Genomic DNA, 72,089 nt, shown 5'->3' on the forward strand with positions numbered 1-72,089 from the left:
TCGCCGTGAGGTTGAAATTAAAAATTTCACTCACTTATCCCTAGTAGCAAGGGATATTTTACATAGCTAAATAAATGTGAAAAAGTTCACGGTTCTGGTCTCATTCAAAAATATGGCTTGTTTTTTGTCCTTTTGGCTTTTATTTATTTGAGTTTATTCTGAGAACCCTAGCAGTACAACTGAGATCTGAGTGGCCACACCATAGCCAAGAAGATTACAGTGCCTTTTATGCAATCATGTTCTAAATTGTGGAAAATCGGCAACCTCATTACCAATATTCATCATTTGAAGACAGAAGTGAGTCAAAAAAAAAGTTGGGCGTAAGTATGGCACTAATTATTTAAATTGCTGCTTACTTGTTTTTTGTTGCTTCCATAAATGCTTTAGACACAGCACCCAGATATTCCATGTATACTGTTTAAAGCTGGTAACTTCAGGCACTGCAAGAATAACTAGAGGAACTGTCTATAGTTTTAGTGAATATATTATCACTGTGGAAGAACCCTTAAAAAGGGATGGCATTTTGTTTACAAGAGGATTTAAGAAAGATTCCACTAAAACTGCAAAATATTATAGTAGGGAACTCTTGATAGAATTGGTGGGACATTCAGGAGGATGTTGAGCATTCTTATGTCTTTTAGGAAAAAAGTACATGATTGGACAATGCATTTTTTAGTTAAAAAATGAATTCATTTGTAGAGATTCAGACTTTAATATTTTGTCTATTAATAAGGGCAGAGTCAACAATACTTTTGTAATAGAATGTTGGATCACCTGGCAAAGGGGAATAGGTTTGTAAATCGGCAAGCTGGCCAAGCTGTTTCTGGCAAATGTTAGAGCTGTCAAGCACCACCACTATTCCACCACTTTTCACCAGGCAGATATACCATCTGAAAGATTTTTTAGAGCCATTTGTAGTGATTGCCAACAAGAGAGGTATTCACATAGCAGCCCACATTTTCATAGTAAACAAATAGTGCATTGCTTCCATCCTGTGTGCTTTTGGGTTTTACAATGATTGCTGGATTGTAAATGAAGTATTGATAAATGTCACAAATTGTTAAATGTCACATCATAGTTTGGGTTTGTCTATAACATAGAACAATAGACATAAGACTTGCTTAGACAATAGACAATAGACTTTGTTAAGGTTATTTTAAGCACCTGGAATTATAGTTCAACATACAGGTAGTTTGAAAAGCTAAGATCTTGCCCTATTAGGTCTCTGGTAAAGTTCCTATGCTTAACCAAGCTACCAATTTGTCTCCATAGGTTTTGCCTTTAAGCAACCATCCTTTCAGCCTTAGCAGGTCATTTGTGTCATCCTAGCACTTAGTTGCCTGAGGATTTAGGTAAGAATGGTTCATGGACAGGGCAAAGATTGACAGGGGATTAGAGAATCCTATAGGTGGAGAGGGCCAGGAAAAAGACTTGAACCTGAAGTCAAGTCCAGGTGTGAGGCAAAGAGTCATACAAGAAAGAAAGAGATTCGGTAGAAGGTCCAAGGATGTGAAAGAGTTTTTGGCAGGAAGAAAATGAGCCAGAAGTCAAACACAAGAGGTCAGTCAACCAGATATTTATTCCAAAAGGTTCAAATGGTTTGTGGTTGGAAGAAATCAAGCCAACAGTCAACCAAGGCAGCAGAGAGAAAATAGGTAGATGAAAAAGAGTCAGCAAGAGAAAATGAAGAACAAGCGCCTGCCCAAGAAATTAGAAAATATGTTATCAGAGAGAGTCGATTTATGCAGCTTTTGGTCAGGGTGGACGGTCAGGTGGGGTCAAGCTGAGAAATAGGCTATTGCAGTCTCAGCTTGTCCCATGAGGTAGCAAAGTGCCAAAAAAGACACTAATTGCTTGGAGGGACATGCTTCCTGATCCTTCGCCGAGGAGGGAACGTTGATGCCACCGTTGTGTAAACAACCAGATTCTATGCCTGTATTATTCTGTTACTATACGCAGAAAATATGAAAACTGCTTTGGCCTCAAAAGGTAGAAAATGTGAGCATGATCCAGAGCATCCATAAGCACTCAAGAATTTCCTTGCCAATGTTTACAAAAGCTGCTATGCCTGACTATTCAGAACACTTGCCCCTTAAAATGATATTAAAGCTAGATTATACCACCTCCCAGAGATATAACACCAAAAAAGAAATTAAATCCCCACACATGCTTCCAGAAAAATATATCTAATCTATGGGAATGGATCTCCCCTCCCCCTTTTTACCCCTGCAACAAGTACCCCTCCTTTCTTGCCCTTCATCTCTATTATCTCATACAGGTTACATATGAGATAGGGACTGTAGGTTTTTTCTTAAATTATATTTGTATGTAAGTCGGAACAGGTACATTATTTAAATAAATGCAATTAGGACAGATGTTTGTCTCAACATATTATTAGGCAGCATGGTGTCAGTTACTGAATAAAATCCTCACTGTGAGTTAATCACAAACAAAGCAAGAAAAAAAAAACTTTATGGAGCCTAGACATTCATTAACTTCTGGAGCAAGCTGTGCTTTTATTTGCAAAAAGAAACAACTGCAGAGTTTGTCTTGGTTATTACAAAGAGTTACAAGATGTTACAGATCAGCTCAGCTCTCAAGATCACCCACAACCTCAGCTGCGTTTAGCAAAAGATTTCTTCTGCAAGTCATGCAAACCACCCACCTCCCCTCTCCAAGCCTCCGTCCTGCACACGAGGGAGCAGGGAAGCCTCCGTTTGTATCTCCACATTAGGTTGGTAGTGATTACACTGTAGCTTGGTGTTTGGCTCCACTGTTTTATCTTCCGTTTTATCGGCATCCATTTACAGGCATAACAGGTGAGCTCTGTGGCTGTGCTCGCCTAGCTATGAGTCTGACAGCTAGAGGCATGCGCAGTCTGCTCTGAGCTGTCATCATTAGTATTGGGATATGCATCTTTAACCAGTAAAGAGGAGAAGCTGGGACCTGATAGAGATGGAGTTTGAAGGGGTAATTCTTATTGGATGCATGAGGTGTTAACTTTGGAAGGGGTCGGGAACAATTAGTAGCAGAGAGCACTATAAAAAAAAACATATCCTGAATTCATATTTGCAACAAAGTAACGTGAGCTCCCTCTAGCAGGAGAGTGTAGAAGCACTATATGCAGATCATTTTCACTGCAAGTCCTAATGGTGAGTATTTTACCTTAACATTATCAATTCTGCTGTTCCTGTTTAGTTTTCTAATAGTTTGTGGGTAACACTTTGTGAAAGTTCTACCCATATATGATTTGGAGTATCATTTTTCAAAAGATTTTTTTTTCCATTGGTTCAATAATTATGGCATCTAATGTTTGAAGCATATAATTTTTACCATTTGTTGATGCTTGTTTTTTATTTATGAGACAGCATCTATAGTTGGTTAATTCTTTCATTATTGTTATTTAGGTCCCTACTCTTAGTCTGGGACAATATTTAATGGTGGCTTTGTACTACATACCCCTTTAAAGTTGAAAGGTTTTACCTATACTTTGTGATTCTCAGTTTATATCTGTGTTTCAACCAACAGTAATTATATGGATTTTTTTTACAGCATTTCATTTATTTTGCATATCACATAGCACTATTTTGTAGATATTTATGGAATTATTTTGTTTAAATGTAGCATAGAAAATTAGTCTATGATATTGTTTACCCTGAAGAAGCAGTTCTTCCGTGAAATGCGTCTGGACAAAGTAAATATCTGACTGAAACATCAAGTTGTTTGGCCCGTCATATGGATTTTCTTTTTAAACAATATGTACCACGCATACTTTTTTGATGAAGTCGTTGAATAACAATATACAAGTCTGTTTTGAAGTTGTGAGCATACAAAGTCCTGCAATGCTTCTTTTTACTCCCGCATGTTAAGGGCTTAAATGTCTTTTTTGGTACAAAAGCTGCTATCAAACATTGACTATCCCACCTATAAACAACTCACGGCTATACACCCACTAACAGAAACTTACTCCAGTCAGCTCTCAGATGCAAATTATTCCCCAGTTGGATACCATTATTCTATCTCTTACACAATACACGGATAACTTTTATTCACAACTGAGACACCTCTGCCCTTCCTGTGACAGTCATGGGAATTTGCTGTGCTTAATACATACAACAGCTAGGAAAATGACGAAGGGGGAGCTCACTAATTGACTTGACACAAAGTATACAATTGCATATTTTAAAAAAGTTAGGGGATCCAAAACACACCTACACTTTTCTGTTGTGGTGTGCTTCAAACACATATGTTTGCAGGGTGCACTGGTTTTGCGTTGTTAGGCACTGCAATAATACAGGGTAAATTTGGAATCATGTTGTGCATTTAATAAACAGTATTTATATATATCAACATATTTCACAGCACTGTACATTAAATAGGGGTTGCAAAAGACAGACAGATACAGACAGTGACACAGGAGGAGGAGAGGACCCTGCACATAAGAGCTTACAATCTAAGAGATGGGAAAGTATCACACAATAGGATGGGGGGATATGGAATGGTGGGTGAATTATGAAGGTTTTTAGAGACAGAAGAGAACAGGTTGGCAAGCTTGAAAGTATAAATTTTGAGTACAACTTTAAATGAACAGAACATAGAAGCAACCCAAATAGGATGTGGAAGACCATTCCAGAGAGTTGGGGCAGCTCTAGAAAAGTCTTAGAGCTTTGCATGTGATGAGGTTATAAAAGAAGAAGTCATTAGTAGGTCATTGAAGGAGTGAAATGGGGGGTGTATTTTTCTCTCAGTGAAGAATGATAAGTAGGACAAGAGCTGTGGAGAGATTTGAAGGATGCTTTGACTCTAAGGTGAAATGGAAGCCAATAAAGAGAACTACAAAGAGAGACAGTGGAAGAGGAGTAGTGGGAAAGATGGATAATCTAGCTGCAGCATTCACAACACAGCTCAACAAAAAAGAAAATTTTTTCACTTGCCAAGGTTATTTCAAAATAATTAGTGTATTTCAGGTCTGCTGAATCCAGAAATGTCATCAGTTTTATTGAACTGGCTTTAGTTCTTGTGATACAGGAATCAGATGATATTACCAAAAACAAATGTTAACACAGCATATTATTATCAATCTTTATTTACAATGATGTTTTGCATTTCATATATTAAATGTAGCTATATTTTCATGAAACTCATTTGCCTTCTTTTTATTCAAACATTTTCTTTTTTACAGAAATAGGAGTTATTACGGCGAGAGCCCAAAAATCATCATAATGATTTTTCTTTTGTGCTGTGAATGTAAAAGGTTTCAATCATTACAAGAAAAACAAGTTGAAGTACCCTGATTTGGAATCAGCAAGACAACCGGTGCCGCATGGTGCTGATGTTCACATACCAGTGTTCAGTACACTCCCTGATATTCCTGTATCTGGCATGAAGGATATACAGGGTTTGGAGTGTAATCCAGGAGTCAGCAGTGGAAGTGAATATATTCATCAAACCAGCAGTTCTCTCAAGAAGAGTTCAATGATTTAATACATGACCTAACTTCCTACTTGGACAGAAAAGTGGATACACAAAGTACCCATGTTTCATCTGCTTGTGGAACAGTAGAGCCAAGGATCACTGGAAAAAAGTGACATGGCCTCCGAGGGAAAACATGAAAAAAGACGCAGTGAACATCATTAATGAGCCAATGGTTGACAAAGAAAAAATCAATTTCCCTCCACTTCACATAAAGTTGGGATTAATTAATGAAGCAATTTGTAAGAGCTCTGAATTTTACAGGTAAAGGAGAGGGCAGAATCGAAGGTGGCACCAAGATGGAGTTCATGATTTGGATTAAAAGGCGGTTATCAACAGTGGATTAAAGATCTAGGAGGAGGGAAAAGTTGCCTTGTGACTTAGCTCTGATGAGGTCATTGGCCACTTTAGTAAGGTCTGTTTCAGTGGAATGGAGAATTTTGGTATTCAGGTAGTATTCAGGTAGTCAGTGAGCCTTTTATAGACAAGGTGCTCAAGAACTTTAGAAACATATGGGAGAAGGAGAATGATACGGTAGCTAGAAGGTAGGGAGATGTTCAGTGAAGGTTTCTTCAAGATAGGTAGAATAATGGCAGAGGGGTAGATATCAGTAGAAAGGGAGAGGTTGAATAGCTCAGTTAGTGTGAGGGACAGGGGTAGAGTGGTACGATGGAAATGGAGATAGATAGTTAATTGAGATGATAGGAGAACAGGGGTGAGGGAGGTTAGTGATGATTTACCTGTGGAAGGGGTAGAGACAGTTGGAGTGGTAGTTGTAGGTGGGGCAGGTGTGAGTTTTAGGAGGGAGTAAATTGTTGAGAAGAGGCTGCATGGGTTGGAAACCTGAAAGGATATGACAGCGGAGAAAATATTTTGCTTGGCGACAGTGAGTGCAGTGTTAAGGTGTTGCAGTGTGGCTTTGTAGTCCATAAAGTCAGTGCAGGGGCCAGATCTTCTCCACTCGCGCTCAACTGCATGAGCAGTCTTTTGTGGACGTTTGGTGTGATTGTTGTGCCAAGGTCGGGGGTTAGCAGGACGGGGGTAGCGGAAGGAGGCAGGGGCAAGTTTATCCAGAACCAAAGAGAGTGAGGTTGAACTAAGTGGTAGCTTTATCTGGATATGAGAGAGACTGGGGGTTAGGGACATAAGGCAATTTGAGAATAGGTTGAATGTAAAGTATGTACCACTATACAGTATGTTCAAGTGTTCGCGGTGCAAAATAAAAATGCAAACATAAGTTTATGAATCTATACATCTTGTCTATTTGAATTGCAATGGCTTGTTTGCATTTCAATGTAAAAAATTCACATATCTTAGCGGTTCTGCTGCTGTTTTTAAGCTATGAAGAAATTTTAATACTGAAAATAAATGTTGTTGCATAATAACATTGTTATTTCTAAATATTCAATGCAAAAATACCTGTTTATCATTTTTATTATTGGTTATTTTTTAATAAAGGCCTTGGGTAATAAAATGAGAGCTGCAAACAGTCTGAAGTGACATTTTTTTGTGCTAATACTTTTCTTTAGTAAAACTCTGTTCATCATTTTAGCAGGAAATGAAAAGGATGCAGTTTAAAATGTGTGCCTATTTTTTCATGTCATCCATACTAAATTAGGATTTGGCTTTAATATTTGTAGCATATTGGGTGCAAAACAGATTCAAGTGAGTCAGTGCAAAATGACAGATTCACTGTCATGCTTCAATCAATCTGACATCTCTTTGTTTTGTTACATTGCAAGACTTCCAACACATCAGATGGTGGGAAATGTGGTCATATGGTGTGTAGTTAGTATGAATGTGTTTACCAGAAATCTGAAATTACTTGTCAGCTTTTGGGGTCAAAATTTGTGCAGTTATGCATACTTTAAGCCTTTGAAAATTATTCATTTTATTTTAAGCCTATAACACAGGAAAAAAGCACTAAAAAATAAAGTAATCAGAATGATGTCTCCCTTTTTCTACATATGTTATATGTATTTAGATTTGACTACACTTGGAAGTCTGTCTGTTATCTATACTTACCAGTTTTATGTTATTTTAATGGCAGTAGTGGGGATACATTTTCATAAGAAGAGTAACATTTGCAGGGTAAGAGTCATTATCAATAAGATGGAAATTAAAGTAAGGCTAGAGATCATCTTTAACTAATATTTCCATGGACAATTGGCTAGCTTGTTCCATTCTGCAGCAGAAATCATTATGAGCCTTTGGGCCTATGAGTCTGTGAGATCTACTGAAATAGCTTCCAATTTTACAGGCCCGGGTATGGTAATGCAATCATTATGTGTAGGGCTCTGGTCCCACAACAGTTCTTGCCAGACACAAGTCCCCCAATCTAACGCTGTACTCTTTGCCTCCCGCTCAACCTCGGGAGGATAGTTGCACTATCCCAGCACACAGTTGCCCTCAGGACTTCTGTGCACAAGGGATGGTGTATGCGAAGGACTGATAGGACCAGCAGCCCCCAGATGATGCAGTATCAGGATTCCTGAAGAGACAAGTGCAGAATACAGGGCCAGGTAATTTGCAGGTAATCAGTCTACCAGATGAGGTATACAAGGGCCAGACAAAAGAGTGGTGGTCACAGGCAAACGGTCAGTCCAGGCAGCATACACTCACAGGGTCAGAAACAGGCAAAATCAGCAACAGTAAATCACACTCCAGAAAAAAGTTAGCCCAGCTCAACGCTGCAACAGGCACTGGGGCCTGTGAGCAGAAAGGCTTTAAAGCCCTAGCAGCCAATGACAGCACAGGACACAGTCAGAAACTAATCTGCCTCTAAAAGCCCCTTCAGCTGTGCACAGCCTTACAGTGCCCCTGATTCATCAATAAAATCCGCGAATACGAATGCACAAGCGATCATCCGATTCTGCTTGATGAATCAGGGGCAGTGTGTGCAGGTATATCTCAGGTTGCATGTCTAAAATGAAGCAGGGGCTGCTGCTATTTCTTTGTTCTTCTTGCTACTGCAATTGACATTGCTGGAAAGAATTGAGGTGGTTTGCTACTGCGATGGCTCACAGCAGGGGATCGCCAACCAGATAAGCATCTCCTACCAGTATGTTAGATAGATTAAAATATAAAAATGAGCAAATAAAATTCATCTTTGTCTCTGAGATCTTGTTCCTGAGCTGTAGCTTCTGTACCTGACGTTGACTGTTACATACATTCACACCCTAGCTTCATCTACAGGGGCAGGGACTGACATCACATGATGCCTCAATCTGCTGTGCAAGCTTTCTTGTCTCCAAAGGCTTGCTGAATAAGCAGAGTACATTGTGGCTTTGGCTGAGCCTGCTATAGCACATCCACCAGTGGAACTTCTGGGCAATTCTAGGGTTCTGCAGAAAACCTGCTTTAGTCAGATAAAAATTTTAACAATATTTATTAGCATATTTGGACTCTTTTTTTATATATATATATAGTAATGTTATAATGAATAATATAAAATTACATGATGGTTCCACCAATGGTGTCTGACCTGTGCACCAGATAAGTGAGCCAATATTTTACCAGGGCTGTTGCAAGAATGTACCGTATTAGGGCAGACATTTGATGCCCTCCCTTCAAAACAGCACTCCAATGATGATTGGTTTAAGGCATAGCTTGGCCATACCAAAGAAATACATACCTTACCTGACCCTTTGCCAGTGAACCAGTCAGAAAGTTCTTCAATGTGCAATATTCATATACAAATAACTTATTCATGTGCATGCTAGAATAATGGGCATAATTTAATCAAGCTCTCCATGTCTAGAGAGGATACACTTTCATCAGTGAAGCTAGGTGATCCAGCAACCCTTCAAAGTCATTTTTTATTTGCTAACAAATGTTTTAAATCCTGGACCAGAAACATTTCAAGTTTGCCTTCGAGAGCTTTAATAAAGCAGGCCCAATGTCTTTAAAAAAGGGTTTAATATTAATAGTACCAACACATTCTTAAAAAGATCCTGTCAATAAAAGATTATCATACATTTGGACATATAATGTAAGAAAATGCAGTTGATACAGTATAAAAGAATTATAGAAACCCTGTTAAATCCTTTCATTGTAAAAATGTTATATATAATAGCAATTTTAGCATGGATAGAATTAATGAATATACAAATTTAGGTCATATGAAGCAGAGTTCATACAAAAAAGAATGATTTGGGTGAAAGTCCTAATTCCAAATATAAGTCTCTACAACATGTAATAGAGGAAGTATGGAAAAGGAAAGAAAAACAAGGATAAAATGAGTAAATGTGTTTGTGTGAGGGGGGGGGGGGGGGGGGAAAAAAAAGGAAAAAGAGGTGTAGGGGGAGGAAAGAGAAAAAAAGAGGACAAGGTGAAATGGTAGTAAGGGGACGGGGAGGAGAACAGAAACTTAGCTATGACTGTAGCATGCTATGTGGCCCAAGACAGGGTACTGTACATAACCTATGCCTTGTTTAGTCAGCAAACAGTTGGTAAAGTCTATTGAGAAGTAATGAAAAGTCCATGCAGTCCAGGTCTTAGTAAAGGTGGTCGCTGCCCAGCACTAACAGGCTGTCTAACTGGCAAACATAAATACGTTGTATGCCGGAAATAATAGGTATGCCAACCATAGTTTTAGAACGTTTGTAAGTAGGGCAGAAACACGCAAAAACCAGCTCCATGTGCACTGGAGTTACCTTTTCGCATAACAGAGTTATGTAAAGTATATAAGAAAAGTAAGGAAAGAAAAGACAAGCTTTTTGGCAGTATAGTGTGAAAACACTAATAGTTTATTAACTTATGCTTTAGCCCTAGATAAAACATAGACCTTATATGCTACAGATCTGGGTTATACATCATAGTATCTAATTCTCAGGTTACAGGTTCAATCATCCTGATAAAGATATTAATTGTAGACATAAAAAGCAACTTGTGATTTTGGGTCCCAAGGCCCGACGCGTTTCGCCAGCAAGGCTTCTTGAAGGGGTTAATGTGATCACAAAGTTGGGGAAACAATACCAATAGATGGTGCAATCATTGTGCTTTAAAATCAAAGAAAAGGGAACCAGGGGAATATCCATGCTAGAGTATCCTCAAGTATCATACTGGATAGTTTTATAAAGATTTTAAGAGTAATAAATAAAGAGAAGTGTGTTAGGCTGCAATGGCAGTTGCATATTTCAATATATTATAATTATAATAGAGTTATGTAAAGACTATACTTAGTTTAATTCCATTTTAAGATTACATATTTTTCCGGGGGGGGTAAAAGAGAGATTCTGTAACAAGCAATTAGAATCTACTCTTTGGAAGCTTATGAATAAAAAGGTATGTCTAGTGACAGTATCTCTTTTCAGGCATCTGTTATGTGTAGTCATTATATAAAAAAGTCTAATGACAGTGAAACAAAAAACTAACTGAGAAAATAATCCACAAATAAAATAGTGAAGTATGCATCCACATTAATAATTATTTAGCCGAGAAGATAAAACAACAGTTTTACCTTATTAAACAATAAAAAAAGTGTAAAGTATGTTAACAAGACTAAAATAAAAATGACTAAAATATGTTTTTAGGTCTAACTTAATCCTAAAATCAATGTGTACTAGAAAAAATACAGGTATATCGTGTATGCCCTAATTATTACCAATTATATTATTTTAAAATCAACACCAAAAAGGTTTTTTTTTTTTCTTTATCATAGATTATGTACCTTTCCAAAATTAGTCACACCAATTATCACTGCATTACACTTCTAAGAGACTGCTGGGAACGTTGTCACTTTAGAAAGATTTACTCAAAATTATATGTTTTATAATTATAAGCCTGCTTTGTGTCTTGTTTTTCTAATAGTTACAATAGGCATTGTTGTATTATGTTCACAAACCAATGTTTAAATCATAGCACAGTGCTTTTAAAATGTAATAACAATTTTAAAACTCAGACAGCAAATCATTTCATATACACTAAGATTTATGTCAAACCTGCAATTCTGTTGCTGGCAACAACTCACCATCAAGAGGATCAGAGGACAAAAAATACCCACCTGCTTCTAGAGTGTTGCTCTCTTCCTGTGCACGTCAGATGAGTAGTTCTGCTTATCAGGATTGGGGATGAAATTAGGTTTTCAAATTTGGCTCTTGTGCCAGCTGATTTTTACTGTGGGAGCATAGTATTATAATACTTATAAGTATTCAAAATCATCTGTGCTTTCTGCTGTCACAAGAGCTTAGTGAACTAAATTGTCTGCAAGTGCAGCAAATATTACAGCAAGCATTAGGAGGCACTGCTCATGGTAGTGAGTACATCAAATAATCCATTATTTTCACTGCTTTCCTATTTGTTATAAGTAGGTCTGTTTCTTTGGTATGTTACTTGTTGCACAACCCAATTTGTACAAACACCCCTTTTAGCATAGGGAGTATATCTTAGCTATTAGAAAGTACTAACCTCCCATAATGCAGTTGTGCATGTTTGTGTATGTCGACCTTTAAAGCATGATACTGAGGAACATCATTTTAGAAATATAATGTCTGATTTATTAAAGCCCTCCAAAACTGGAGAAGATATGCTTTCATCAGTGACCCTGGGTGTTCCAAAAAAGAAAGCTACAGGTTATTTCTTAAAACAGAAAGCTTCTGTCTAGTAAATAGGGATTATGTATCTAACCACCTTCCATGCGACCACAGTATCTCTAATTAATATTTTGTGACGCAAAGGAGCTGGAATCCCTGAAAATTTACAGTGTAACAAAGCACAAGGGTCCCATGGGTACGACATAGCAGTCTCCAGGTACACATTGGAATAGCAGGATATCCCCTTGAGCCAGTCTGCCACATGCCGTAACAGACAAGCCAAATTATAAAGTCTAACATTAGGAAAGCTTACACCCCCTGCCGTTTTAGGTAGATACAATTTGGACAAAGAGATCCTTGGGCGCCTACTGGACCAGAGAAATTTTGTGAAGGCCTTATTTAACGTATTGACGTCCGCGTGGGTCAGCAACAAAGGTAATGTCTGCATAGGATAAAGTAATTTGGAGAAAGACATCATTTTCACTAGGTGACATCGGCCAAGAAATGACAAAGGCAATTTTTCCCACATTTTCAACTCTTTTTGTATTTTGGCTAACAGAGACGGGTAATTTAACGTATATAGTGAGGACGGCAAACGACCAATGCGTAGTCCAAGATATACTATAGAGTGTGCCGCCACTTTAAATGGCACATGTGTCCTCCATCGTTCTGCCATCGTCGAAGATCTGGCCAGGGACAGTATCTCACTTTTGTCAAAATTTATTTTAAGCCCAGAAAAACTTTCATAAGTGTCAAATATCTGCTGGATGATGCAACTATCTTGTCTGGGGTTAGAGGTGAAAATTAAAATGTCATCCACAAAAAAAGCGGAACGCAGTTCGGCATTATGAACCTCTATGCCATGCAGAAGAGGGGTACTATTAATGCCTAATTAACGGTTCCATCGCGGGATTGAACAAAAGGGGGGATATAGGGCGTCCCTGCCTTGTTCCTCTCTTGAGGGCAAATGGGGGGGACAAAAATCCAGGCGTATGTATATTCGCTATCGGAGAGGTATACATGGCCTCAAGTAATTTGAGGAATGGGCCTCGAAGACCAATATGATTAAGTACCGTAAACAACCACGGTATATCAACTGTATCAAACGCCTTGTGTGCATCAATTGTGATTATGGCTAAATCCAAGTCAGGTTGGCTTTTAGCTGTCTCCAATGCCACCAATACCTTTCTAATATTAGTTACTGCAGCCCTGCCCTGGACAAATCCCACTTGTGAGGGGGAGATAAGAGATGGTAGTACTTGAGCCAGTCTATCCGCAAGAATCTTGGACAAAATTTTAGCATCTATGTTTATCAGGGAAATAGGGCGGTATGAATCCGGATCACAGGGATTTTTATCCTTTTTCAAGAGAAGCTTTATATAAGCCTCCTGTCCAGAAGGAAAAAACATTCCCTTATCCCATAAAGTCGAATATAGTGCGTGCAAATCATCCACCACCTCAGCTCCTAAGAATTTGTAAAATTCGGCGGTGAATCCATCAGGACCAGGGGCTTTCCCATTTTTCAGATTGTTAATAGTCCTCAAAATCTGTTCTTTAGTAATGGGGGCATTCAATAAGGTGGCCATTTTGGAAGGAGTGGCCTTGATTTTATCCTTCTTACCCACGGATTCCTGGCTTGCAGAAACGGAAGAACGCTCTAGAAACCGATCCATCCAAGTCTCTGCTAGGCTGGAGAGCCTCTGCTCGCAGGAGGGGGGCGGGTGTGCCGGTGTATTAGCTGGAAATCCCGGAGGTGAGAGGAGCCGTTTCTCACATGCAGCCAGCTCGCGAGGCGCCGGAACCGGAAGTCAGAATTTTTTTTATTGGAAACTAGTCAGATGATGTATAAACTGAATTCATTTGTTATTTCCCTTTTGCAGTACATACTCGTAATATCCTCACCTTTGATAAAGAAATATACCTCCAGGTGCAGGGGGTGGCGATGGGGACATATTGTGCCCCGACGTACGCCAACCTGTACCTGTCAGTTTATTTCCACCATCGAGGACATGTTGATCATCTGTCACAGATCCGTGGAACTATTGTTGGATTTCTTTTAGAAACTTTGGAATATTTGTTTACCATGCAATACAATGCTTCAGCATTTTCCTTCTTGTATTTTGAAATTCAGATTAAAGTTGTCCTCCAAACTATATCTCAAACTAACGTCAAGAAACACCAACCTGTCAGCGACAAGCGTGCATCAAGAACCTCTCAAAAAGAGTATACCATACTCTCAGTACTTGAGAATCAGGGGAAACTATTCTAAAGATGAGGATTTTGAAAAAGCAGTCAAAGATCTTCAAAGAAGGTTGCAGGAAAGGGGTTACAAAAAAAAAACGTAAAAAAGGCTTATCATAGAGTTATACAGCAAGAGCGTACCTGAATTCTATTTGCTCTTAAAACAAACCTAAAGAAGGAGAACAAGGTGAGAAATATCACCCATTATTTACTCTAACATCAAGTACTATGGAATATTTGTAGCAAATCTTAAATTCAGATCCACGCATAACAAAACATAAAGGTACATACCCACAAATGACTTTCAGAAAATTAACATTCCTTAAGGATAAGTTAGTACATAGTCACTTTATAGTGGACAATGCAGATGGGTTCACAGAAAAGAAGACAAAATACAAATACCAATAAGCATTGATCCAAGGCTGATACAGAAAGTAGATTGTCATATATATGTCATATATATGTGCTTTTGCAGTTGTGGTTGTTTCTATGTGGGAAAGACCAAACAGGAATTCCAAAGACATATCTATGAACATGTATATGCGATTATTAATAGAAAAAACATTACTCCATTGAGTTTTCACATGGGAACACACCACTTTAATGGAAAGTAAGTGAAATTTATAGCCTTGGAACAGGTGCACCTGACCCGGGGGGGGGGGGGGGGGGGGCATTGTGATAAATGTATATTGCAAAGGGAGATAAAATAGATTTTTTAAACCAGGCCACATAATATCCTGGTTTAAATGAAATGATTAGTTTCCTATCCCCTTTTTTTTGTATTAAGATAGTATCCACTTGAAAAATAGGTAAAGTTTATTAATAGGCTAGATTATATTGTGTACCTTAGGTTTAATATGTGAATTTATTATTATAACATGTATGAAATATATTATATGCATGTAAGCTAATTATGGTGTATGATACAAATTATGTTTATACAATGGCTATCACATGCATATGAATAAATATATATTCATGATATGCATACAAAAAATATATATATTTGTATAATTTAATTTTCATGATTGAAAAAAATAAAATAAAAACATAAACCAATGTTAATTTGATTTCTTTTTATTGGATGCTACAAGTAGGGTTAGGTGAAACGTCCAATATGATTAAAGTTTGCAATGTATTATTTATACAATTATAACTCATGGTTAAGGTGTACAGTATGCCCCTGTGGTATGGTTAAATGGTATGAGAGCTACTTCTTGTGCCCCACCAAGAGGGGGGGGCAGGGTGGACTTCCACATAACTGCTTGACTAACAGGCGCTCTGTGCGGCACCGACACCTCTCAAACCCACGTGGGTTCACCAGAGGAAACCCAGGTGTGTTTGTTGTGGGGTGGATACTTCCTTCAGATGAGGGAGGATGGTATCCCCCCGTGGGATGCCATCATTATAAGGATTAGCGGGGCAGCGGCATGACAAGTGTTTCTCCCTCGAGAAGATAGTTTAGTTTGATAGCTGGTAAAAGCTAGTAAAAGTGAGTGATTTTATGGGAATTGATTTTGAAAGATAAAGGGAGCTAATATAGGATCATTAGGTATCGGCGGTTTGATTATATTTAACTTGTTTCCAATCAGATTTGTTGCATGATATGTCAGTCAGGTGATATCAATTGAATCCACTGAAATTTAATGTTATGAGGTACTTTTAGAATTTATTGTTTTTTAGAACTTGTTCATACTTGTACCATACACATTTATTTATTATTATTTATTATAATTATAATATATTTTTGGTTGCTAGAGTTTGGTAGGCACAGTTTACACTAGGAATGAGATTGGTGTGGAATATGTCACATATAAATGATTATATTAGTAATATGGCATTTTATAGAGATGAATATATATTATTGGGAAGTTGATTTGGACACTTAGGAATATGAAAGTGTAATTATTATGGTAAGTTAATTGTACACTGGTTTGAGTTGGGTGATTAATGAATAATCTGGGGAACGCATTTTTTGTTGAGTTAGATCTTACACTTGTTTTTTACTAATTTTTGGGTGGTGAATCACCCTCGTCCCACATGCACAGATAACAGGGATACTTGGTGTACCCGCGTTGCTGACCAAGAACGAAGTATACCATTTTAAGGTCAACACAGATGACCCAGTTGTGTTGGTGATATTGCAACAACTCAATGACTGTCTTTATGTCTGGATATTCTTCACAAAGAGAAATGGAAGTGCCAATAGGGACTGACCCAAATATATTGCTATTGTGAAGGAGGACACACTTTAAGCTCTGCTTTGAGTCATCGATGAATAGTTCTAAAGTACTGCAGAAATGCAAGGAGGAGTTCTGAAGCCTTCTTCGATAGTTCCAAATCACGTGCCAAATCACTCAACTCATGCTGATCAAATCCCTTACAGAGTCCTCTTCATTTTTAAATTCTTCATCATTGCTGTCACCTAGTTCATCACCATAATCATGTTCTTCAAGAGAGGGTAGTGTAACGAAAACTGGCACTGGGATTTCATCTGAATGAGCCACTAGACCAGGATACTCAATGTTACATATATTTTCCTTGTTATATCCTGAAGTTTTCACAAAAGTGACAGTCACTGAAATGATCTCATGGCCCTCGCCAAACTATAGGTATACCAAATGGCATCTTATCATGTGTTCCCTTTGTCCAGATCTGTAAACCTTCAACACACTGTTTGCACACCTTATGAGGGGCCCAAGACTTATCTTGATCACCAAGTTTAACTTTGAAATATGCAAAATAGGCTTGCTCCACAAATGTGCTGATGTTCGCCCTTTGACTGTATATGGTGAAACTGCCACAGATATAACGAAGGTAATCAGGGTTGTTTAGGCACTTATGACGAGAAACAGCAGAGCCAGACATGATCTGAAAGAAAGGAAATACATGTGTAAGTAGAAGAATAAATTGTACTTATTCACTACGTAGAGCAGCGCACAACCTCTGACCACACTGTTTTGCATGTAAATGAATAGCCTATAGAAATCTACACTACAGTTATTGCATTATTATAAGCTGTATTGAAAAAAAAAACTGACGTAATAGAACAAAACTTACTGTACTTTCAGAATCAGCATACAAATTTTAGTGTAAACAAGCTTAAAAATTGAAGTCAACAAAAAAATTGTTCAAAATTTGTTCCCCGGTGTTATTTGAGTCAGTGATTTGAGAAATGAACTAGGAGTTTGCTTGTTACCTTGAAGGCATCAGAAGCTATTGAAAGATGTCTCTCTTGGGTTAGTTGCTTGATCATGCCGCTGTCCTATGCATATCCTGAGCTCCATTCTATGTGAGAAGGGCTTTATGTCATTGCTTACATCTGAGACATATATATGTAAGTTGCAACTAAGATATATGAGTATCGTAATTTTTGTAACCAATGATTTTATATGTATCGATGAATACGATGATGGTATAGGAATTTATATTCATGTATATATTTTTATGATGGTAGAATCTCCTTTTTCCTGAAGAAGCGGAGTAAGGTCCGCAAAACGTGTAGAAATTTGGAAGGAGATTATTATCCATGTATGCTGTATATAAATGGTTTTATTTTTGAGCCATTTCTTTTTAATAGTATCTAATAAACAATTTTTTTATTATATCGTGCAAATTTATTAATGGATACATAGTGTTTGTTCTAGCCTAAAAAGTCCCATTATTTGGTTATTCAACACATATTCGAATCTGTCTAGTTTAAGGGATGTAGCCATGTTAATGTAATCAATCAGTTTGGTCATAACCTCCTTCTTGTATATCAACAAAAATATTATTTTTTAGAAACTAAATTTGATAGTTTTAGACTTTGGAGATTGGGAAAGGAGATGCATTTAGGATACCTTACAGTCCACCTGTTTAATAAATAGTTTTTTTTTTTGCATAGTAAAAGAAACAAAGTATTTGTCTGAATTCACTGCATTGAAGAATTTACTTAAGATGTCTTTGTCAGAGTTATATATTATATTTAAAAAGCACGTTTATGGAAAAAATGTGGGAAGTAAAAATTTTATATTTGAAAGTGTTACTTAGCCTGTATGTAATATGCATTAATTTTTAAGCAGCAGGAAAAAAAATCTATTCATACTGTAAAGTGGAATGCTCAATATGAATGCAATTCCCTATGGTGAATGTTGAACAAAAGCCATCAGTACATTATCTATTTTTATAACATTTTCTGTACTTATGCCAACATACTAAGTCTTTTATTTATTCTATTGAACTTATTTTGTATAGTCAGTTGAAAAGTTTAGTGTCAGTTTATTTCTTATCCATCCTTTCCAACATGTTTTTATTCTTGTGTTTTCCTCTTTTGTATAATCATTTTAGATGTTTTATAGTTTGATTGAAGTTTACCAGCTATTTACAAATATAGACATCAGGACAAAATATGTTCATAATAAATAAAGACCTACCATTGAATTAGATCATGTGTAAGTAGAGACTTTGAAGTAGAATAAATGCAGAATATTCAAAGGGCCAGGGTCATTTTAAACAGGCATAAGCAAAATAGACAAGTCATCTAGATTGGCAACTAGTGAAATGACCTTATTGTGGCTCCCCACACCCATGTGCCATGCCTTATTGTAAATAAAAGACAATGCTCCCCTTCCTCTTCCATATGCAGACTAATGAAGTATGTTGTAATAAACATAGCTTCAAGTGCTTGCAGCTTCATCCATGAAGTGCAATCCTCTTTTGTGGCATTACTGTTGTAATATATATATAAAGCTACCCTGCTCATAGGGGAGGGTAGGAGGAGCAGCTTTGGTTTACAAAATTGGCAAAACTGGGGTGGGGGGGGGGCATGTATAGAGCACCAAATCACTTTGAAATGTATACCTATAACCTACTATACCCTCAGTTTATTTAAAATGTTGTTATCAATTAATCTGTCTTCTATACCTACTTTGTCATTTAAAAAATTACATTTGGTATACTTTTAAAATCATTTGAAAGTGACAATATTATACACAGATTTCAGACTTTATAAAATACTTTTAATGGGCTATTTAAACCCTCTGGGTAAGTAAAAGAAGAGAAGGCATTCTGTTTTAAAATGAAATTGTTTCCTATTAACAAAATAGAAATTGAACGCATAAATACACAAAAAAGTACATGTACATGAAATAAAATATTTCTTAGGCCAATTTCAGACAAGCAGACTGACTTACATATACAACAACCTAAGGCATGTCTTACTGGTAAACCTGTGCTGTGTCAGCAGCATTAACCAGAATTTCTGACCATTAAATACTTTATACAGAGATATAAAATATAAAACATTTGTTTTCTCAAATAGGGACAAGCTTATGTTTTGTTTTCTTCAGGTCATGGTGAGACTTCCGCCTACCTACACCCAGCCTACAGATTATGGCTTGATTAAAAAAAGAGCCAATGATGCAATTTTCAGTCTCAACTGTAGCAAATAAATTCTAAAGATGTGGAACTTACTGCTTTTGGGCATCAGAGTGACATTGAGCATTTTATAAAGTATTTTTTTAGAAAGTTGTTAAATGTTTTGTTTCCTTTAGTCGAATAGTCCCTTTTCAGTGAAGAAAAGAGAACACATGTTGTATAGTATGACTGTGAAAGCACATTCAGTTCCTGCTGAATGGTGGGTTTCTCGTGCATAAGGAAAATTATGGTGGAGGTTAGCCAAGACCAGACATGACCACCATGAAATGGATCATGACTTTTTATGGCTTTTATTACTTTTTTATTTTCTTAGTCTCTAACCATAACCCCTGTCCTTCCTGTTGTCTAACCTTAAACTCCCTTCCTAGTGCCTGAGCTTAACTCACTACCCCAGTGCCTAACCTACCCAAAAATTAACCCCCAACACTAACCACCGAGATAACTGCCTAACCTTATCCTACTAAGGTGAACAGTTCACTGGGAAAGTTACTTCCACAGAGCAGCAGCAGAAGAAACCAAATCGCACAGCATGAGGACAAGGCAAGTGATGCTCCAAAATAGTGTTGGGGGTTGACGCGATTTCAGTGGCTAGAAATCTCCAGTAAATCCGATGATCTGAGTTAATACTTATTCTCTATCTAGTGCTAAGCCCCATGTCCTGCCTTTCAGCTGTCACATTTCAGGACTTCTGTCCACTGATACTTCTGCAATTAATACCTTAATGACAAGGGTTATTTCCAAACTGAGGAAAAAAATAGAATAACATAAGTACTTGCGCAAGATCCCTGCATTTCAGCACCGATTCTACCTTTTCTAAGCTCATGTTCAATTCAGCATACTTATGGCCAAGTGAACATTTACTTATAGAAAGTATATTTATTTTAGTACATTATATTTGCAAAGATAATGCATTGTAAATTAATAAAAAATAAATGACCACAGTAAACAATTAAACTTACAGGATATGATAGCTACATATATCTTGAGAAATGAGCCAAAGAGCTTGAAATGAGATTTAACACAGGTCAGGCTTTCTTCCCTGTGAACAACCGTTAATCCACCAGGCAAATTAATCCATTCCTAATAAACTAGATTTTCTTTTGTAGTAAGAAAGCCTTTGCAATGCAGGTCTGATTTACTAAAGAAGAGAGGTCAAACTCAGAGAGATGGGATTATAGCAAGTGAATCTGTATTCACTTCAAATATCCAGTCCTGTCCAGATTGAAAAAAAAATGGAAAGAAATTTGTATATGAGGGGGTTTAAATAGAGGTGTGCCCATCACACTTTGTGCTTACGGGCAATCTAAGTAATGTTTGCACAAAGTCTGCAACTAGACATGTTTAAGTGCTTTATGCTATAATTTTATTACAGTTAAAGTGTGCTGAAATAAGTATGTTAAATATACATTTTGAAGATCTTAAAAGTCCCAAAGGTCAGATTAAGTCTAGCTTATTTTTATCATGTAGATTCTGAGTGTCCTGGTAACTTGCTGCATTTTAAGAAGTATAAAATGATCTTTATGGCAAAAGAACAGATATAGCATACTTAAGAACATCTTTTTTTTATTTCTTCACTTTATGACTTTTAATGCTAAACACATCTTTGGTTTATAAAAATAGTCTGATAGAGCATGATTTTAAAGGCTGTGCTTGAAGCACTTTCGTAATGCTGGTAAATCAGGGTAATTAAAGGTTAAGTAACCAGGGCTATGGTAATGTAAATTCTTGTAATGAACATTAACTTCGCCTAATTGAATTCAATGGACTAGGCATTCAGTGTTTAAAACTGCTATAAAGCAATAGGAAAGAAATGAAGCAAAATTGCAGAAAACACATATTGATAAAATTCAGAGCAAATAGCAATAAAAGTATATCTAACAGCAATTTAAAACACATTATTTACAATATTTGTTTTCATCTCACTCATATCAAATAAGACGATGTAGGGTTTTCCCACAAAATACATATCTTTCTGCACACCAGTTGTTTTTTAAATAATTCACTGCTTTGGGCCAATTACAAAATCCAATTGTATGAGAGTATGTACATTCTGCTTGTATAGTAAGGCTGAAAAGAGTAATGAATCTTACAACAGCTAAATATTTTAGCAATTTAAAGCAGACCTATCATCATATCTTTTATTTTATTTAAAATGGTAGACAACACTTTCACTTTAAATAAAGTGAAAAAATTAGTTTTTCACATATTTTTTCACATATGAAGGGGAGACCCAAGAAAAGCTTTCCTCTACTGTAAAAAAAGCGATCTCACGCATTTTACCATTTTACATTTTCTGGAAGCCCTTCACCCTATCCCCAGTACTTGTGAATTGCAAGATCAGGTTAGGTAGGAAGAAGAACCCTAATCTAATTTACCCTAATAAATATAGCAGGGTAGTAATCCTACCCTAATAAAGAGATTCTACAAAATGGCATGTTAAAAAGGCATTTCATTTTTTATTTTATTATTGCTTGTTAGTGGTTGTCTACTTATTTTAACACTGTTTCCTAGAAGCAAAGCAATTTATAATAATGCACAGAACATATTGCAGCTGCTATATAGGCTACAATTTTTGCCAGGTCGTTCCAGATCAAGAAATTAGTAAATGTATAGAGCACATTTATTTATAATGATAACATTTTCTGCGGAATTTTACATGTAATGAACTGTCCCTCAGAATAAATTACAGTTGGATGTCTTTGTCATAGTCTATGTTCCAATTAACTTGCCTGTATGTTTTTTTGTTCTATTTTAGACTAAATTCAAGATTTATAAATTCTGTTTTTTACTTGCTGAGCTCACTGCTGCTAAACCTATACATTTAATAATTAGTAAGGACAAATGTCAGTGAATTATTTTGAATCCAATCATGGATATGTGTCTTTGTTTAATATCATGATTATTGTTATCTAGTTTGTGTTCCTGCCTTAAGCTCACTATACCAGAGTTTTATAACTGGGTGTATGTTGGGAAGATCTACCAAAAGGGAACAGTTTTAGGCATCCACAGAACTTTGGGAATTCATATCACCAGTTTTATCACTATATTTAGTATAAAGCCTAACATAGCATAAGAAATAATAATGTAAAAGTAAACTGCAGAGTTCATTTAAAGCAGAAGTAAATTCTCAAGAACTAGTCATCAGAGAGTAAAAGTTGTGAGACATGTAAACTATTTTTACCCCCAAAAAACTTTCCCACTCCTGGAGGGTTTTTTTTTCTTTGTTTACTCTACATGGCACATACGCCATGCAACAGATGGCATTGCTCTATTCTTGGTCCTGTCAGAAATGGACCTAAATGTCAGAGTAAATGTGCAATGTAACTCCTGCAAACCTTCTCAGTCCACCTATAGTGGAACTACAGCTTTTATTAATGCCATTAATATTTAAAAACTGTGTTTGCCATCATACCTTTAATCATGTACAATTTACCTGTTCCATCGCTAGATATCACCAGTGTTCTAGGTTAGATAAAAGTCAGCACACAGGGCCACCAGGGAGGCGAGGGGGGCTGGACAGGGGGTATTTCTGTACCAAGCACTGAACAAAAGAGCTTGATTTTTGCAATACTGTAACTTTTAGACATAGGTAAGTCTACCTAATGTGGGGTCTAGATATTTTTGATGGAGGGCATGTCAGCACATACTAGACAATAGAAAACTGCTAGGGTAATTTATAAGTCAATAACACTCAAAAACAAATTCAATACCAGTAGCCGCTGTTTACAATATCTTTCACATTTATTAGTGCATTAATATTATTATTATTATTATTATTATTATTATTGCAACTTTTTAAAATTAAACTCCAGGAAAAGCAATGACTGTATAAAAATAAAAGTCATGCTTTGTGTATTTCTTCTAGAGCTGTGTGGTATTCTGTATTCAGTTACAACATAAGGCTCTATTTAAAAATGATTCTTGTCAATTCGTTTAAAGTTCACTGACAGATGGTCGAATCTCTCTGCACTCCATATTTCAGTTCCTATTAAAACAATGACTCGTTCTGCCACCTAGTGGCAGCTGTCACAATAGGAAATACTATCTCTATGTATGAAAATGATAACAAATCTGGAACAAATTAATAGAGAAGCAATCTATAAATAGAGCCTATCATTTTATTTACTAAACAAGCTGAACATTCTTTCCACAAAGTAAACATTTAAAGAGTGAATAGACTATATACCTTTAGAAAGTCAACTAAAATGTGTATTTGGTCATCATTCACAAGCCAGGTGAGTCTATTTGGAACTCTGATGGAGGTAAATCATTGCACATACCTTAGCTAACCACATATGTTTATTCTAATGTTTACCTTCTTGAGAGGTTAGATAAATCTTACCTTCACTATGGTAGGCTTGTGTCTCTTTACTAAATCATGTAACATTAAGGCTAGGTTCACTTTTGTAATGGTTCTCGTCCGAAATTGGCTCAGGGCTGATATCGGTCCCCTGTCGTCCATCATCTAAACGACCGTCCTGACGGATCCATGGACGATGGACGACGAACGATCATAATGAAAGTGATGGGGGAGAGCGCGCACTAGGGTGCTGCTCCATCGTTCTCCCCGCCTTCCCCATAGAGCAGAAGGGTGCTGTATTTAAACTGTCACCCTAACAGCACTTGTTCATGCATCATGCAGTCATTAGTCATTGGAAAGAATCGTGAAAGATCCTTTAACATTGCAAGATTTAGGAAATTCGGATCATTCCCCATTGCTTTCTTGCAAGAAATTTCATGCCTCAAAGCATATCCTGGATACAGCAGGACTGTTCCCCATTTCTGCATGCAGATAGAAATCACATCTCACTGTACAGATAGTCACACCTAAATCATCAATGTATAGCAAAGAAAAATGTCAGAGTAAACTGGTTTCTATTTGTTGCCTTGATAAAGAAGACCATTGCGCCCCTGAAAGAGTGTCAGTATGAAACCACAGTAAGGAATTTTTAAAGAACTGTGTGCTGACATTTTTGTTTTTTGTCAATGCAACTTGCTTATTCACTCCAGGGATTAAAGCCATTCACCAAACATAAAATTAACATCTGTTAACAATCTATATATATATATATATATATATATATATTTATTCAGGTTGAAAATCAAAAATTCAGAGGTTGCCGGATTTTTCATTGTCAACCTGTATAAATAAGTATATATATATATATATATATATATATATATATATATATTTCAAAAATTCTGAATTTTTTTTTTATACTTACCTACGCAGACTAGTATTCCTCTGGCAGCACCCACGGACATCTGGCACAGTTCCAGGGAGCAAGCAGCAGGGACGTCTTAGCGTATATTTAGTGTAGCAAGCAAGACCTAACAGCTGTTTCTGCAGAACAGCGCCATGAAAACATTATTAGTCAAACAGTGTACTGCAGTCCCTGTATTAAAAATGCATTCCGAAATTTATGCCATAGAACCGAAATAAATATTTATATACATATATAAATAATGACTTAGTTTAAGTTAAGGCATTTATTGAAAAGTGAGAAGGTAATGTTTTCCTGCTGGATGATCAATTGACCCTGCCCTGATTAAGTCTGTGAATGAATGGACAGAGTGTCTTGCTTTGTTCTCTTCACAGAAAAAAAAACCACACAATTCTAAAATCTATATCTTTATATCTTTAGCCTGGTAAAATGGAATCTCCATATAACATCAAAACAACACTATAGTATTCCCTGAAAATAAGAGAAAATAGGCAAGTAACTCATTTCAATACTTTCTAATTTTATGAGGATACTATCCACCCATACTGTAAAAAACTATAATAAATAATACACAAGAAAAATATTCAGCAATGCTATGATGAAAGGAAATGTGCAGGAGCATCCCAAAAGTAAGTAAATCCTTTATTATCTCCAGCCAAGAAAAAAAAACTGTTGCATCGCCTATTAAAGATGCAACTCACATTTTCTGTGAAGTTATGAGTGTGATTGGTTTGTCCCCCATAAAACAAAGGTATTCATGGAGACAAATGAAAGCCAAGAACTCATTAAGATCAGGCTCTGTTTGGAGACAGGTTTACAAGTGATGCATATCCATGAAGAGATTAATTTTACATTTTCTAAAAGTTAATAGCAGCCAAAATGTCAAGCTTGTAGGCCACAATGCTGTGGGAATACTGGCGGAATCCTGTATGTGAAATGATTCATTATTATTTCATATTGATCTCCTTATGGCTGTACAACATGTATTGTATGTTTAACCCTGACACTATAGTGGATTTATTGCCTATAGATGAATCTTTGTGCCATACGACTACAGTACATATACCCTGCAAATTATTCCAGTTTTAACCCTTTAACAGAGAAAGTGCAAAGCAGCTACAAGGGAAAACAATTAGGACTTCAATAAAAATTTTATGATAACAAAAACATTTAATGTAAGCAAAATGTCAGATTATTTAAATCATATAAGTATCTAAATGTATTTCATAGAGGCAAAATAAAAAAAGATTTTTGCTCTGTAAATTAATTTAAATGTCATTTATAGGGTTACTATCACTTTGCACATTCAGAATCAGCACATAGTAACACTGTCTGTGACAAGGATCTGAGAGCCACTGATACTCACTTTACCATTTCTGGACTACTCCATTGCTTCAGTGGGAAAAGTCTCTGGTGCTTATGAGCATGCAAGGGCAAACTCTTGTGCATAAATTACCTCCTCTCATGTGACTTTACTCTAGGTCTAGGAGTTATTTACTAAACACAAGCATTTTGACATGAGTAAGGGAGTCCCATCACTGCTTTTCCTTGCATCTGACAATGGCCAACACCGGGAATTTCAGCTCTGGCCACAACAGAGATATTGGTAAAAATGTAAAGAAAGGAGAAAGGGGGTAAAAATTCACCCAGTATGGATTATATCAGTATCAACCCCTTTGTAGCGATACAAAAAATGGGGGGAAAATCCGATAAACCTAAATCAGGACTAAAGTGTCACATTAAAGAGATGTTTATTGTATCTCATTTCCATTGAGAATGCTACTGGCACAGATTATAACAGCAGTTACATTCCTCTAGATACATTACTCCACATACCAGCCTGGGACTTGCTGACCGATTTAACCCCTATGGTTTTCTACCTCTCCAATTAAGAAGAGGGGTGCTAATCAAACTTTTTTTTGATCGTCACTTACACAGCGCCTCTGCTGTACGCTGTGCTTTACTTCCATCCACTAACGCCAACCTTCAGATCAAATTAGTGTCTTTTTGAGTGCACCCTATTCTCTTCATCATTTATAAGATGAAATCTGACTATACAAAGTGTTTTAACAAGTCCCCTGAGGAAGCCTAAGTAGGCGAAACGCATCGGGCCACAAAGAAAGACAATCTTTCTTTCTTTTTGAAACTGTTTATCTAATACATTTCACCACAATTGAAACACCCTTGCTTTCTTTTCATTCCGTATTTCTACCTCTCCAATTACCAACAAAGTTCGGGGTCCCCTCTTCTGAACCCCATATTCTCTTAATTAAAGTAATATCATTACAAAAAAAAATTTAAAGAAACGGGACGCATCACTATCTTTGGGAGTGATTAACACAGTCTAACCAACAGGTGTCAATATAAGCATTGGCCTAGCACCATTTGATATTTGAATATCTATATACCCTGAAGAAGCAAGTCCTGTGAAATGCATCGGGATTTTAGGATTGATCTGAATTCCTATATCAACATGTACTTGTGTGACCATTTGGTAAATCAATTTCTGCTTTCTCATTATAGATTACATACAATGAACATTTTATTTTTTGACACTTTGAAATGAATAAGGCTAATATGGTGTACCAAAATTCCTCTTTTTCTATATAGACCCAATTTAGGTTTAGCCTTTTTTTCTGCAGAGGTAGTTTTAGAGGAAGTAGAGGAGTTCTGACAAGGAGTTTCCAGGCTCAGACTGGCTCACTGGAGGACTAGTCCAATCCCCTGGGCCCTGATTTTCTAGACCCTTAAGGCATTTTTAAGGGATAATCATAGCAACCCCAGGCTAATAACATTAGTGGTCTCCAGCTGATAGTTAAACCTAATGATAGCTTTACCCCTGATATCAAGAGCTATAGCTGGTCCTTCTCCCCTCATTTCATGTGTAATAAGTTTATTCTTTGCACACAGTGATGCTGGGGCAGAACATCCTTTTGTCACTATTGATTTTGTCAGTATGCTATGATTATTGTTTTTGTTAACATTTGTGGTTTTTGTTGTTTCTGTAGACGTTTGTGCTTCTGATTGTGTTAATTTGGTTGTAATATGATAAATTGTATTGCATGTATTTTTGTTTTGTACACTGTGTTGAGAAGAGGACACAAGATAGCTGGCCTAGAAAAAATTAGAATTTATCTGTCCTTGATAGCAAGTAACACACATGTACAGTACAATTAGTGTAAGGAGGTAGAAAGTGTGATACATCTACATTACCGGCCAGTTCTACTCCCAATCTGAGCCATGCCAGCCCCAAGAAATGTTTGTTTATAGGACCATATTACCATGTAATCTTATACGGTTCAGACACATCACTATTAAAGCACAGCTCTTTGAGTCCCACATTTGGCCATAGCATGTCATGTGCCAGTGTCATTGTATTCCTGTCACCACTATTCAGAACAGATCACTAACCATACCATTATAATGTAAGCCACCCCTCACATTTCCTCTGGTGACCACAGTGTCCCAGTCTGGTGCTGTGAAAATCATTCAGTTTGGGGGCTTGTAGTGCTGCCATTAATAATTATTTAAATTGCCAAACTCTGCTTTGTTTGAACTTTCACAAAAATATTAGGTTGAATACCATCTAGCAAGTAAAAAAAAGTGCCAAGTGTTTTTTTTTGTGTGGAGCAGACTGAAAAGGTATGATAAAATAACAATACATTTTGAAAAAACAAATCTTAAGAAAAAAAAATTGGCTTATATATGGGTTGTATAAGTAAAACTTATCACAAAATCAAAACCTATTATAAATAGAAAAAGAATAAACAAATATCTAATTGTATAAAAACAATAAAAACTTAGGACTATAATATGAAGTGTACCTATCCTACATAAAAAGTGCAATATGGTGCAGCACAGGGTTAGCACAGGGTTAAAAAAAAAAACATTGTTTTCACCAGTAATCCTATTTTGCAAAGTGTACTTGTTCAACCTAAAGCAGAACTAAACATGCGACTATTCACATATCCGTGTTTTGTCGAAAGTCGCCGCCATCTTCCTTCTTCTTCAGCCTCAAGACAGTTTTCGAGCATTTTGATTGGCCGTGCTAGAATGATGTAACTCCTGCACAAGTTTGTAGGAGTTCCATAATTGCATGCACAGGGGAATCTATGATTGCAGGTTTCCTTGGCAACCAATGCTTTGGTGTGCATGCGCGGCTCAGGAAAATTTGACAGCTGAGAGGCGATCAGGCAGGTAAGAAGAGTTATTATGGAAGAGACATCACCTGTCCCTTTCTGCAATACCCACCTGCCTGAATCAGAGCCTTAGTTCCACTTTAATAGACTTATTTAATAAGTGTCACTTTTCCATTAATGTGCTAGGTTACAATGTCATCTCTACCATTTTTTTGGAATACAAATATAATTTTTTGGAGTTTGAGGGTGCCAATTGATACTAGGGGCCCCAAAGCAATATATAATGGAATTTATAATACCACTGGCCAGAAGGATTAGACAGTCAAACGTAATCCCAGTCAAGCACTGCTTCACAGGAAGCTCTTCTTCACCTACCTACAGTCACTTTTGAGAAATTCATCTCCAACATTTGCAGCTGTTTTTTTTTTTTTTTTACTAACTGTTAATAATAGTTTTAGTTCAGTTTTCCTCAGTTAGCTTCCTTCCAACCTAAAGCAGAACTAAAGAAAAAAATGCAAATCCGTTAAGGAAGCTACAGAAATTAGTAATGGTTTATTTAAAAAAGTTTACTTAATGTTTGTTACAAAAAAATGTAGACTCTGAATCGTTCATAGACTGGTTCTGCTTAAGCCTAATTTAATACACCTAGCATGCTGTAAAATATCCATTTATGATACCCTATACAAGTGAAAAAATAACTCTGCCAAAGAAGATTTTTTATATCTATCTCATTCTTTAAATCTTTGCTCCATTGTTCCATATGCTAGCTGCTATGACACTGCAGGACAGGACTTTCTGTCCATGAACTTCTGAGATTTTAAAAACCCTGACAGAACAGCTAACAAAGAAACACAACTCTGTTAGACTGAACTCTGCTGTACAGTGGACAACAAGAGGCTGTAAACAAAATCCAGGTTTTTAAATTGTAATTGCATTTTAAAAAATATGTTTAAAAATTTATTAATTATGAGCTGCATTATTTATTATTTTATTATTTATTTTTCCTGCTTAAAAGTATTTACTGGACTAAAACATTTTATTTTTTTTAATTTTTTTTTAAATTTTATTTTATTTAAACTTTTTATTTATTTATATACATACATATTTACAGACAACACTATCACAACAGTACAAAAGTAATACAAAGTGTTCCATAGCAATACAATCTTTTATCGTGTTTAACAGTCCTTAAGACAAAGTTATGCTTCAACATACAAATAGTGCTCAAAGATGGAAATATATGTACCCTCTTTTACAAGTAAATTCTAATCTCAGAATATTCCAATAATCAGTAATACAAATACCTTGAAAAAAAATACACAAAGTGTCCAGGTGATACAAATGAATAATATATATGGCCTCTAAAGGCCTACTAAAACCATCTCAAAAAGTGTTAGCAGATTGCTTTCCAAAAATATTAGCAATCATGCATATCCACAAACCTGAGGTGAAACAAAAATTCCTCAACAAATAATAATAATAATATTGAATGTCATTCATATAAAACAAAACATTCATAATCTGCACAGATATTAATACTGAAAGAAGAAGAAAATACTTTATAATAGGGGTAACCAACTTTTAAATCCCATTTTTGTCAGGCACGAGAGACAGGACCACTAGGGGGCATATGGAGGTGGTGCAAGCCCTGAGAAGGGCCAAGGCGCAGAGTCTAAGCAGAGTGTACGGACCCAAATCTCTAAATTGCTTAGGAAGCCACATAACTATATTTAAATTACCCATACATATATCTGATTCTAAAGTAACTCAACCCTTAGATAAACTATCATAGTTCCAGTTAAAAATGTTTAATATGGAATCCCTGTAATATTGTCTAAAATCCTCTAACATTTAAACTATATTTTGAATATATACAAAATTCCAGTGAAATAGGGAAACAGAATCTTAATTGAAAGGGTGAATAAGGCCATTTTATCTGGGCAATGAAATACTGTAAATATTCTTAGTACCCATGAGCAGCACATTTAAAATGAACAGTGATTCCATAAAAGCTTTTCTGGAATTTATATTTAATCCACAAGTCATTCACTTTAGGTCATCATTTTGTGCGTTTTAATCCTCTTTTACTTTAGGTAGAATATTGTTCATTAGGGTTTAAAAAATCATTTATATAACTGGCTGGATATTGTTATGAAGCTATTTATCAGGTTTGCATGCCCACTACACACAGAATGCTTCTCTTTTTGACAGACAATTAAGGAAATTACTTATTATTCACAAAATGACTTTGCCAGCTGAGCTTGACAAAGAGCATAAAAGCATAAAAGCAGCCTGATTGACCAAGTTGCAAAGTTCTGAGTGGTATCACACAGATTGCTATTGTTGATATTGTTATTTTTCAAAGCAGCATTTGATTTTCAGGACAAGAGCACCATACCCTGCTGAGCCACCTGTTGGTTGATTTATTTCAATTTTATTTAGCTAATTCTTAGTGCTTAAACAATAAAAATACAAAATTCATAATGTTTTTATAATACATGTTTTATACATGTTTAATCATTTTATTAGTATAAACATTTATCATGTTTTAAGCTTCTAATTTTTTTCATTTTATAAATCCTTGACCAGCTACAGGTAAAATCTATTCCACTGAGAAAAAATTTAAAATGAACATCCTGCTGAAAAGCAGAAAACACAAAATTATTATTTTTAATATAAAGAAAACTTCTCTGAGTCCCGCTGATTTAGTTTTTTACATTTTCTGCTGGGTTTTGACTTTTCCTGACTTTATGAATAAACCCTGATAACTACTATGTCACTGCCTAATTAATCTTCCTTAACTGGAATCAAAATTGATAGGAGGGTGGCAATTTAGCCAAAAATAGTCTTCTTTGACTAATACAAATAGATACAGGCATACTGTAATATCAGCTCTGAAGGTGGACAATAAGGAGTTTAAATTAGACTACAAATACACTTTAGTAACATGCACATGCAACAAGTTTTAGCATGGTTAGCATATGAGATATTGATGATTAGGGGCCCCGCAAAGACCAAGAGTGTTAAAACAGTTTCAGTGTCATGTGTTTGCAACAGAACTAAACTCTAGAAATAAAAAAATTGTGATTGAGGAGGTCTTTTATTGCAGAAGCAACAGACATGTGCCTTCTGCAATAAAATGACCTTATCTGCCTATTCACAATTTTTAAAATACATTTACCTGCCTTCATTACATTGGGGGCGCTGCCATCATCTTTCACCTCCTCATCCTGGTTTCGATCTTTGACCATCTTGATTGGGCAGAGATGACATAAATCCCACAAAGGTGTGAAGGAGTTCATTCAGTCCAGGTAGTCATAGGGAAAGCGAGGGTGTGCTGGGTATTACAGTTGTCCTATGTAGAGCTAAACATGCAATACGACAGGTAAGCAAGTATCTAAGGTAAGTAAGTAGCTCTGCCTGATCTCAGATTTTTAAAGAGGAACTTTAGAACCTCAGTTGAACTTTAAAATCCCATCTAAACAATGAAGGAGTCCAGATTTTTTTATGTAGCTTGACATCGCATAAATGCATACAGATGTGTTTCTCACTGAAATTCATGAAGTAGTTTTACTACACAACGAACCACAATCACATCCTTAATTCATATGGTAAGCACAGCAGCTGCAGAATATATATATATATATATATATATATATATATATATATATATATCACATGAAGAATCCGGTTTATTGTAGGACAATACGTTTTGAGAGTTCACCTCAAGGGATAAGGGAGGGATCCAGGGAGCATGGGAACCTGGGGTCACAGCTGATTGGAGGCACGCGAATGCCTCCAATCAGCTGTGCCTGCAGGCGAACTCCAGATGAACTCTCAATAGAGTTTCTCCATAGGGAGTTCATCTGAGTTTAGTTCCCAGGGTCAACGGGCTGTACTTATCATTGATAATGATTTACAATATTGTCTTGTACTATTATTTCAGTATTGTAAGTTGATATCAGCTGATTGGAGGCACGCAGGTGCTTCCAATCAGCTGTGAATGCAGACAAACTTTAGATGAACTCTCAATAGAGATTCTCAATTGAGATCATCATCTGAGTTCTGCGAGAACACAACCTCGTGGCAAATCACAAGGCCGTTCTCGCTTACATGTTCTGTAAGCGAGAAAGGCCCGATTCGTCTCGAGATTGAAATTAAAAATTTTTCTCGCTCATCACTAGCAGTGAATATAACTTCTTAAGTAACCACAATAATTTAAAAAAGTCGAAACCCACTGTAATAATGAATGAAGAAAATTTATATAAAATTAAGGTGCATAGCTTACAGTTGTGTTGCAAAACTTTTATTATATACATATGTCTCTATTGCACTTTAAATACATTTTCCTAAGAAATAAAGAAACCATATGCGCTAAACTATTTATAATAATGAATTAAATATTTTTATTGCATATGCATTGGTATTTTTTTTTTTCTGTTGCTATAAATCATCACCTTGATCATTAAAAGTATATGTGTAGACAACAGCATTCGATCAAACGTCATCACAGAGTACCTATTTCAACTGCTTTGATTCATACATTTGCAAATTAAAGTCAAGCCACCTTGCTACACCTATACAAAGTGTGGTCCCTAACTCTAAATGATGATTGCATAAACCGTGACACGTATACAGCAATAATTACATTGAGAGTGGACTTACCTCAAAAGGGTCAAATCCTATCAGGGCCAAACAAAGATTTGTTTTCTAATTATAACATCACTTTGTTGATATACTTTTCCTTGTAATGTAAAAAAGTAATAAATAAACAAATATTTTACATTATCCCAAATGTCTATTTTTTTGATCAGGGAAAGTAGAGATTACTGTGTTATGTACTCAGAAAAGTTCATACTACCTGTAAGAGTATTTCGATTTCTTTCTCCTGTGCTTTATATACATTTCTTTTTTCTTGATTAAATGGATTGCACAACTCCATTTAAATGTCTTTTTTTTAAGTTTAATTGTGACTGTTAATCTGACAAAAGTAAGATTGGCAGATGTCACCTAAATGCATCACGTTTCTTCAAATACTTTAGATATCAATCAAAATTTTAAAAAATTGCTTGTAAGTGTTTTTAAAATGAATTGATTTACAATGCATATGAAGAACTTCATTGTCACGCACCATAATTCACGACAGTGCTTTAAAAAAAACGTTTGTGAACTGACAGTTTATAGTTCATTAATAACAATAATGTTGTTATTATCATTACTACATAGATGTCCTCTAAAAAAACTTTGGCAAGGAATCTTTACATTAAGCAAGTATATTTACATGCATTAGTAATGTGTGATTTGTTATTTATTTTGGCTGTGGCCACATGTTTGGAGCTTTTTGTGTACTTATTTATTTTCACTTATTTTCACTGTTTCCTAAAACAGATATGTATGTAGTAATGTATGTAGTTACTCTTATAGAAAATTTGTATGTTTTCAAAGAGAACCCTTCATATATGGTGGAGGTACTGTACCCAGTAGATACCAAGACATGTAAATGTTAAAGAATTAGACAAGGATTTGTCCCCCATTCACTGACATCTTTTTCTTTCTTTTCTTCCTTTAAATGCTTTTTGTTCATCATGATTAACTGGTCCAGGATTACAGCACATTCTTGGTGAGCAGAGAGGAAGCTAGAATTGCCAGGTATTCTGGCAACCAAAGCTGATGCTGCGCATGCACAGTCCAGCTTTTATCCAGATAGGGGGAGCGATCAGGCAGGTTGGAGGGACTATTGCAAAAGGGACATCGCCTGTTCCTTTTTGCAATAATGACCTGTCTGATCACATAGTTCTTCAAAGTGGAACGTTAGTTTAAGGCAGATCTTGCTTCCAATGTTCATTGGAGTTATTTAGTTTAAATCTTGGCATTTGGCCACACACTAGATACAATCGTTTGAACGATGCAGGGAGGGACATGTAAAGGAGAAAGTGTACCGCAGAAACATGCACAATCACTGAACGACACGATACTGTACACACGATAGATAGTGAAAGATCATCGGCCAATCAGATCCACCGTGGCGGTCGTTCATTTCCAACGACAATCCTCGTTCGTCGGCGTCCTTGGTCACTTTTTTTTGGCCAATCGGTTGTTCATCGGTCGTTCGTCAGTCGTTTCTAACGATAATTATTGGACGTGTGTATGCAGCTTTAGTCTACACGGAATGCATTCCCATGGGCTAATCTACACCAGGACGTTTCCTTCAGGCACGTTTTTGAGCGTTATCTTAAACGTTGCTTGCAACATTTAAAAAATTAAAACGCTGGATAAACGCGGGAAAACGCTTCCATTGAACTCAATGGAGGCTTTTTCAAGCGTTTTTAAGCTTTTATGAAAGCTTTCATGGGGGCTTTTATAAACATTTTTAGCAGGACTTTGGAATCTGGAATAGGGAGACTCCCAGATCTCCACCACCCCACCCTGGGGAATGAGTACAGGGGTACATAAATCCCCTTACTCATTCCCTGAAAGGGTTAAAATATAAATTAAAAAAAGGACAAGGCTTTATTGTTAAATTATTTTATTAATGTATGTGTGTTTGTGTAATTAAACTTTTTTTTACAGGTTATCCCAATGACAGGAGGATTTCCAAGGTTGCAATGAACAGAGCCCTGGAAATCCTCCTGACAGTGAGGGATTGCAGGGCACTAGGGGTTAAATGAGGACAAGCCTCTCCATTCACTCCTAGTGCTCTGGCTGAGGTTTTACATTTCTCATCCATTCAGCACTAGAGATGAATGGGGAGACTTGTGCCCATTCATCCCTAGTGCTCTGTGATTGGCTGAGAAATTGGAAATCCTGATGACAGCTCAAGCATAATCAGGATTTCCCTTTCCTCAGCCAATCAGGGAGCAGAGCAATCAGCAGAACTTTACTATGCTGACAGCTCTGCTCCCCTGATCACTCCCGCAGCCCCAGAGGAGCTGTGACATGTATTACACATACAGCATAGTAAAGCTCCGCTGACTGCTCTGCTCCCTGATTAGCTGAGGAAAGGGAAACCCTGATGATGCTTGAGCTGTCATCAGGGTTTCCTATTTCTCAGCCAATCACAGAGCAGTAGAGGTAATGGATGGAAATAGTATCTCCATTCAACCTCTATTGCCCTCGTATTGCCTGCGGTTACAGCTAAAAATTACTTGCTTTCAATTAGCTGTGACCACAAAGCTCCCACGGTCCAGGAATCCCACATTATGATTCATAATGTCATTGTCAATTTAAAATAAAAACACATATAAATTATTTTAAGAAAAAATTTTATTTTTTTTAAACTTTTTTTTTTTTTCCTGAATTTTTGCTGTCGAATCCCGAATTTTTGCTGTGTTTTTCGGGTCGGTTCCATCCGAATTTGATCAGCCATATTCGGGTCGAATATAGGGACAACCCGAATTCGAACATCAACACTACTCAGCACTTGATATATGTAGTGAAAATGTGCTTATATTTATCCAGAATCATTTAAAATGTTCTGATGAAGACAAATGACAAAACGAGTCAAGAATAGAGACAGTTGCACATGTGACAATAGTTGAATAAGATTTTATTCAGCTATTGGGAGAGTTTTATTGTAAAAAACTGATGTATTGACATAATAGGGCTGATTTATGACACAAATGCGTGTAAGCTCGCCGCGCATTTGAACCAGGAAATTGGTTCATTGATAGATTGGCTGCAATTGTTGTTTTAATATGTTTTTTTGGACTGGTTGCAACACTGCAAACTAATTCATATCAAGCTGTATATATATATTAATTAGCACTTTATAATATGTCATCACATCACACAATAGTATGAATGTAAAAAAATGTTCAAAATCATTTTGGATCCAATTCAAATTTCATTAAAGTTTGGCTTTAGAGAAATCAAATATTTGAAAAAAATATTGTTGGCAAAGATGTAAAACATGTACCAAGGAACATTTAGTGATTTCACTTGGGTGTATATGTCAAAATAGATTTAAATGTATATAAATACATATGCATTTTCATTTTTACTATTTTAACTAGACTGGTTTGTAAGGGGGGGGATGGATTAATCAAGTAAGTTTGCTTGGATGCTATGCATAGATGTGACTTTTTGTAATCTGGTTTCTAATTACGGTTTCTGTTATTTAACAATTCTTCAGCCATGTTTTATCATTTTATCTACAAATAATTAGTACAAATGTATGCATGGTTTCCACTCCAAACTGATACTTGACCCCACTCATTGCCTTTGTCCCATTCTCAAAGTTATCTTGTCACATATTGTTATTTGAATGTATTGTCATGGTTTTTATTTTTTTTTATTAAGTCTGACATTTGCTGAATAAACTGTGTTTTTTTCTTTAACATACCGGTACTTCACTCATGTTGATTTGCTGCCACGGTTCTACAGAACTCCTTTGTTCATTTGTAGTAGTGTTATAGGTTTGTTCTCATTGTGCTGTGCTGCCTGATTTTAGCCCTTTTGAATACAAGCACACTTCCACTTCCTGACCGAACAGGTTGTCAATTAACTGTCCAGCTGAATTGCACACTCATTCTAACACACCTGGTGGTGATGAAAGAAGGTGCAGCTTGCCAAGCACAACATTAATCTCCCGACTGTTAAGCCCGACCTTCGTACGGACTAAAAAAGTTGCTGTTTTGGTTAACCCCGAGATTTTCCGTAAATTAAAATCCCCACTTACCTGGTCCCGCTGTGCTCATCCAGCGTCGTCCTCCGTCGATCGTCGTTCGTCGATCTCCCTCTCCAGCGTCGGGTGCCTTCTCCTATACCAGCGGGACCGGTAAGAACACAAGATGCCTTACCTGGTCCCGCTGATCGTCCCGCGTCATTCTCCGTCCAGTGCTGGGTGCCTTCTGAAACGAGAAGCCGCCCGGCGGAGAAAAAAAAGCCGCTCGGCTTCTCCCTGCGTGCGCGATGACGTCGGCGCGTCTGCGGGAAATTCAAATTCAAACTCATTCATTCATTTTTTATTGGATTGAATACAAACTCCTGTATCCAATCCAATACAAAATAATTCAAATAAATACAAAGTCATAATATCTACTAGAACCCTTGTTCGGACATATTTCTGAAAGTTACAGGTCTACAATTTAAAAAAAAAATTCATGAAAAACAGTGGAACACTTTTGGTACAGAAATCTAGACCTCAGTGTAACGCTCAGGTGGTTAAACCACATTGATTGACAAACTCACAAGCAGGGTCAAGCACTCTAGAAATGAACAGATGTTCTGCATTTTTTTTCCTATAATTTTTCTTTTATATGTATATGTACACACATATAAATGCATACATATGTACATGTATGTACATACATTAGTGCACATGAAGCAAAACAAACAATATACACATTAAAATAAAAATTTACCCGAAGGAGGATCGTTCTCTGCAAAAGTGGCTGGCGTGTTTATCAACTGATAGAACACGCGCATATAGCGGGTCCACATTGGTTCACAACAAAGCGCATCAAACACCTGAGGTTTGGCGCACAAAAATGCGCATAAAACAACTGAGTTTTAATAAGACAGTTGTGCTGTTTTTAGCCTTTCAACAATTTATAGAAAGGTACTGTGTAAAGACAATCACAATTGACTTGTTAAATTTTGATTATGTTGGATCACCCAAGGTAAAAAGATCCTGGGATATTGTAAAGGAGATCTTTAAGACAGCCTTATTCAAAATAAACACATTTTCTAAAATTTCATATTAAATAGAGAGACCACTTAGACACCACTAAATTTATATGGCAAAAAAATACACAAACACCAAACACATTTAAACCCACACTTCCATATAAAGCCAAAATAGTTCAAAAATCAAAAGATGACCCAAGAAATATTGCATTCAAAAAACACTTACAAAACCAATATGCAATTTGGACCTATCAAGGGTGGAAAACTGAATTAAAATTTATGCAGAACAAACATTTTAAAGGTGGTAATAAAGACATAATATTGCAATGAAACAATATGGCTACAAACACAACAACATAGCATTACCATTGACTTTATTAATTGCAAAATGGACATTGTAACATTCAAAGTTTAAAAAACAAAAGCAGCTATTGTGGTAAATGGTAAGTAAAGTATGAAATAAAGCAATATAGATTAGGATAATGCACAAAACAAGAGCCCCACCCCCCTTCCTTCACCAAGAAAAAAAAAAAAAAAGACAAAGGAAAAAGCAAGGTAGACAACACCCTTTTATATGCACATCTTTATGCACACAGCTGCTACAAATTCGCCTGTAATTGGTATATGCGGAGTCTGTGAAATTTGGCTGTTTGGTTTTTTACAGTTGGACATTCCATAATCATTTATTGATATGATCCTTTAGATTTGCACACCATTGAACAGCTGTCTAATAAAAAATAAATTAAAACAAAGTTCAGAAGGAGGCTTTAATGTTAAAGTAATTTATAAAATGTGTGTGTTCATTGTGGGATAACCTGTAAAAAAATAAATTTTTAAAAGGTACACAAAACACAGACATTTCATAAATTACTTTAACATTAAGGCTTCCCCATTTTTTTCACACATATCTTTTCCCCTTTCAGGGAATGAATAAAGGGTTTTATGTACCCCTGTACTCATTCCCCAGAGTGGCGTGGCGGAGATCTGTGAGTCTCCCTATTTAAGGGGGTTTCCAGATTACAAAGTCCTGCTGAAAACACTTAAAAGAGCATTGTTTTCAATTGAAACTTTCTTAAAAATCTTACAACCACTTGTAAAAGTGCATTTTTATACTATATTATTATGTACTTAACTAATAAATATATATATATATATATATATATAATTATATATATACATATATATAAATATATAAATATATGTACATATAAATATAGTATAAAAATATGAAAAGATACATACAGTGGTACCTTGGTATAAATCCTTAATCCGTTCCAGATCCTTGGACTTATACCAAACAGGACTTATATCACACAAATTTTTCTTATAAGTAATACAAGGAAAATGATTAATCCGTTCCCATGAAAAAAATCCTATTGTTATTGGCATATTATACATTAATAGGGCTGTATAAAATAATTTAAACACTGCCTAATACTAAAATACATAAATACAATAGCAGTTAGATGAAATAAATGAAAATGTAACCTCCCTTTACCTTACTGAGAAGAGTGGAGTGCCTACTTGGATGGTGCTGAGAAGGGAGGAGGAGGAGATGTTCTGTAATTCACACAGAGTTATAGCGCGGGTTGTTCACTGAATGGTAGCAACTGGTGTGCTGACACTCGTGGGCAGTGGTGGCTTTGTCTCTAAAGAGGTAAATAAGGGTAGCATGCGGTGTTATGACTCATTTTGATTTATACAAGTTCTAGCACAACTATTTATCATAGATATCTTTATATCTATTTATATCTATCTATAATTATATATATATTTATAGAAGCAAACAAGAACATGGGTGGATGATCTAGTCCGCTGGTAAAAGTGAGGTCTCGCCTGCCATAGTACGCAGGGATTTATCACCAAACAGATCCTCGCGTCTATGTACAGCTGAAATCAGTTAACTCCAAACCTAAAATATTAGGTCATTTAAAAATATGACTATTTCCAAGCGAATATATATGTTTGAAACCTTTGAACACATCATACATTTTAATTTAGGACTGGAAGATGTGTGCCATTTAACTGGAAGATGTGTGCCATTTAAAAGAATGATTTCTTAGGAAAAGATTGACTTTTAATCCAAGCTCAGTAGTGTCAAGCTGCTAACCTCCAAGCGCCAGATCATTTCAGTTGATAAATGCCAGGAGAATACGCCAGTGTATTCTCGATGGCTGAAAATTCATTAGAGGGGTCCAATGCCTGATCGCGAACACGCACGTGCGAGCAAACTTAGATTTTTTTTGATGAATCATGCCCCACGTGTTTAATTTTATTATTCATTTTTGAATAAATTGTTGCTTTTTTAGATTTTTATAATATGTGTAAAGATTAATGATTGAAAAGTACCTTAAAAAACTGCATATATATTTTGCAAAGTTTGGTAGAACATAATTAGTAAGGCCACATCCCAGACAAAGCACTAGAGATTACTAAATGACTGATAGTTATAAAATTACCCAGGGTTTTCAATCTTTTTTCAGAAATCCAATATTGGTAAAATCCAGAAGGCACATTTACATCAGTAATTTTGAAAAGATGCATGTTTTACACCAACAATGTTGTACCTTACAAAGGTTTTCGTCCAAACCCTGATGACACATAACCCTCAGATGACTCCCTCATATATTGATAATTTGCCTTAGCTGGTTGCAGGGAATAGTTCAAGCTTCCTTTTCTGTTTAGGTATGTATTAGAAAAAATCCAACCACAGGTTCCCTTGTGGTCAAAAAGAGAAAAAAGCTAATCTAACAAAATATCCAATTAGAATAAACCATCAAAGAAAACCAGAAAAATACATGCAAATCAGAGCAGCAATAACAAACATAAAAATACCTGTGCATACTTCTATAACTTATTTTTGAATATTCATAATGCCTTGCTTCTACAGACAGATAATATCCTGTTGATATATTTGATTTGTACAAAATTTAAGGGATTTCTACATTGCCTAAAAAAAGCCAATCAAAAACTAAACACTTAAATAGAAAGGTGAAGTGCTCTTCTAAAAGAAACAAATTGTGTTCATTAGAACCTAGTAATGTTGCTATAAATTTCACCTTCATTGTGCTTTCATTGCTTTATTCCCAAACTGTGCTTATTGCCTTCTGATAGGTTTTAATGAATTTAGCACACTCCCTGCCTTTTCAATAATATTGTCTTCATTTCATTTTCTCATGAAAGAATACACAGCATATGTGACAGCATAGAAAATTAATGTCACTAATAGATAGGAATTAAATGATCTACAATAATTTGCTGTTGTCAACCAACAGTAATTCAATTTCAATTTTTAATTCCAGAGCTATGCATTTTAACCTCATAAAAGCTGGAAATCCCTGCGATAGGGTTATTATAAATGATTTTCTATTTTTAAATTATCCATTCTTGAGAAATATGTTAAAGTCAATATCTATGTATAGCTTAGACAGAGAAAATGATGCTTGTTACTGATGCAATGTTGACTTTTTGTAAAGCATCAAGAGGTCATTTACATATTTAACCATTCACCCTGGCTGATGACAACCGCAGCATGCAACAACAAATGTCTGTCACTGGAACAACTGAAAAAGGTGTCCTAAATATAAGCTGCTACTGACAGCATGCCTTTCCCTTCTCTTTTTTTTTCTTAATGGTTTTGCATTTAGCAGCTGATTTACTTTACAAGGAAAGGTTTCCTTTAAGTAAACCTATTACGAGAGAAGTATTTTTCTGAAAATAGTTGTAAGGCTTTGCAGACCCTTAGGATTCAATATGTTTGACCAATTTTCTAGGAAAAGTTTGTAGATTATGAAAATTGTAGAAAGCTTTTGTGTTTTTATTGCTAGGCCAATGGTTTACAATAATAAATGCGTTGGAAACAAATGGAAAACACTTCCAATATTATTCCAACATAAATGATAACCTACATGTCCCTTTAATTCATTTTTACTTTTGCATATATTTATCAACTTTACATACACAGGTAGTCCCCGAATTAGGGACATCTGACATACGGACGACCCCTAGATATGAACAGGGCTTCCCTGCTCATCCCTGTGCAGGACAGAGGCTTGATAAGGGGAGGGGCAGTTTGCATGACTTGCAGAAGAAATCTTTTGCTAAACACAGCTGTGACTGAGCTCTTCTGCAACATCTTGTAACTCTTTAATTACCAAGACAAACTCTGCAGTTGATTCTTTTTGCATATCAAAGCACAGCTTTTTCCAGAAGTTAATGAATGTCTAGGCTCCATAAAGTTTTTCTTATATGTTTTTTTTCTTTGTTTGTGGTTAACTCACAGTGAGCTTTTTTATACAGTAACCAACACCATGCTGCCTAATAATATGTTGGGGCAAACATCTGTTCTAATTGCATTTGTTAAAATAATGTACCTGTTCTGACTAACATACAAATTCAACTTAAGAACAAACCTACAGTCTCTATCTTGTATGTAACCCGGTGACTACCTGTAATTTTACGTTTTTAATTTTAACTTAAATTTAGTTTTTTATATATTTAAAGCATACGGTTTCCATGGTTGCAACATTTCAGCAGTAAAGAGAAAGCTTAGAACAGTAAGATACTGAACAATGTATAATTCAATTTAAAACTTATTTTAGTGTTTATTTTATGTCATAGACCTTAGTACATGCTTGACTTTTGACAAAATATTGATGTACAGTAAGCTTGTTCAATAAGAAAATAAATCAGAACACAAAAACTCATCTGAATAAGTTTATTTTTTTTATTATTTAGATTTATTTTTTGCTTGCAGCATGCAGATATTGTAGTCAACCTGTCAAGCATGATTTATTTGAACACAAGATGCATGTAGCTACTATGGAAACAAGATTCATATTGTTTTTATAGAGTCAAACATCCATCCCATATTGCTACAGCATGAACAAAATATTCCGTTTTCTAATTGAATTTAAACTGTAAGTGATATCATTTAAAAAAAAAAAATACCATGCAATCTTGATAAGGAAAACTAATGAGATGGCCTTTGCGGGTTGGTCATATAATAGCCATGGTGACAAGAACCTCTATCAAGAAAAAAAGCAGAAGATAAATGAGATTTTTCTAATATCCATTTCACCCATTGTTCACAAGTGTCACAAGAAACAGCTTCTATTTATCATAGACCCATAAAGACCTACTATGATTTTGCTAGGGAAGTCTAAACTGTGCTTGGGTTATTGAGCGACTCACCTTTTCAGTTTATAAGAAAGGCGTACATAAAAAAATGGCTTATCTTGACATTAGAGATGTTTGGAATAATCATTTCAAGCAGTACTTGAAATATAAATAAACTGGAAGATATGTGCATATACCACACTTACAAGTTAAACAGTTATATCAATATAATTAAAATATTTTTTATATACTACTATTAACTTTTTCTTAAACAGTGATAATAATGTTACTGATTTGGCATTTATGTGTGTGTTTTGTAAGCATATCTTTATGTGTTTTAGGAATATTTGTGTGTTTTAGGAATGATTTTAAATGTGACTGTTTGTGAACTTCTGTATCAATGTTGAATGTATACTTAAGGCAGACCTAAACTCAGCATATATACTTTACATAAAAGGGTAGACAACACATCCCAGAAGGCTGTTGGCTGTTCCTTCTGTGCATGCCCTGATCTCTGGAAGGAGCCTTTTCATAAATAGGAAAAAAAAAATTCTGTATCTCACGCATGCAAAGTGAGGTTTGCAGTTTTTTTTCCAAATCTAAGTCACCTGCACAGTGTGGGATCAGGTGATGCAGCCCGAAGAAGCCAGAAGAAGATGTCGGCGCCCAGGGATCCCTCTGTGCTGGGACAAAGACAGATGCCAGTAGTAGCAGCCCGCAGCCTCCCAGGATATATGATGTATTTATCCAAGGGCACTGCGGGTTTCCCATTTAGCCTTTATTGATGCAGCAGTAAAGAATTGCCTGAAGTGGGATAATATAACTTCCACTCAAAAGTATAGTAGCCACTTAAACTCAGAAATTCTATGCCCAGACTGTACAATGAACTGTGTACAGAGATAAAAGTGCTGACAAGTCAGGAGAAAGTTGTTTGACAGAAGCAATTTTAAAAGTCTTCTCTGTCTTATAAAAATCTGGCTGCCAACATGCCACTTTGCAAAGTGGACTTTACTTCCACTTTATAATGCATTCATGTGCAGTTAAGTAAGAATACATATTGCTAGTAAAGATACTAATTTCAAAAATCAATTCTATCCAATGTTTAAAAAGGCACAGTTGCATGCACAGCCAATAAATAAACACCCAAATTAAAGCTTTTTCAATGTGTCTGGCAGGTGTGTAATTAATTACCCTCCTTGCATTTACTGACCATGATTAATAATCTGTGTAAATTAGCAAGGGCCAAGCTCTTGCACATGAACAACATAATGTTCCTTTTGGCATGGAATGTGTTTTTGTCAATACCTCTGTATAGCAAACAAGAGAATTACATTGGCATGACCAGGTATGTGCTCTGTGGTTTAGAGATTACTCATTTGCCCTACATGTCAAGACAGACTCATTCTATAGTTAATAAATGACAACAAAATACATGGTCTATCAATAAGCCAAAAAATCAACACAAAGCAATGGTGAAACATAATTACCTGAAAATGCATTTATTCAATAAGATAGGTCAAAAAAAAATTAGGAAAAATATGAATGTGACTCCAACAAATGAAAAAAATGTAGTAAAGTATTTCACTAAATTATGTATTTTCATTCTTGGTAATAATAAAGTAACATATATAAGTGTTTACATATAACATTTAGTATTTAAAAAAAAAATTGATTTGGTTGATTATAGTAATCCATTGTAAGACTCTGGTCGAGCAAAAGTACTCGCCGGACACCAGTACCCCAATCTAACACCCCATTTTTCACCTATAGCAAGCCCCTGCTCAACCTCGTGAGACTGGAATTTACTTCAGGACAGATTAACAGATTAGACAGAGAGGCCACAAATTCCAAGCAGCCAATGGCAGTGCAGGACGAAGTCAGGAGCTAATTGCCTCTGAATTCCTGTTCAACTGTGCACAACCTCACAGAGTAGTGCTGGGGATGCCGGTAAAATACATCAGGCTGCACAGCTAAAGGGAAGCAGGGGTTGCTGCTATCTTAGTTCTCCTGGCTGCTGCAAAAGACATTGTAGGACAGAATAAACCGCGTTTTTTACTGTGATGGCGCACAGCACAGGATCGCTGAACAGATAAGCATCTCCTAACCTCCATTATGCAACTTAAAGCCATGGAATGGATTATGCATTTTACATATTTTTACCTTTTCGCAACAAAAGTTTTGTTTTTAAGGTCTCATTTTATTTATATTAAGTGTATTAAATCTCATTATGACAAAAATAGGGTGTATCAGACTTGTAGAATGGAGAGGGAGTTATGACATACATTTGCCCCCAACCTCACCCTTGAAAACTTCTTATTATAATATATTTTTAACTTTGTTATATTGCCCAAGAAGAAACTGATTTTAGGGTAGCCAAACCTTATAAATTAGTACGTGGATTTCATCAGATGGATGAGGAAACACTCACAGTCTATAAAAACACTTTGGTTTTTATTGCATGAAGAGATAAACTCACATCAGTGTACTGATCATTAACAGGCTGGAAGATGGAAACTGCATGTGTTACTGGACTGCAACAGAGATAAATCAGGTCTGCTTCTGTACCTATATGTGCATAGCCAGGGGTGGTTGACACAGTGAATATTAAATCTTTTTTTCCATGTTTGTGTTTTTCTTTTAACACTATGATGGGAGATGTTTCACAGCAGCTGTACAATCACAAATGATCTAATGTGACATTTTGAGTTCTAATTAAAAATGTTGCTCTTGAAAAACACATGAAATGCACACATGGATAGGGATTATGGATTTGTTGACAGTTTTCTCAACATGTGTGTTGAAAGGCAATAGCTTTACTAAATAACATACTTTACTAATGGACCTGCAAAAGTAGAAAAAGACAATGGTATTTTGTAGAACCAAATCAAAGAGAAGTATTCCAAGTATGGATTTATTTTTCATAAGACTCCACTTGATTATATAATGCATATTTCAAAACAATTATTGGTCTATGAGTGGAAAACATATATATAGTGTCCACATCAGATTTTGAATTAAAGTTGAAACGTCTTTGGTTTCTAATGAATTTCACTTTTTTTGGATTTTATTCTGTACATATTTTATGATTATACACCCTAGGATCAACCACAACACACATTTTCAAATGTTAGGATCAATAACAATATCAGGAAAAGAATACACAGCTCACACATCTAACACTCATATGTTTTCTGTTTAGATGAATATTGTCTAGATTTACCTTTCATTCTATAGCTCATTAATTATATTCACATAAAGCATTTACATGTCAGGGCTTTATTTAGTTTAGACTGAAGTTTTTAATAAACATACACCAGTTAACAACACCAGTGCACTGTTATAGGAGAGACCCATGTCTTCCAAACTGAAACAAAATTCAAAATTGGGCTAAGATGTGTGAGAGAGTGCAATAATTGAGTAAATCTGTCCAATGGAAAAAAATTAATATAACCCATATTTATATGTCTGAATAAAAACAATATTCAACAAAACTTTAAATAGATTTACAATCTTATACCCTCCTTGTGTTTAAGAATCTTTAAGGAATCATATCATGAGTCCAATGGAACCTATCATATCATGGACTCCAAGATCATCTCCAGGAGATCCAATGAAAAATATCACCATTAGCCAATCGATGCTTAACACGTTTCGAGAACATATCATCCTTATTATCATAGGTATTAAAAAAATGGTGATGTTAATTATTTTCAAGTAACTCATTTCCATTATTGACAAGTTGGCTGGGCACCAGAGGGGGCTGGTGGAGAAATAACCCCAGAACTCTTCATCCAAAAAAAAACTGCATCACACACTACAAAGCATGTCACTGTTCTTTAGGGTAATGCCATAAAGGGGACTATTTGGGTCCCCATCATAGATAGGGAAGGAGGATCAATGACACTCACTCTGCTGCCCAAAAACCTTTGACCCATGTCTGGTAAATAGCAAATCAAACAGTACTCAAAAAAATTAAATAAATGATACGTTTAAGGAGTAAGGTTTATGGCAACATTAAAACACCATGCTTAACAACTTGTTTGTACCACTTATAGAATTTGCAATCATTTTAAAACATAACTACTTGAGCAAGCTCATACGTTTTTACAGGATCTCCACTTTCAGAGTTAAAATATGATGCCATATTTAGAAAGCAACGATCAGCCGGATTGTTTGTCAGTCTTCCAGTAGGCACAAGCCAGCCATAGGTAGCAATGCTAACCAGTGGTATCTGGTATCAAGCACCCTGAATGCCACTTTTAAAAATGACAATCACAGCAATAGGCTTACATTGCGTGCCTGACTGTCACTTTTGAAAGTGAAAAACAGCTAGTCTAATGGCCACTAATTACCATTGATGATTGCTGCTAGAAATTTGATAATTTAGTTTAACTGATCTTCCCATTAATGAAAAACAAAAGAAGAAGTGGCAATCTGCTATCAAAATAAATATGCCCATAACTAATCTGAAGGGTTAGGGTGTTTGTTAAATTCAATAATCTTTTTTTTATACTGTGTGTGTTTATTTGCTTGAAATATTTGATGATGCTGTAGGGGTCCTTCTTTTGTACCATTGCCATGCTTCCTATGTGATAGGTGTCGGATAGAAGATTAGAGATATCTCTAATAATACATTCTGACGTAGAAGTATAAAAAATATTTTCTGTATTTGGTCTTTAAAAACCTGCACACAGTCATCTCATTAGTAAAACATTGATTTCAACATGTACAGATTAGGTGACGAGCAACAAGTTGTAAAATCTTTCAGCAGCAAAGAGATTTAATCACCATCGTATTGCTAGCTCAGAACTCCCGCACATTCAGTACTAAACCAGTACTATACTGATTATATTTCCTGAGCTTGGAAATATCTACTTTTAGGTCTGCCTGTCAGTGGACAGCAAAATAGATAAAAACACTAAGAAAACCTACTTTAATTAGCAGGACTGTGGAATTTACTAGGCCAGCATTTGGCTTGGTTCATTAGCTCTACTGACAGTTATACAAGAGCAAAGTTTATACACAGATAAGAATTCATTCTTCATTTATGTGTAATACATTTATGCTTCTGTTTGTATTTAAGCAGTTGAAAATCAGGACTGTTTATGCTATATGATATTGTTTTAAAATTAGGAACTATTGAAATGACTAAAAACCAATTAACAGTTTGCTTGCTAACTATTTTCTTAAAAGCAGAACTACAAAACAGCAAGATACAAATTTAGGCAATCTTGGAATATGGTAGCCTTACTCTTCCTCAACCCCATCCCTGTTACCCTGGCTCTCCCCTCTAAATCTACCATCAGGAAATTGTTTTGTTTTTTGTTTTCTTATATTGCTATGTCATCACCACCCTGTGTTTGTATACTGTTAATGTTCATTTTTTTCTCATGTAAATAAAAAATGTTATAAAAAAAAAAATTGGGATTAATAAAAGACAAAGTAACAAAACCTACTTTTCCTGGAATATTCACCTTCAGTCTAAAAATTATCTTTACAGTATTTTTTTTTTTAACTTGATGCTTTCTGTAGACACATTTTGTAGACATGTTTCTTCTATTCACACTTCAGCTCAGTAGTACAGGGACATCAAGAAGTAAATACCAGGTAAATTCAAGTATTTGCATATATTGTTTGCAAGTAAAAATACATTTAGGGAACTGTTTATAAAGCAGTAAATCTGATATTTCCTCAAACATTCCCCGGTGGATAATCATCCAGGTCCATGTGTTTCAAAACTAGTAATTGATTCTCCACCAGGGAATGCTACAGGGAACGTCAGATTCACTGTTTTATAAATAGACCCCTTAGCGATATAGTAATGATTACATCATTGCAATGTTTTCTGTTATTTGAATATGCTTACACTTCACCTTTAATGCAGGTAACATGCAGTTCAATATCTGACACTTAAAATATGGGTATTTAAATCAAAATTTGATTTTTACTTTACTTTGACTTACTTTATGTTCTAAGAAGTTGTAATTTTTAAACAGATTTGGTTAAACATGAATAAGAAGAGAGGATGAGATAAAGTAAAAGAAAAGAGGAGAGAGATACAATAAAACTACACATATATACCAAACATACAAAACATTTTCATTTTTACTGTCCTTTGGGTGCCTTGCCTCTGTGTTTATCAGCAGCAGACCATATTAGTGACTGCAACATAATTCTTGCACCCCCCACTATAGAGAAACTAAAGATAAAGAAATGTTAATATATGCAGAACACGGTATTTTAAACAAATATCTGTCACATGAAGTAAGGCCCCAATGTCCCTACTGTTAATTACAGAGCAATCAAGATAGGGCAGTGGGAAGAATAATTATCACAGTCTGAAAAACCAAAAATTAGATAGCTGGTAATATGAAGATGTGCCTATTAACAAGTACATTGCAGATGAAGTTTGTTTTACCACAACATTAAAAATATTATTTTTTTTAAAACACATATTTCAAAGATATAAAAAAAAGTATTGTATATTACAGCTAAAACCTTAAAACATTTCTGTATGCTAGTTTATATAATATAGATAGTTTGAGGACAAAGTTTGATTTAGGAAAAGAATCAAATTGGGGTCTTGCTGGCTGGTACCTTTTATACTAGGAGACTGAATGCTTTTATTGGGGCAAGATTAAGAGACGTCATGAAGAACCCAGAAAAAAAAAGAAAAACGAGAAGGCGGTTAGGTGGAATGACAAGCCCTGGAAAGAAGAGGGAAGCCAATACAGCACCAGGGACTCACTGGGCATGGTACATTGATGGCTTTTAGCAAGTAAAAGTAAGTTTTTTTTTAATTAAAGTTCTTAAATTTATTTTACATGTATTATACAGAATGTATGAATCCGGTAACTTTGAATCTGTAAGAACTAAACTAAGGACTGTAGAAAATGCCGACCATGTTGTATGTGTTCCCTCATATCCATTTACCAAACAGATTCCTTTTTAAAATCAATGGTTATAGTACTGGAAACTTCACAGTATCATGAAACACATGATTTTAAAAACAGCAACAAAACCAAATAGGATAAATAAAACAGAAAAAAATCAAAACACCTGAATCAATTTGGTAAATATTTTAAGAAAATTGACCCATTGATATGGGAGATTTTTTTTTGGGGGGGGGGCATAATGAAGTGCTCACCAAGTGCTAAAATGCAAAAAGCCTTGTGTCTTCACAACAGGAAATCTGTACAAAGTTATGTGATTGTTTTTTCTTCTTATGAAAACAGCATATCCTCATAAAAATGTGCACACTTTAGCAAAATGCATGGAAGGCTATGATTGCTGGAAATTTAATTGCTGGAAATTTGTCATAAACAAAACTCACATTTAAAGTATTGCTACCTGACAGTGGGATACTAATGATTACTATTCTAATTAACCCCAAATGCCTGGAAACATGCCTTTTTTGTTACTATACTTTTTCACTTGGGACACATTTCCTCATTGTCCCCTGACTCTCCCAAAACGGTTTTGTCGGCTATACTTGAGTTTTGATTTGAAGAAAATCTATATGCATTTTTATTATATGAAGGAGAAAGTAAAATTAAAATAAAATAGTTGAGGAAAAAAACTGAAAAATGCTGAAACTATAGTTAAAACAGAAAAATAGTGAAATAGAAAAATAAACTTTTAAAATATACATTTCCAACATCAAACCAGACAATCTTTTGTGCAAGTGCAACTTTGTGCAAGCAAAACAAAGGATTAACTTTTGGGGACTTTGGGAGTCAAAATACATTGGGAGTTATAAATAAGATGAAAAGTACAGGAAAGCACTTTTTCTATTGAAGAACAGATGTTGAGCAAACTCTAGAATATGGAACTGTTCCTTCAATGAATGTTATGTAAATCTTTTTGAGTATAAAAATAATATTTTATTATGAAGTAACCTTGTCACGAGAGTAATATCTGAGCTGCCATTCCCAGCATCGAAAAAATTGCGAGTTCCCTTACTGTGTGTATTGTTAATATATTGTGAGTCACAGGTCTGAAATGTTCATACTAAAATTAGGTGTCTTTAATTAATAAATAAAGGCTTACATGAATAATTAAATAATTCTTGATATACTTGTTGCAGGGCATTGATTTAAGGTGCAGTGAAATTAACCGATTGGCATGACAGCAAGGGAACTATAACTTTCAGAAATTACAGTCAGCCTCCATAAATTAATTGTTCCTTTAATATTATATCAATTGTTTCCATAGAAAAAAAAGTATAAATTCTATTCAATAGTTTTCTTTGTTTAACCTGGCACTAAAAACAGGATTCTGTGCAAAACATTTAAAGTTATTAATAAATGAAATAAAGCCTTTTCGTAAATGCAACTAAAACTTAAATAACTTTAAAATGTTTATCTGCACGAGTCGTGCTGTTCTACACAGAGGTGAGCTTTTTTTAAGGTGAATATGCTAGAGGTCTAACATGAATATAAAAGTTGTTATTGGCATACTGATTATGCTTGGGGGCTTTTGGGGAACTAAGTAGGTAGTTTAAGTTAAAAATAAATGTATACAAGAGAACATTTGCCTTTCTGCTTTTGAATTGTGCTGCCTTAAGAAGTAAAACTTTATATCAGACATACTTTAACCTTTCTTTTGTTGGAGAGTTATTAGCTCATCTAAATCTCAAAACAAGCAAACTAGCATGAATGCATTAAAATATCAGAATAGCTTCTATTTTCCAAGTAAACTGCTTAGTTCAGAATAAATGATCAAAGGCTGCAATTATTTCTTAGTAAAAGTATTACAGAGGAGCTGTTGCATTTCCTGGCAAACTCACTAGCACTGAAAGAGTAATTATGTAAAATAATTAGCCTCCATATTATGCATTATGTAAATATGTTACTACATATTTAGTGCTTGAAAGGTGATGAAGATAAGATAATGAATGCTGACATGTTAAAAAAATAATAACATTGAAGAATAGTGTTCTGGAAGCAAGAGCATAAACAACACGGGTATTAGGGAATGCAGATCTTCAGAACAGAGCCAATACATTTTCAGTCTACTTACATAAAATGTAGTAGGTTAGTAGCTGATAACTCACATAAGCCAACAGAGGACAAGTATTGATTCCCAGGTCTGTAATCTGTGAGTTGGAATAGATAAATTCCAAACTGGCGTGCAGCATTGCATTGAATTAGGGACGGTTTGGTAATGATAAATGGGAAAAGGATTCCATCAATGAATGTCTGCTAAAAGATAGAGCCGAGCATGTAAAATACAACTTTAACCGTTTGGGTCTCTTAAACATGTTAAAGCATGTAATAAAAAAAACCTATAATCCATTTGCTATTAAATGACAAGTTTTAAACGCCAAAAGTGATATTGTATAATTCAAGCATATATATATATATATATATATATATATATATATATATATATATATAAATATGTATATATATAGTGATAGTAACTTTTAAAACATCTAAAGTATCCTTTTTATGCAAAACCTCTAAAATTGTAATTAAAATTATTGGCAATCTCTTTTACCTTTTGTATTGTCCATATTTCATATTATCCATATGCCTACTTACTGTGTCTGTTTTAGACTATTAGTAGGAAATATTTAAAGCTAAACTCTAAGCAGGGATAAAGACACATAATATTTCAGCTCTCAAATCATTATAAATTCAATAAATTTAAATTTTAGGAAGTGTAAGTACCTGAAATTTGACCTGCCACCATAACCCTGCAATCCCATTAGGCACTACTGTGACTACCGTAGCTACTTATAACAGTTAATTTGGTCCTTTGGACTGAAAAGAGGTCTGCAGAAAGGACAGCAACACCTGGACAAGTGGAAGTGGACCACCGATAGGCACAAGTGTACATGGTCAGAACCATTGTTTAATTACTTGAGCTTCTATCTGCACCCATCCCTATGGCTGCCAGAAGGCTGCCTCTGTTTAAACAGAGTACAGATCTTGAGTGGTGGTAGGTAATACAGCATGATATCTCCTTTCTGAAGGATAATTAGTAACTGTATGTGTTTTTTGCTTGGTAGTGCTCATACTAGGGGGGTTATTCAATTCTGTTCCGATTTTCAATATGCACTGTGAGCCTATAAAATAGTGTTAGACCTTGTATTACAGACTTTTTGGTAAGACTATTTGCAACACTGCCTGTGTTGTCTATGTAAAGTTGATTATTGTAGAACAGACACCAGGGATAAAGTGTGTAAGGCATGTAGCTAAATTATGTTACTGGTACAAGTCTGTTTGACATTAAGCTTCCCCTACTTTGTGTGAGAGCATCAGTGGGAAGCAATCAGGAATATAGATTTAAAGGCAAAGGGAGACACATCTATAGAGGTAATGTTAATTAAGTATGAGGACAGATGTGTAACACCAATGAATAAGTGGGTTAAACTCACTAAGGAAGGTACAAACTCCATGATGCCTAAAAAAAACATTCTCACTTGTAGCTTGCACTTAGTTCTGTACAGATTATCGTGGTAGAATTATTAGGAAATATGAGGAAGTGGGTCTGAATTATCAAATATTTCCAAGACTGGTGAAGTTAGACAATAATGGGACAAGCTGGACAATCCAAAAAACCTGTAATGGATTAAAAAGAAATGCCAACTAATAGCAAAAGCTTTCTAAGAAATCCATTCCAGGTTTGTTGGATCACTTAGGTTCTTCCATGATAGTCTATTTTCACCAGTCTTGGAGAGCCTTAATAAATCAGGTCCATTGTGGCATGGATTATGGAATCTGCTAAGCATCTGCGAAGATCAAGGCAAAGAGCAGATATGTTTGACACCATTATCTGGGTAGCCACCAGATATAGCACAAATAAAGAGAACTGCAGAGATATACTGTCAGTGTGCAACTGCTGCTGCAATAGATTAAAGTAATACAGAGGAGATGATGGATATCACTTTGGGCCTTTTTGAAAGAATAAAGGGTTCCTCACTACACAAGGAAATCTATAAATGATTAGGCTCAAATGGAAGCAAATAAAAGAGTATACATCTGCCTAAACAAGTAGCAGTGATCAAAGTGCAAGCACATGTTTCTAGAGATAGCCTTGTCAATTGGGGGAAATGTCAGAGCTGACTATGTAGCTGGGAAAGCCTCTATGAGAGGATCTCTAATTGCAGTGATTCCGTGAAGAATGAACTTGAAGACAGACTAAATTTTGCAAGCTGCTGAAGAGCCAGAACAGCCGAATAAATAGGAGCACGATGAAGTAAAGACAGAGAATAGAATCTAGAAAAAAGAAGGAAAAACCTGTCTTCTGACCAGATGTATCCCTGTGATGCTGAGAATTGCATATAGACCAGGATTACCTAAAAGTGGAGGTTATCAATTTGTGTTCATACATGTAGACATATTTACAGGATGGGTTAAGGCCTGGCTAGTAAAAAATGCAACAACCAAGGTAAGAAAATGCTACAGGAAGTAGTGTGCAGGTATGGGGTACCAGAGATCATAGAATCGGTCAAGGCTCACATTTTACAGAATAAGTGTTGTGGGAAAGATGATCTTTTCTAAACATGTTTTCACATCTCCTGTCACCTCCAGAGCTCAAGTGATCAAATGGAGTGGTGTAAAAACAAACTAGCCAAGCTAGTGAGCTAGTGCAAGAAACAGGTAAACCGTGGCAACGGTTGGTGCTAATATTACTTGATGGCAACAACTTACAAAGTGAAAGGCTCTGACAACTTAAGTTCCTATTAAATGGTATTTAGATCAAGGCCTACATTGAGGCTGTACTTTCTTCATCATATAACAGTTTGATTGTGTGATAAGCTTGACACAAAATGTTAATAAAATCTATGTTTTTATTCTTCTCATCTAGATCCTGACAATGTACCAGATGCACATGATCTTTCGCCTGGAAAGTAGGACTTGGTAAGGAGCTAAACCCAAAAAACCTCTTGAGCCTCAGTTCCTCAAAACCTACCAATTTCTGCTAACCATTACTACTACAAAAAATTTCAGGGGAAAGACACACATGAAAACCAATGCAAGATTTTCCATCAACAGCAAAAGATGAGAAATATCTGATATTTGTCTCTTTTATGACGACTGTAAGACAATACAGTCAATGACCTTCAAGTCAATACCTTGTTCACCAAAAGGCTGCTCAAACAGTATACTTGTGTGTATGCAAAAGCATGTAAATTCTGAAGACATTCCTCTCTTTTCTAATTCTTTAAACAAAATACATTTAATGCCAGATACTATCCTCAGTACAAATATGTGCATTGATGTAATAAATCCAATAGATCATGCCTGACCTTTTAGAGGACTCAGGTAGTAATATTATTAATGGTAATAGTAACCCATTGAAATTTTCAGGATGTTTCCTGGATGCACTGGGCCTGATTTAATAAAACGCCTCAAGATTTGAGAGGATAGACTTTCATGGGAGAATCTGGGTGATCCGGCAAACTTAGGATGGATTTCTTCAAACTTATTTGCTATTAGTTAGCAAATGTCGTGAATCCTGGATGAGATCCACTCCAGGTTTGCAGCATCTCCCATGATAGTCTATAATTTCCATCTTAGAGAGCTTCAATAAATCGGGCCCACTATTTGCAGGTCATGGGCCTGTTTTATTAAAGCTCTCCATAAATGGAATAGATAGACTATCATAGGTGAACCCACGTGATCCAGCAAGGAGTTTGTATCTTCTCCCTGTGTCTGTGTGGGTTCCCTCCGGGTACTCCCGTTTCCTCTCACATTCCAAAAACATGCAGTTAGGTTATTCAGCTTTCCCTCAAAAACTGTATTTAGACTACATTAATTTCATATGACTATGACATTAGATTGTGAGTCCCTTTGAAGGACAGCTAGTGATATGACTATGGATTTTGTAAAGTGCTGCCTAACATGTCGGTGCTATATAAATACTGTGTAATAATAATAATATTATTTATGCTTGACACTGATTACGCAGACACTGATTGAATTACTGTGAAAATGAATGTATAACAGTACTTGGAATATTGTTGTTTGATTAGTAGTGACAAACCCATCCTGTTTCCCAAACATTATTGACTATAAATTTAGTGGTTGCACCTAAGCTCTTTAGAACTGCGTTATATGCTGTCTGGCCCGAAAAAATGCTCAATCCTGTGGGGGCAGATTCATGAATGGTGGTTGCTTCAGTTGTTCAGGTACAGGCTCAGCAATGTTTCATGGTCAGAAAATGAGCTCAGCTGACTATCTGAATGTACTGAATGATCATTTTTTTTCCAATGGATACCAGTAAAAGTATCAATGATTACCAGGTTTAGATATGGCCCAAGTTTGTGCAGGTCAGGACTAGGGATGAAAAAATTTTCGGCGAACTGATTTTGTAAAGCCATCGGAAGATCGGGGAAATTATAACAGGATGATTCACAGGGGAATCACAGGAAGAGAAGATTTTTTTTTTTTTAAATTCAAGCTCGATCTGCGAATTTACACCGGCCATTCTCGCTTACAAATTTGGGTAAGCGAGAATGGCTGAATTCGCAGTGAGATTGAGTTTTAAAAACTTGCTCGCTCATCCCTAGTCTGGACAACTGTGGTTGAAGTTTGCCATCAAAACTTGCTGGCAGTGATAATAGTCCATTTCATGTAGCAGTTTAGTTAGGAGAGGTAACATAAATGATTATTAAACTGAACATGTGCCACCAATTTAAAAATGTCTAGAAATTCATTTGTGTAACTATCTTTTTCATTATATAATGATCATTTTTCAAAGAAAAACTACTGACTCTATGTCCTTTTTAAGTGTTTAATCATCTTTCTATTCACCATTCCTTTGACATACTTTAGGTCCTGCATTGCCATCTCTTTTCTTCGCCACCCCTGATGATGTGTGTGGCAACAGCAGATTTCACACATGCACAAAATATGATCTTGCTTTGTTCTTGTTCAAGATCAAGTGCAAGGTATTTGCTTGTGTCAAACACCCACTGATGATGCTGCTGCACCTAAACTCATGCAGGTGCAGAGTGGGATCCGCCATGATTTCATTTTCACTCCATTGATGATGTCTACTGTCCTAGGCTGCACTGCACTGCTAACATTACCACTGAGGCACAGGCACACACAATTGGGTCTACATAAACCAGTAATACAGCCAGCGTTACAGTGAAAATTCATGCAATGTTTCTCCATTTTAAAATTATACAGAATTAATAAGTATGCAAACAAATTGTACATTTTAGGAATATGCGTTGCCATGGAAAACGCTGCGGATATCTTTGATTGAAAATGTGTGGGAGTTTTCAGCTAAGAAACAGCACCAGATTTTTGTTTAAATGACTGATCTATGAAAATGTAAAACCTTACTAAAACTATCACTTCTGCAAAGCATTGCTTCTATAAGGGTAGTTGACCTTATACAAAAAATATTTATATATAATTTTAGCTAAATGAAGGTAATTCTTTTATAATTAGGAATCTGCACATTCACATTTACATATATACTCTAATTTAAACCAATTAATAAAACTAGGGCACAAACTACGACTGTCAGTACTAGCATTTATAATCAATGGTGTGCTGTTTAAAAATGCCACTTTATGCATTGACATAACACCTAGACCTAGTCCATGCAGATGATATGGCCACATGCTGAATCTGGTACTATCCACTGCCAGTAAACTCTTCAAAAAGGAACCAAACAAATCCAATGGGAATTTACTTCCAGGGAGTGCAGTGCATTGAATTTATTCCAATTTTGTAAGTATTTTAAGTGTAAGACGTTGGTTTTAAGGCTGCTCCTTCTGCGCATGCCTAACATCAGGCATGAGCAGATGAGGCTGGATGACTTGGGACCGTATGAAAGACAGCTCCAAAGGGATCAAGGCATCAGTGGAAATAAAGGTAAGTGTCTTTTTTTTTACTTTAGTTCTGCTTTTAACTGACCTGAAAGGCACAAGTTACTCATTACTCAAGGAACCCCTGGCAACCACTGAAGGAATGCTAGAGTTTCATGGAATCAAGGTTGGCAAACAATGCTCTAAACCAGGGGTTGGCAAACTTTTCTGACCACTAGGCCATTTCAGGGGTGGGCGGGAGCACACTAGGCCGGACTCTGAGTCTCACCCTAATGGCTCCGCTCACCTCCAGGAACACCCCCTGAAGTGAAATCCCTCTTCTACCTATGCATTGCTGAGGAGACGGATTTCCCTTCAGGGAGTCTTTCTTATTTACCACATCGGCGGAAGTATCAACGCCGGCCGTGATAAATAGGGGAGCCACAGCAAGGAGGCGGCTCTGGCTCCGGTAATTCCTAACACCCCCCTGGCCGATCTGCCGGCAACTTGCGGCTGGCATTAGGCCGAATCGGCTAGGGGACGTTAGGCCGGAACGAACTACGGCTAGGCCGTATCTGGCCTGAAGGCAAGAGTTTGCTGACCCCTGCTATAAACAATAATCTTTTTTAGCAGGAAATAAGCAAAGCTACATGCAAGTGAACATAACGTTGGAGCTAAACCTGCTGGTTGAAAAATAGTAATATATTTAAATTCATATTTATTTTTCATTTTTTATTTCAACTTTGATCCTGAAAGAGAATGTTATAGTTTGGGTCAAACATGTTTGTACTGTAACAAAGAATGTTTGTACAGGTAAATTTATCAAAATTGGCTGGTTCTGCTGTAAACAAATTTTACTTTCTGTAAATGCTTACTACCAAGTTTCGGTATAATTTACCCAAAGTCCTGGACATAACATTTTCCTTCATACCTTGAATATGAAGGTGTAGTTCTTATAAAAAAAATATTTAAAAGAACTAAGTTTGCTATTTCCAGTGCACAAAACATCAATTTCCATTAAACTAATCCATCTTCTTCTGTAGCCAGCACAATATTGTAGTTGTTGTGAAAAATCCAGATGCCATTATCAGGCTTTCAATCAACAGCTTAACACGGCAGGGTAACTTGCTTTATCTTAATAGTAAGATAGTGACTGGCAAGAGCAATAACACAGAGATAAGACTGGATTCATATCACACTGCCTGTCAACATTCAAGGCACACAGCTCATTTTTTATTCTGGAATAAGAGACCCAATCAATTTTCTTCCATAAAATGACTTGTGGCAGCACCTGGAATTCTATACTGTTGTTAATGATAAGATATTCATTTTATAGGCAAAAGGCAGTTTACTCCTCAGGCAGGCAGAAAATAAGGACATCACTGGTCAATGCGTATTGTTTAGAAAGGAGAACAATGTGGAGATGATAGTGTCATTTAAACATGACACATTATTAATCTGATTTCACTGCACTAAGATGTCCTGAATACGATGAATGGTAATGTTGGCATTGACTCTTATGTTATGATATCTTATTCTGAAGATATGAATAACTTAATGTGTATAAGAAGAATATTTTAACTTCTTATGTATTACAGAGGATTATAAATGTGTTTGCTTTTCAGGTGAAATGACTAGTTGTTGCTGACTTCAAGCCAAATTGTAGAATTAGCTTTGTGCACCGTTTATCATATTCTAAGGCAATCAACATCTGACTTGTCACTTGTCATGGTGACCTGTCCTACATGTGAGGATTTAAATATTTTGTTTAAATGTATTTTCCGCACACTCATTAAAACTGAAAAGTTGCTTGGACAAGCTATGAAACATCTTCATTTTTGAGAACAAGTCCAGCTAAATATGACTACTGGTAGACTTAAACCAGTTCACATTGTGGCATAGTAGTGGCTTACCCTCCACTGCTTTTAAAAGTACTCTTCAAGCAAGAGATATTCTTGTAAAGTATCAGGGCAGAGAGCCCAAATCTGTATGTCTGCAAATATCTGCAGATGATGGTAAATCATTATGTTTTTTTTTTTTACTTTTATCCCATGACTTCATTGAAATTCTGGTGATAGGTCCGCTTTAATTCGAACAGGGAATACTTAGAGAATAAATAAGTGGTCTGTCTTGTTTGAGAGACTACCCACAATTGTTGAGAGCAAATCTCTACAAGGTAAGGGGAAATGCTTTCTTAGACATTTGACATTAGATTTTATACTAAAATAGGTCTAGATGCAATAGGAAATACACTTTTCAGTTACATGCAAAACAAAAAACATTGTTTTCCTTATGTATGTTAGAATCTATCTATCTATCTATCTATCTATCTATCTATCTATCTATCTATCTATCTATCTATCCATCCATCTATCCACTTCTTCCCACTGGCTAACAATGTAAGAGGTATTGTTCTCACTAACCACCACACTAATGAATGGTTGTGATAATTTTTGGGCCTGATTCATTAAAGCTCTCCAAGGCTGGAGAGCATACACTTTCATCAGTGAAGCAGTGTGATCCAGGAAACCTGGAATGGATCTGGTCCAGGATTTAAAACATTTGCTAGCAACAGAAGAAATCAATTCCAGGTTTGCTGGATAACCCAGCTTCACTGATTAAAGTGTTTACTCTCCAGCCTTGCAGAGCTTTAATATTTCAGGCCTAATGTCAGAGGTTCCTTATTACTTGAAAGTTATTTTAAGGGGTTCCCTATTGTTAAAAGGTTTGAACTAATTAAATAAATCAACACCAGTGGAGAAAATCTGCTTACTTACCAAATACAAGGGTATATATTATATATCATTAGAAGTTTCTTTCTTTTAAATATGAGAGCTCACATAATGGACCTGATTTAATAAAGCTCTTCAAGGCTGGAGAAGATACACTTTCATCGGTAAAGCTGGGTAATCCAACAAACCTGGAATGGTTCTGGTCCAGGATTGAAAACATTTGCTAACAAATAGCAAATGACTTTTGGGAAATCAATTCCAGGTTTTCTGGATCACCCAGCCTCACTGATGAAACTGTTTCCTCTCCAGTCTAGTAGAGCTTTAATAAAGTAGGCCCAATGTAATTGCACTGTGTTTTAGAAAGCTGGGCATTTCTGAATGTATGCACACGATCATCATACTCTTCCATCCAAACAATGAGTTAATTCTAATGTTTATTCGCTGTCTATGGAAATGAAATTCTTTCCAGTGCAATATTAAATGTAAATATCATTTAATATGGCATGTAAATAGATATAAGGTTACTGATATCTAGACATAGTTGAAGGATGAATTTGGTGTGATACAATTACTTTTCTTATCTTGTAGAGGTACATAAAAGAGAACACATTTTTGTTTTAAATGTCAGCTTTGTAAGATTTATATCTCTTATGCAGAGGGAAAAGAGCAATATCCCCTTTCAATCCAACCTGAGAATTAATAGTAACAATGGCTAAACTGAGAAAACAATTTTTAATGAGAAATATGTTCAACTTTTACATAACAACCATTCATGTTTAACACACCTCTCTCATTAGTTTGATTAAAGACTTTGCTAATGACTCACTTAAGTAGTTACAACAGTTTTTGGCATTTTCTTAAAGGACTTTGAGCTACATGAATCAAAACAAAACTGTTGTAAACTACTAATTGCAAGTTGATCACTATCTTAAAATTAGCTTAAATTTCTATTAATTCTATTTATGTTACCAGTTCTGAATTCAAGATAATAGCAAGTATTATATTTTACATTACCTGGATCTACGTAGGTAGTGTGACTGTACAGTAGATTCTGCTATACAATGTTGAATACTAATAATGTTTTTCTCTGATAACTCTAAGAATTCAGCATTTTAAAATCGAAGACATTATTTATAGTTAGGAAAATAGTTTTTTCACTTTAGTCAAATTTACATTTAAGACATTCTAAAAAATAGAAAATACCTAAACTTTTTTTAAAAGAAGCATTATAAAAAAAAATCACCAGCTATCATCAATGCCAAGTACAAAAAATACTTAAATGGCAATGAATGAAAAGGGATCCGAGTCCTAAAATAAATACCAGGGTGGTTTTAGTTATCTCATCAAACTTTATTTCAAACATTGAATGGAAACAGACAAAATAGAGGGACATTTGTTTTTGTGTATGGCCCTTTTAATGCTGTCCTGGTGAATCTCTACATATTTAGATAATATTAGTTTTTTTTGCTTCCTCTTGCTTTGTTGATTTACATACAAAAGTTTTTAAATAAATAAGTAAAAAAAGTTTAGAAACAAGTAAATTTATTACAAGAAACAATACAATTAAGGAAATAATTAACACATATACATATGATCTGCTGCTATGAATGCTTTAGTTATAGTAGTTAATTGCAGTCACTCATATTGTAAACACAGCAGATCTGAGATAAACTATTAAATAGAATATATTAAATATAACATTTTTATATTGCCAGTTCACTAAAATAAGTATAGTTCTCAGCCCTTATTGGTCTTCATTCTGTATGCTTGATCAGCAATGAGAATTCTGAATGGAGGAAAGGATTGTTACACTTTGATAGATCATGAAACCGCGCTTTCCTACTATTTTTTAACATAAAAAATAATACTTATAACTCTCTTCTGACTTCCAAAGCCAGTGCAGTGATAAAAAAACAATTATTAATGAAGACAAATATCATCACCTTTTTGCCTTTGTATTGGAAAATGCTAAACTTTTTTAAATTCAATGTAAAGTTAATAGCTAACAATAGTTTGTAAATACAAACCTAGGATTTCTGAAATAATTTGTATTTTAAAATTAAATGATGGCTGCTTGTATATATGTGATGTGAACATCTGGGAAGGGGAAGACTGCATATTTAAAATTTTCCTAATTTATTATAAATGTAGGGACCTTTTACTTGTGTCCTTACCCTACATTACAACCTATTTTGTTAGGTTTTGTAGTCAATCAGCTTGATATTTAAAACTTAATATGTTTGGAAATGTTTCTAGCTTGTTGATTGTCTGCTCACCCCGTCCTGGGAATATTTCCCTGCATATATAGAGAGAAAGGGACCAATTACATGGGATAAATGTTTGTCCCTGTAGCTGAACACTGGTATTGGCACCTTTGGAGATGGGTTCTTTTAAGCAAAAATATCTCAAGATGTTTAGAGTTGGATAGCTTTGGGTCTGTGATAAACAGGGCCAATGTGGCTTAATCAGGCCAGGGCCTGGGCTTAGTTGGCTGTGGTGCTTGGGTCTGTTTGGACCTGGACAAGGACTAGCCATCATTTTGGCACCCATCAATCTATGCTAGAGACTAAACCCTACCCCAGGGCCTGGGCTTAGTTGGCTGTGGTGCTTGGGTCTGTTTGGACCTGGACAAGGACTAGCCATCATTTTGGCACCCATCAATCTATGCTAGAGACTAAACCCTACCCGGAAGCTCAAACTTTGGAACAGTCAAAAGTGGGGCTACCTCAACTGATTGAGGCAGATGGTCAGTCCTGGGTGTCGAGATGAGACATTTAGGGAAGTGTTTCAGGATACAGCAGGGATCTCCAAGGACAAGAAGAAGAACTACTAGGGAAAGAGAGTGTCAGGGACTGGATCTGAGATACTCATCCCTCCAGATTGTAAATTTGGGAAAAGAATCGTAGCACCCTGCACCCAACCCTCTTCTTTCTCTTGTGTTTATTGTTCAATAAACCCCAGACAATAGTTAGGAACTGAGCCTTTTTGTGTGTATTGTCCCACCAGAATAGAGAACTTGCAGAAATTCAGCCACTCCTGTGGGGATGAGTATTACACATTATATTTTAATATGATTATTGGGCACTTTTTTGGTTTCATTTATTTTCAGCCCATGCAAATAGGAAAGTCTCTGTTCTGCTTCACTGAATTTGTATAGGTCTAAACCTACAAGGGCTCAAAGCTGAGCATTTCTTGGTTCATTTAGTGCAGTGGAAATTTGAGTTAATAAATCTCTCCTATCTTTAATCCCCTTGCAGCTCTCCTAGGTTCACAGAGAAGCCAGATGAGCCCCCAGACACTAGTTCAAACTTGTTTTAAATGCTATGATGTACAGTTAAAAGTTAATTATCAAAAATGGACCCTGATGCATATTTTTTTAGGTTTCATGTTCTGGGTTCGGGACCTAAAAGAGAAGATAAAAATGTGTTGATATGTTGATATGATTTCAGTTTTCTGCACAGTAGAAAATCTTTTTTTTACTAACATTTGAATTCGTATTTAGGCTTACAGCTTTAGTATGTGTGAATATTTTCATTTTTGGTCTCCAGTAGGAAAGATTGCTTTAAATTAATCTGATAATATTAACATTCTCTTTCAAATCTTTGAACATTTGTTGAGCAACAAATTAAAACAATAAAATAACCATGGTAATATGCTGTCAGATGCATTAGCTTTGTCAGTGCCACTTTTCTTCAATCTAGTTATTAAGTGTTCTGCAGAAGTGGCTTTTGCTCAATGTTTTTGTATTGATTGGTGCAGCTGTCTGACAAAAGTCAAAGTATGTCCCCTCTATTAAATCCCTTGAGGAATGTGTTAAACGCAAATGTAGATCTGCACTAATGATGACTGGCATAAATCTATAAATGGCATTTCCAGAAAAGACACCAAGAAAACATACAATAAACATGATTATATTTTATTCATGAATTTCACAATTTCTAAAATCAATCACTTGATACTTTAGGGTTTCAAACTAAATATTCATGTGGTACATCAAACTAGCAGCAAAATGCATTTAATATGCTATATTCATTAAACTAAGTTGGCATTAGTTAAATTATATTCTGTTTGGGAATGTGTGATTGCATTTGAATGCTTTTCATTTTAGGATCCAATGCCTAAATCCCTTTTAAAGATTTCAGAACTGTAATTATGCAATTTGCAAAAGATACAGTACTCTGTATTGAAAAAGTAACTCCAGGTCTACTCAGTGAAATAATAACCTGTTTAATATGTCTTGCCATTTCAGAACATTGGATTGTAAATTTAAGATTTTTCTATGACTGTGCTAATAAGCTTTTTCAATGTTTGTGTGTAAGGCCCTGGTCAGCACCAGTATTCCCCAGACACCACTTCCCCAATCTGCGCCGCAGTCTTCGCCAGGGTCACAGGCAGTAGTTCGATCTGGGAAGCATAAACTGATAGGGTCAGAAACATGCAAAGTCAGCAACATTAAATAAACTTCCCAACTCTCCATTTGCCTAGCTCAATGCTACAACAGGCACTGGTCACTGGAAGCAGAGAGGCTATAAAGTCCCAGCAAACCAATGGCAGTGCAGGACTGAGTCAGGAACTAATTGCCTCCAAAATCCTCTTTATCTGTGCACAGCCTCACAGAGTGGTGCTGGGGATGCCGATAAAATACATCAGGCTGCACAGCTAAAGGGAAGCAGGGGGTGCTGCTATTTTAGTTCTCCTGGCTGCTGCAAATGACATTGCTGAACAGAATAAACCATGTTTTATACTGCACAGCACGAAATTACTGAGCACATAAACATCTCCTAACATTGTGTCATGAATATTGCAAATATAATTGATATATCTAATGTTTTGATAATACAATGTGGGCATGTGTTTGTGGTCAAATGTTTTGATCAAAAAAGTTTTCATTTAATGTAGACCCTTGTAATTGCATTGTCTGGGAAATTGCTCTAAAGACAGCCCAAGCCACCTTTTTCCCAGTCAATAACATTAATTGGCCTATTACAAAGCAGTTGGTACCTTAAATAAAACATTAACTACATATAATAAGAAGTATAACAAATTATATAAAAATATATTTACCAGATTACCATGGTATTTGTTTTCTTCATTTTTACAATGCTTACATGCTAGGGGAATATATTGATATAAACCTGTACCTTTAACATGATATGATATGGTGACCATGGCATTCTGGCCTTTTAATGCTGGGTTCTCAGATTGGGACTTATGTTGGTTAGCAAACTCCCTTTATTAGAGGAGTTTGCATGTATTTCCAACGTTTTATTAGTTTCCTATAAACAAAAAAAGCATACAGGTGCTGTGAACTCTGTGGGAAAACAGTGCTATACAAAAGGATGGTTTTCCAGTCAAATCTGCAGGCCAACTTGAGTCTTACCCTTTTTGACAAACTCTTCACAGTCAAATTTTAAAATGAGATTTAACCGTGTTAAATATTTTTCATAAGGTTAAATTGTTTCACTCCCTTAACAAAAAGATTCTTTTATATGATGACCTTTCAGAAGAAAAACTTTTTTATCAACCTAAGACATTGTGCAATCATCTATATATTTTAGACAACTTCACAAACTTTTATTCTACATTTTAATTTGAAATAAACATACACATTTTTGTAGCAGCATGTGACATTTGCGTGACAAAATTGCTTTAAGATTTATTATTCCAGCCTTGGTAAACATGCTTGTTATAGAGAATAAAAGTGTACTTTAATAAATATTTCCATTAACAGCCTGTTTTATTATGCATTTAGTCACGGAGAATGTACTGGTACACCGTAAAGCAGATGTTTTGTTGAAATTTAATGATTTGCATGAAATTAACATTTAGATATTGTTAAAAAAAGTTTGAACAATCAATCTGCATAGGGCATCTGTTCCTTTGTCTGTCAGGAGCTGGTCATTCATGGAGTCAAATAGCTGCAGATTACTAACTATATTGGAACCGTCTGACAGTATAGGTAGTAAAAACAACCATAAGCGATCAGGCAATTGTGGCAAAACGTCAATTAGATTTATAAAGAGAACACAATTGGTGCAAGGAGAGTTTATGGTTTTATCATCGAGTTCTGCATACCTAAGCCTGAAAGTTATAAGTTTTGTTACATAAAAAATAAAAACAAACTCAAGGTCAAATTTTGCAAAACATAAGTTGCAACTCTAGTTGGGATCGAGTGATCAAAAAATCACAATGATAAAAGGTAGAGCTGGATAAATGATCCTTATTTCAGAGTTGCATGTTTGATGATTTAAAAAGTAAAGTTGAACTGAGAACCAATATTCAACCATCTCTACTTCTGTTTTATATATATATATATATATAAAATAATAATAAAAATTATTTATTATAATAATAAAACTTTTGGCCTTTTGGAGTACTCCCCTCCTGTTCTGATTAAACTCTAGGTCCACCCTAACCCTTGTCTACTCAAGGATTCTGGGTCTCCTAATCCATTCCCCTCTCCTTTTTCTGACATGCCTTGGATGAAAGTGGCATTGCTTAATCTTTAGATGGGCTGAAATTGTACACAACACAGAACTTTACAACTAAGCGCTTTGCTATTCAGTTGCCAAGAGCAATTCCATCTGTGCATTGAGTTTACTTTCTTTTTGAAAGTATTTCATTAGGGGATTTTTTTAGTGCATTGATTTGCAGAATGAAAGGCAAACCTCTGACATTTGCTTGCCTAACACAGTCTTGTTGGCCCATATGGCAGTCCATCGCCAGCTAATAGGAATGAATTAGGTGAAGGACAGATGAGCAAACTTTTGCATTATCAGAAAGTATAGGAGCTTTGCTGACTGGCCTTCATCAACAGGTCTTGTAGACTCCTACAGGATTCTGAAAGCATCTATAGGTGCTTGCTTTTTATATTTGACATAAATTGTTTTTATTTTTTAGTGGGAAGTATTTTGAAAATACATTTCCTAAAACACACATAGAGACTGCAACTTTTCATTCAGTGCTGCCCATTGGAGAAAGTGCTTGGGAACAGTGTGACTGTTATACACAAGGGATTGTACCATTGTTGCATAAAAATGTGCATGTTTACTTATATTTTCACTGTTACCCAAGCTAAATTACAATTCCATTGTTTTATAAAAATTTGACTACTTAATCAGCACAATAAGGTAAATGAAACAGAAACATGGATTCATACTTTTACCATGCTATCCAATGTTTATAAAATTGGCTAAATAAATTATTTTTCACCAGTTTTGGAAGGTCAGTTTTTGGTTCTTAATCAATCAAGGTGGATTCAACTTGTTTTGCATTTTTTCCATTCTTCTCACCTCTGTTAGCTACTAAGATATCATGCTAACCCCTTTTCCATTAGTTATTTAGGTTCCTGACCTGGGACAAAATGCATTTTAGATCACAACATATGTTCTTAGATAAACTATCATGGGTGAGCTTGGGTGGCCAAGTAAACCTGGAATGGTATTCTTAAAATCATTTGCTATTATTTATTAAATGGTTTCAATCCAGGGCCAGATCCAGTCTAGGTTTGCTGAATCACCCAGATTCACCCATGATAGTCAATCTTCTCCAGTCTTGGAGAGTCTTAATAATTCAGGCCCATTGTGTATTTTTATTCCAACAAAGGATGTATGGTGTTATATGTATGCATTCACTAGGTAATATTAACTCACTTTCTGCAAGAGTGCAAATGTTAAAATTAAAATGAATAAAGTAATCCAATAAACAAATACATAAATAAGTTATTTAACACAGGTGTATATTATACATTACATATTTGCTTTGTATAACTAAAGTCCGTGCCACTAATGCAACTGCTCAGAAATTTTATTGTGAATTAATAATGCTATAAACATATTTTATACATATTCCTATTCTAAATAACTGCTTGATTGTGGCTGCAGACCAAAATGTTAAATAAAAACATATTTAGGCATACATGAGTGTGTACTTCATTTTTTGTCAGAGCCAAGTACATCCATTTATTCTTTTATATTATAACATACTGCAAAAGTGTAATGAATGGAAGAATGGAAGGACAAAAAACATGTTTTCCCCACTTGAATTATGAAGAGCTCTTCCTACTGAAATAAGCTAAACCATAAGCAAGTCTTATTTCAGAGGATAATCTGCATGGAGTGCATTGTCTTTGAGACATTATGCACCACTTAAAATAGAGATGCCAAATAAAAATGTGTTTTATTTTGTTAGATTTGTTCCTTTTCAGATCATTATAAGTTTATGCAAACTTAGTTTTCTTATTAAAAAAAATCAGCAACAAAATGTGCACATAGCAATTATTCTTTAGTACTATAACACTGCACAACAACGATTTTGCTACTGGGAATAACACATGTGATTTACATGATATCGAGTGTGCTGATTCCACATGTCATCTCAGAATTTGCCTATCACCTACAGATTTTAATAGGCGTGCTATGGCTGTTCAAATGGTCGGTAATTGGGTAATGTATTTTTACATGGGATCATTATAACAGTTGCAGCTACCACTATGCCCGCTGTCTCCTCAGCTGAATCACGCCCCCTGGTGGCATGCATGATCGAGCAGCAGCTGGGCATGTCTGTGCAAGTCAGTGAGCTGACGTCAGAAATAGGTATATAACGTGAGATCAAGGGCTTGTCTCTAGTGCGAAACCATCTTATTGGATAGTACAGCTAAGCCATAGTGAGTCTGTTTTGAGCTAAAGACGAGTAGGTGCAGCTGTGTTATTAAACTGGACAATTTTTGCTACATTTGTGGTAAATATACCCCATGTGATCAAAGCAAGAACCTAACCAAGAGGTTAGATTTGCTTACAAGTATTACTTTGGATGTGAAATTGGAGATCAGGATAAAAGCTCGGCACCTCATATCTGTTGTCAGGTGTGTTACGTTGGCCTAACACAATGGTTGAATGGGGAAAAGGAATAAAATGCCTTTTGCTCCGCCTATGGTTTGGCGTGAGCCAAAATATCATCACTCGGACTTCTACTTCTGTATGAGTAAAATTGCTGGGTTTTCGAAGAAAACTAAGTGAAAAATCATCTATCTGTTGTTACTGACAGTGACATGTTGGATGAAGAACAGGAGGATGATGTTGATGGTAATGAATTTTTTGAACCCTAATTTGAAGAACGTAAGCCACATTTTATTGGCCAGTCAGATTTAGATGATCTAGTAAGGGACCTGTCTTTGTCAAAAGAGAAGTCTGAACTGTTAGCCTCCAGATTAAAGGACTGGAATTTGCTACAAAAAGGAACAACAACTTCACACTTTCATGATCATCACACAAAGTTTGCAGGTTGTTACAAGCTGGAAAACGACATTTGCTTCTGTACTGATGTGAGTGGTCTAATGATGAAGTTAGGTTGCAAATACATACCAAAGCAGTGGAGTTTGTTCATAGACTCGAGTAAAGCAAGTTTGAAAGCAGTATTGCTGCATAAAGGTAACGAAAAATCATTCTGTTCCTCTTGCTCGTGCGGAGGGAATGAAGGAGACAAACAAATCCATGGAGGTCATTATGAAATTGATTAACTATTCAGAACATGAGTGGAAGTTTGTGGTGACCTGAAGGTGGTGGCACTCCTTCTTTGCCTGCAATTGTAATATACAAAATATATGTGCATTCTGTGCCTGTGGAACAGTTGTGATGACATTGATCCACAGAAAGTTTACCTTCCACCACTTCATATTAAACTTGGATTAATGAAAAACTTTGTTGTTGCAATGGATCGTGATGGGCTTTCAGTATCTGAAAGTTTGGAAAAGTCATAACAGATGCTAAACTGAAAGCAGACGTTTTTGTTTGTCCCCAAATCCGCAATCTGATGTGTGATGGCACATTCAGAGACAAACTCAACCCACTTGAACTTGCTACTTGGGATTTATATGTGCTAGTTGCACAAAACCTTCTGGGCAACCAGCGAGCTGAAAACTATACTGAACTTGTGAACAACATGCAAACAGCATACTATCAACTTGGCTGCCGAATGTCACCTAAAATGCATTTCTTACATTCCCATCTGGACTTCTTCCCACAAAATTTGGGTGATATGAGTGATGAACAAGGGGAGAGGTTCCACCAGGACATTTCTGTTATGAAAGCAAGATATCAAGGCCGGTGCAACCCCAACACGATGGGTGACTACTGCTGGTTTCTGCAGCGGGAGACAGAGGAGAGCCACAAGAGCAAAAGCAAGTGCCTGAAAAACTTCTGAAGTGTACAAGTGTGTTGAACAAAGACTCAGGTGAATTATGTGTAATTGTATATGTCGTTGCAACATAAAACTGTGTTTTTGTAATGTCATGGAGCTATGAGGCAAAAGTTAGTTATGTATAGAGATTACATAGTAACTGCGTAACGAGAGAATGTAGCTAATCGTGTCTATACACGTAATTAACTTACGATCCTGACATCCTAGGCAGAATTGTACTTCAGATATGGATTCAGCATACTTGATTTAGTATAGGACACATGGATTAGATCAGGGATGTCCAAAGTCTGGCCCAAAGACCAATTGCGGCCCGTGTTCCAATTTCCAGCCCACAGCCCCTGTCATAAAAATCAATAATTTGCGGTCCACCAGCACTGTTGGCCACAGTATAAAATACATGTGTACAAAAAAGCTATTTTTTTATTTCATTAGAGTTTATCAACCGCCTTGCAATTATCGGCCCGCTACGCGGCAGGACGGGAGACCCCATGTGTGCACAGGGAATCCCCTACGTCATTATATTTGGCGTGTGCTGTGCGGGACCCACATGGACCCTGCCCTCTCTGATTCAAAGAACGTGACACCGGACTCTGTGCACAGGGAATCTCTCA

The sequence above is a fragment of the Pyxicephalus adspersus genome, chromosome 2 (assembly GCF_032062135.1).
Source record: "Pyxicephalus adspersus chromosome 2, UCB_Pads_2.0, whole genome shotgun sequence".
Lineage (NCBI taxonomy): Eukaryota > Metazoa > Chordata > Amphibia > Anura > Pyxicephalidae > Pyxicephalus > Pyxicephalus adspersus.